This window comes from Erpetoichthys calabaricus, chromosome 4 (assembly GCF_900747795.2).
Source record: "Erpetoichthys calabaricus chromosome 4, fErpCal1.3, whole genome shotgun sequence".
In the NCBI taxonomy this organism is placed as follows: domain Eukaryota; kingdom Metazoa; phylum Chordata; class Cladistia; order Polypteriformes; family Polypteridae; genus Erpetoichthys; species Erpetoichthys calabaricus.
This window is the reverse complement of record NC_041397.2, coordinates 181,266,651-181,338,739: the sequence shown is the minus strand read 5'-3', so window position 1 is coordinate 181,338,739 and position 72,089 is coordinate 181,266,651. Positions and strand designations below refer to the sequence as shown.

Here is a 72,089-nt window from a genome sequence, read left to right as displayed (position 1 = left end):
ATCTTGTAAGCCTTCTGGTAGCAGTGAGCCTAAGCGCCAGAGGAAGACCTTGACCATACAGGAGAAGGTAAAACTGATGATGATTATTATTATGTTACTCATATCTTTAGACCGACATCCGTGTATCATACAGTATGTGTATTCAAAGTGTGTTTTAATACGTTTACATGTGTTTAAAGCATGTGGGAGGGGTATTTTTAGGCTTAAACTATAAAAGAAATGTGGTCTTTCTATATCGCGGATTTTCACTTATCGCGGGTGGGTCTGGAACGTAACTTCCACGATAGGCGGGGGATCACTGTATATGCGAAATAAAGATAAAGACAAACAATATGAACGGACAGTTTATTTTTCTGCACTGAGATACATTATGCTGTGACATGTTCATCCATTTTCTGAACCCATTTTTTCTATTATAGTTACAACACATCACAAGACTGTGAAATGTTCATGACTGCGGTTCGACGATCACATGATCATTTTTCTGCCGATTGGCTTCGGCGGTGCTTCCAGTTTCTGCACGTTCCTATTGGTCAGGATTCTCATGACCATGGGTCAATCCAGGGGGTCGAGCCAATTACATCCAAGGTTAAATATGGCTGTGCTGCCAATATCCAGTATCCCCTGGTGTTCTGGTGCGTATTATTTAGTGGAGAAAGTTGTACAAAGATCAGGCAGTCAGGTTTCGCTTTGGGTTACTTTGTTTTCTGTTTTTTGGTTATCATCCTCACATTTGCCTCTTCTGGAGTTTAGTGCCAATAATATTCCTGTAGGGCCTGGTCCTTATCAGGTGTAAAGCAGAGGCCAAACTTGGATGGTGTGCCATTTCAGTGCAGAACATAGTCACGCACACTGCTGCATTCATTTACCTTGAGTCAGTTGACAATCAATCTGACAAACACATTTCTCACAGCAAGTATCTTTAATACAGAAGTTGTTTTTTTTTAAGTGTATAAATGTATATTTTTCATTGCCACTGTTCTCAGTTACACTTTGTATGGGGTTGCCTAAACAACATCTGTCTACCAGCCCAATGGTAACATCTTGGCAAAAAATATAGATAAGGCTTTTTAGAGGCATGAAAGAGTATGAGATACCTAAACAGGCAGATAGACAGCCACTCACAATATCAGTGTGTGCAGGCAGAGGCCATTTCGCCTAATAAAAGTAAGCCTGTGAAAATAGTTGAAATTGTTAGTGATTTCTGATCCACATGGAAAACACTAGCTCTGTTATATCGGCATTCCTTTTTACTTAACTTTTGCAGTGTCATGCATATGTGAGTAGAAGGACATTGTATGGACCAAGCGAAAGTAATTTCATGCCAGGCTAGGGGGTGGCGGGGTGCACTAAACCTTCTCCTGTTATCTCTGCAGACCAGCCGTGGGAAAACCTGTCTGATTCAACGTTGATGATGTCACTTCTGGCCCCGCTGCCTAGGACGACATTACTTCCGGTTCCAGTGCTGCAACTGACATCAAAAGAAGGTCACTTCCGGTTCCCCTACGGCACTTCTGTGCTGACCACTTAAAACCACCATCTTTACAAACCATCATCAGTTCATGTCTGGACTCCAACAGAGACACTTCTGTCAAAAAACAAACTCATTGCAGCCAGGGATAATATACGGGTGGTTGCCCCAAACCTTTTTAAATGTGTCAAATCTGATCTTTTCACAGCAGCTAAAACCCTTTGCTTGTGCTTTTACATGTCATAAGTTGATGTTTTTTAAATGTTCCAGGTTGTTTCTGCACATGAATGCTTTTTTGTACTCATTAGGAGCTATTTATCTTAGACAGGCACCTATATTAACCACACAGAGTCAGTGTTCACAAAGCATATCATTGCAGGCTTGACAGAATATCTTAGATTTTAACTCCTTTTTTCAGGTTTTCTTAAGATCTTTTATGATTTTTTTAACTTTTGTGAAATGCTGCAGGCCTGGTTCCGAAGCAAAACAGCAAAGAGAAAAAAAAATGCAAGATCCAGAGGAGGACCAATTATATTAAAAAGGAGGATCAGCATCCATTCCTGGAGGCTTCAGTCTCTATAAGCAGTGTATTAGGGTATGGCCTTTGTTAGAAGAATACATTATCCACAACTCCAATTTCTCTAGAAGTGGTTACGTGGAGGCATTAGATTCTTAAATCAGGTAGGTTGTGAAAGGTAGCATGTGCCCTATTAAGCAGCTGAGGCCACAGAATAAATGGGGAACTGGCTTTTTAAAATATAGGGGTTCAGTGATGTAGGAAGACCTGGGGCTGCCAGAAAGAGCACTGGAGGGAAGTGTCATGTTTCAGCCAGTGTTTTTCCCCTGGCTAGAGTCTTCTTTCATTTCTTTTTTTTTCTTTTTTGTGTCATTTATTTATTTATGTTAATGTTGCTTTTGTTAATTATGTGTATTATCTTTGTTTTTGAACTTGTCTATGAGCTGCCGATGTTATGATCCATGTGTTCTGTGAGTGGTCCCCCAATAGGCAGGGCCACCTTCCAGTCACCGCCAGAAACTGCCCTTCCACCCTGTAAATATGGAGGGTCTCCCATAGTTCCTGACGGTTAATTTCCGATGCACTTCGGATTTTTGGAGAGCGTCTGCGTTTCTACTGTGCTTTTTGATATTTCTGGATATTTGACCTTCATCCTAGTGTTTTGACCTCTCTTTAAATTTGTGATTCTTTGGACTGTGTTTCCTCGGGATTGCTTTATTGTCTAGGTAAATCCTTTAAGACTATTGTGCCTGTGGCCTGCAGGGGGCACTACTGCTGCCCAAACCCGACACAGACAGACGCAGGACACAAGTTCAGGGTACATATTTTTATTTTTTTATTTTTATACCATGGGAAAAGCCTTCCCCATTTCCTACGTGTACAGTACAGTTAAGCACACCAAACACTTTTCTTCTTTTCCTTTCTCTCTCTTTCTTTGCCTCCACTCCTCCTCCTCCAGCAAGCTTCATCCTCTTCCACCCGACTCTGGGTCCCGGAGTAGTGGCTGCTGGCTCCTTTTATAAGACACCCGGAAGTGCTCCAGGTGCTCGTTGACCTAATTCTGGCAGCACTTCCAGTTGTGGCAGAAGTGCTGCTATTAAGGGCTCAGCAGTAGCTGCAGCACCCTCTGGCGACTCCCACTGAACCCAACAGGGCGGCACCAAATTCCAGCTCCCATGAAGCCCTGCGGGAGTCCAAGGCACCGCTGCAATCCAGGAGGGCTGCCACCTAGCGCTCTGGGGGAGCTAATGCTCTGGATATGCTCCCTCCCCCTGTCCTTCCAGTGTAGAGGCGTCCCAGCCAGGCAAGGGCCCTGGCTGTACTCCACATGCCTTATGAAGTTTCACTGTTTGACAAAATATTAGTGTGGAAATAAAACCTTTTTATTTCTGTTTGTTCTTGTTGCTAGCCAGATTTGACAGTTTCCCCCTCTAGTGGGCATTTTTGGAAGTGCTTTGGAAATTATTGGACTTAGGTGCTTTAGGACTCCTAAGTCACAACAGGAGGGCTACAGGACTTTCTAGAGGACATTAATGGCACTGAAAGTGGTTCTGGGATTTGTGCCAGAAATGGCTTCTACAGGGAGCTAAAAAATGTCATAGAGCCTCTGAGATTTGAGTCAGGAGACGAGTTACTGTTACAGGCCTGACCTAATAGGGAGATGATGATGACCAGTAGTTTAAAAACAGACAGAGAGTAGGAGGTTTTCTTTGGAGGTGAGTGAGGAGAGAAACTTTGATGCTTCTTCAGGATATTATTGTACTTTTGTATTTTTATGCTATTCCCTTGTCACATACAGTACATGCCAGTCAGAGGCAACCAATGGGCTCAAAAGATCGTAATTTCATGCCAGACGAGGGGGTGACAGTGTGTACTAACCATTTCTTATTTTCTCCTGCAGACCACCAGAGGGAAATCCCACCTCAGCCTGTCAACATCACTTCTGGTTCTGGGCTTGATGACATCACTTCTGGTTACAACCACAATGACATCACTTCCTCCGACACACCTAGAAAAATGGCATCTTGTTTCCGTTAGTTCAGTGCTGCCTTGAACGCAGTATTGCTGATTTTTTGCATTGGTTTCAAGTATACAGGGTGGCTACTCCAAATCTGTTTCTGTCTCTTTGTTATCTATTTACAACCTTTAATCGGTATTTTACTAACAGCAAGTAGTATTTGTTGCCCCCATCACACTTCATTTTTTTCTCTTTAGGACTCTCAATTGCTAATTTTATGAACCAGCAACATGTATTGTGACTCCTGTTAAATTACTTGATTTATATCATTTTTTTACACAGTCAGGTTTTTATAAACAATGTTCTCATGTCCTTTTCTGCCCATATTGCTTGCATAGTTGGCAGTGGCAAGTGTGACTACAGGGAGGCGTCACTAAGACACAGCAATACACCACACTCCTTTGGAATAAAAGATATTTATTCTTACAAGACACTTTTCAATCACCTCTCCAGAAATTAGCCACAACTATACAAATAAATTCATCCTTCACTGAGTGTTGCACATTACCTCCTAACTCTGACTTCACAATATCAGGCAGCGAGCTCCTGTTAAACCAGGCCCTGGAAATGCTTCCTGTGTCATGCCGTGTCCTCGAGGACACACTACTAGGCCATAGAAAAAGTGGGGAGGTCCTCCCCAGGCAGCACCTTCTATCGATCCCCAGGGACCCGGACATGGCTGCACTTCTGGACTCCAATTCCCAAGCACTATGACTTTGATTGTCAAGTCAGAACTTTTCTTTCTTTTTAATTTTCTTGTGTTATCGTCTTTCCAGTATGTGTTCAGATCAAAGTGTGGGTGTGTATTTGTTTATTATCTACCAGTAACGGTGTACTGTACGTTACGTGCAGTGAATACACTTGACTTTTCATCCTCTTTCTCTGTATGTTTAGCATTCATTTGCTCAGAGGTTGATGCGCTTGCTGCTTCCTGAGCAGCTCTTCTTTTCTCCACCCTATCGGCCCGCTTCTTCTCTTCTTTCGTCAGCATCTTTTCACGTTAAAACTGATCAAATCAGTGTTTGTGTTGCAATTAATTAGTACATTTTCCTTAATTTTTCACTTAAGCTGACACTTAAGTCTTCAATCTGCCTCAAGAATAATTTAAGATATGAAAAGGTAGAGGAAATGGCGGCGAAGGTGGTAGGGAATGAAAACGGCACCTGTACACATGCGCCACATGGCCGCCCTGAGTTGATTCTACAATAAAATAAAATAAAAATAAAAAGAGGAATAACCTTGGAGGTCAATCATCACCCCGAAAGCAGATAGTAGACATCACGTAGTATATGTATAGCAAATTTTAGGTCAATAGGTCAAACAGTTTGCGAGCTACAGATGATTTAAAATCCTGGACAGACAAACAAACAGCCATGGTAGCGTATTATATATAAAGATTAAGACAGGAGAAGTAATGTGTTTTGGGGCACCTTGCAGCCAACCCTGTATAACTGAACAGTTGGAGGTATGTAAATAAAGTGAGTGGTAAACACAAAAATGAGTCATTCTGACTGGCTATGGTGGTTCTTCCATCTATAAGGAATTCTGTGAGGAAGAGGAGGCTCCAGGTGGTCAGACCCTAGAAGTGATGTCCTAGGAGGTGTCAGTCTTCCTTTCTGCAGAGGGAGGAGAAGTGTCATCGTTATTAGACAGTGCCACGACATGTCTCGGCAGAGAATTAAAATCACTCAAGCCCTTGTGCTGTTCCCCAAATGTGCACTTGTGACAATGTATTTATTTATTTATCTATCTGTTGTGATAAACGGCCGGCAGCTCAATCCGGCCGGGACGTCCCTGAACTGAAACAATGGAGGAAGGCAGAATTTTCAGGACACTGCCTTCCCCAGAACACTAGGTGGCAGCTCCCCTGGATGGTAGCTGCACCCCGGATTCCCTCAGGGCATCCTGGGATATGGAGTCCATTTCCTCAGCCCTGTTTGGTGCCGTGTGTGCCGCCAGGGGGAGCTCATAAAGGACCTGGGGACTCCTACTTTCCCTACATCCCGGAAGTACTTCGGAGTCAGAAGGACGGAAGCCCACAGTACTTCCGGGCTGCTTAAGAACTGATGAGGTGTCATTTGACCCGGAAGAAGAGGAGGGGCACTTCCGGGTCAAGGAATATAAAGGACTGGTTGAGACCCAGCAGAGAGAGAGCTGGAGTTGGGAGGGAGTGTGACGGAGCTGCTGGGAGGAGAGGAGGAGAATTATTGTGTTTAATAGTGTATATTTATTATTAGTGATTACTTGTTTATGGTGGTGGAGGTGCTTTGGGGCACTTTGAAGAAGAAAATAAAAATACTTCTGGGTGCTTTTAAACCAGTGACTGCATCATTCTGTTGGGTTTCACGGGGCAAGAGCGACCTCTAGCGTCCACACTGTCTATTAAAAACCTTGCATTACCCATTCCACCTGCCAGCAGTTTCTGAATTTCAATATAATCTCTTTATTAATCTTCATCACTACAAATCACTGCATAGAAAATAGTTACTCTATCTAACAAAGATCAGTTTATTATAAATATAAACAAAACACTCTATAACAGTGATTTTAAATTTCTAATCAAGTCTATTACAACTACCAAATGTTAACAATTCAGTAAAGTGCTAGGATTTAGCTCATTAGTTAGGTGTCAAACACACATCTCAGTTTGTATTTTAGATGTGGTTGTTCGCTCAGCATAATCTCCAGACATCATCCTCCATACTAATGAGCCTGAGCCACTACGTAAGAGAATGACAAACAGTATGATCTAATGTGTGAGAGCTTTTCTAGATGAGTAAGCAGGAAGTGAGCTATATGAAAAACCCAGGTATAAACCATACAAAAGTTAGGAATTTGTGAGGATGCCCTTGGGTGCCTGACTGAAAAGTTGAACATTGTGTAATTAATTATACAAGTAAGAAGAAGAACTGATACAAAAAGTCTTAGAAGCAGCTCTAACATAAGTATGTTTTGCTAATATAATGAGTCAACCTTGATATAAATGCTGAGGTTGATGAAATGTGCCTGTTATTGGGAGGTTAAACATTCCATAGTATATCTGTAATACAGTATATGTTTCAACAAACATACTACAGGAAACAGACACAGCATTGTTAAATCGAAAGTTCTCCAGTAAGATAGTTCTCAGAATTACACACACCAGCGCTGAAAAGACTTTAGACTGACATATCCTCTGATTATAGTCTGTTGTTGAAGCTACTCTGTGGCTAAACGAATTCACACTGTATGTAAAAAAATATAATATCAATAATTTGGCATCGTATTCCTTTGAATGATATTGTTGTCTGCTCTATGAAAGGTGCAACAGAAATAACTAATTAACTGTGATGCAGTATGGCATAAACCTGAATGAACTACAGTAAAAAAAAACATATCACAGGATATCTAAAAGTGGATGACATAAAAAGAAAGTAAACAATAAAGTCACACCTGAAAAGAAACTGGCTAGAGAACTGAAAATGACACAAAGGACCATGGCTCTATCTGAAAAAAGGGAACTGTACCGGAAGAGACAAAGATGGAAAGGCAGAGTCAAAAATTCAATGACATTATGAGGGCTGCAAAACAGGACAGACGAGGTGTGGCTAAAAGAAAAGTGCCAAACAATCAAAAATCTGATACATTCATAATAGTAATTATAAGGAGGAAGACAGATCTTATGAATGTAAATAAGGCACTGTGGATATAGGTGTGTACACATACATATAACAACAACAACAGCAACATTTATTTGTATAGCACGTTTTCATACAAATGATGTAGCTCAAAGTGCTTTACAAGATGAAGAAAGAAAAAAGAAAAAATGTAAAAATTATGCAATACTAATTAACAAAGAATATAGTAAGGTTCTGCGGTGGGTTGGCACCCTGCCCGGGATTGGTTCCTGTCTTGTGCCCTGTGTTGGCTGGGATTGGCTCCAGCAGACCCCTGTGACCCTGTGTTCGGATTCAGCGGGTTGGAAAATGAATGGATGGATGGATATAGTAAGGTCAGATGGCCAGGGAGGACAGAAAAAACAAAAAAAAAAACTCTAGAGGGCTGGAGAAAAAAAAAAACAAAATCTGCAGGGGTTCCAAGGCCATGACACCACCGAGCCCCCACTAGGCAAAGTATAAAAGTAAAGTATATACTGTAAGTACAAATGTCATGTAATTTTCGGACCCGCTTAATCCAGATCAGGGTCACAAGGGGTGCTGGAACATAGGGTGCAAGACAGGAACAAACACTGGACAGGCCACCAGTCTTATCACAGGGCAAACACACACGCGCTCACACACTAAACATACCCTAGGGCCAATTTAGCCTCGCCAATCAACCTAACCTGCATGTCTGTGGATGGTGGGAGGAAACCCACGCAGACAAGGGGAGAAATGAGAAATGCAAACTCAACACAGGGAGGCCCCGGGACACAAACCCTGGTTTCATTATTGCAAGACACCAGCAGTATCACTGTGCCACCATGCCACACAAAATATCATCAAAACAGTATCCAATACAAAAATAAGAAGAAAAACCTTTTTATAGCAAGACAAGGGTTACACTGGATATGGAAAAGAAGATAGCGGTGATGTGGTGATGTGAGCCTTTAACTATTATTAAAATACAGGGTGAGTCAAAATTATATTAACTCTAATGGTACTGCTATGTATATACTTGCATACAATTTTTGTGGACAATTTATGTGCCACATATGGTACATGTGTTGAACATGATGGCGAACAGGTTGAGACATTCCTGTAAATCATCTTGCACATATGAAGTATGTTTTTTGAATAAATTATTTCTGCCATTCAAATGTTAACATAATTTTGACTCACCCTGTAATGTAAATAATTTTACACATATACACTGTGGCACGCAGCTCGGGGTGGTACCCAGCCGGGAAGCCCAAGAGGATCGGAGGAGGTCCAGACCATGAGGGGGCGACCGCCCTGGTTGCTTTGGGGACCACGGGTACAGAGCTGTGAAGCTCAACCCTGTAGGAGCCCGTGGTCACCGCCAGGGGGCACCTGGATGCCTTGGGAGCCCTGGACCTCAGCACTTCCGCCACACCTGGAAGTGGTGGGGGGAAGAAGAGCAGGGACACCCGGAGTGCTTCCGGGGATGCAGCTGGCACTTCCGCCACACTGGGGCGTATCGGTGGAAGATTGCCGGGAAACACCTGGAGCACATCCGGTTGATTATAAAAGGGGTCGCCTCCCTTCATACGTTGGCTGGAGTCGGGAGGTCGAGAGACAAGGTCTTGGAGGAGGCAAGGAGGCAGCCTGAAGAGTGAAAGAGCCATAGTGTGGTGTTGGCCTGGACTTTGGGGGAGATGAAGGGGTTTGTGGTGCACTTTATTCCTGTAAATAATTGTAAATAAACGTGTGGTGGTGCTTAATACCATGTCTGCCTGTCTGTGTCTGGGGCTCGTTCCACAACACCAAGATACAAAATCAGCAAGTCAAGCATGAAAGCACCTGGATGAGTAAATTAGGATCATGAAAATTACAATATTTGATAACATTTTTGGAATGTGTGATGAAAGTGGAACAAGCTGGAGGAAGAGATTTGCAGACAGTGGGTACTTAATTCAGTTGAAACAAACAGAGAGGCTTTCTGAAAATGAAAGCAGAACAAAACAAACCTGGGGCCTCATGTATAAAGCTTGCATATGCATAAAAAGAGGCGCCTGCAACTTCCCACGCAATCGGCAGCAATTATAAAGTCCATCCATCCATCCATTATCCAACCAGCTATATCCTAACACAGGGTCACGGGTGTCTGCTGGAGCCAATCCCAGCCAACACAGGGTGCAAGGCAGGAAACAAACCCCGGGCAGGGCGTGCACACACACACACACGAACACACCAAGCACAATTTAGAATCACCAATGCACCTAACCTGCATGTCTTTGGACTGTGGGAGGAAACCGGAGTACCCAGAGGAAACCCACGCAGACATGGGGAGAACATACAAACTCCACGCAGGGAGGACCCGGGAAGCGAACCCGGGTCTCCTAACTGCGAGGCAGCAGCGCTACCCACTGCGCCATTGTGCCACCCGCAATCATAAAGTAAATAATATTATTAATAATATATTTACGACAGCTCTGACCGATGGCGTACATAATATTTTGGAGAAACTAGGAAATGAGACACTGTTGATCACGTAGGGAAATGCTGAAAAAACAGCTAAATGACGACTTGCACACATAATAAATCATATCATCAAACCATTATTATAATGTGTATTGACCCGGCAAACATATCATACCTCAAATGTGGGGAATATGATGTATACAGTTTTTTCGCTTCCCTTTAGGAGGTCAAATGCGATATATTTTCACTGAAGACCTTTTTGTTTTTTTGTCAGTTTTCATCATCTAGCTGTTGTCATTTCTCAGGGAACTAGCTGACAGGTCAAGAATGTTTCAGCCAAGTTCAGCTCTCTCGTACTGGCTGTACAGAAAGCAATTAACCAACCAGTGTGGCACTATATGCAGTTTTGCTATGCATATACATAAAACATAACATATTTTTTCCAACATAAAAAAGCAATTTGCAGCTGTGTCCAGTTCTCCTAATGTAATCGGGGCAATTTACTTCACTCACATTGCAATAAGGGCACCTATTGAGAATGAAGCTGCTTTTGTTAACCATAATCAGTGACATTGAATTAATACACAAGTGATCTATGATGCTAAGATAAGGCCGGGAAATGTCTTGGTTTGGTGGCCTGGGTCAACCCATGATTAATTCATTTTGAGACAAAGTATCTTTGGCTGACAGGACATTACTGTATGTGATGGCTGGCTTGTTGGTAAAGTAACTGGTGAACTCTGAGTTTTTCATATGTCTTGTAGTATTAATTGTAACAGAAATCATGCCATTACATGTGCCAGGTAATAGTGGCTACCTTCTCAGACGTTGGTACCTTATGTTTAACCCCCAGAACACAGAGGAGAGACGCTATAATGCCATGCATGATCTTTTGTTCAGTTGCCGAGCTTAGCCAGATAGGACTGAATGCAGATGGCAGTGTCTCGATGCATCACGAAGGAGCTGCTCTACCAGCCAGTGAAGTTCTGCAGCATCATGATTGTATATGCATGAGGCTGAATACATGCTCCATATATGGATGTTTCAGGGTGGCATTCAAGGTGTGTTCATGTATGCACATTTACAAGGTGATTGTGATTTATAAAGGACTAGCAAAATACCCGTGCTTCGCAGCGGAGAAGTAGTGTGTTAAAGAGGTTATGTAAACATATATACACATAAACATATATACTTATATATACATATCTACATATACACATATCTACATATATACATATATATATATATATATATATATATATATATATATATATATATATATATATATATATACATATACACATCCACATATATATACATATATCAACATATATATACACATACATATACACACATACATACATACACACACACACACACACACACACATATATATATATATATATATATATATATATATATATATATATATACACACACATACAGACACATATATATACATATACATATTTACATATCTACATATATATACACATATATACATATCTACATACATACACATCTATCTATCTATCTATCTATCTATCTATCTATCTATCTATCTATCTATCTATCTATACAGTAATCCCTCACCTATCGCGGGGGTTACGTTCCAGAGCCCCCCGCGATAGGTGAAAATCCGCGAAGTAGCGACCTATATTTATTTTATTATTTATACATATTTTAAGGCTTTATAAACCCTTCCCACACTCTTATAAACCTTTCTCACTCTCTTGTTAACCTTTCCCACGCTCTTATAAACACTTCCTATGCTCTTAAACACTTTCTACATTCTTAAACACCTCAGACCAACACTGCACACTGCACGCAGCGATCAGACGTCAATGTGTCTGCACTCGCTTTGTGAAGGGGGGCAGCTGAACTGACACCGAGCAGAAATGGACTTTGTGCTGCTTCTGCCAAAATGCCTGCTTGTCGCTCTGCGCGTTCGGAAGGAGGAGTGTGTGTGTGTGTGTGTGTGTGTGTGTGTGGGTGTGGGTGTGTGAGACCTGAACGCACCTTCGCTCAAACCCCCCCTCCCCGGAAGCGCAGTACGCTCCTGCCACTTCGCATTGTCAAGGGGGTGGGGAGCTGAATGAACGCTAAGGAGAAGTGGACTTTGTGCTGGCTTTGTGCTGCTTGTCGCTCTGCGTGTCAATAATTTAAAAGCCTGTACAATCAGGCTTTTAGGTGTACATCACCTATTTTCCTGTCTCACTGTCTTGTCTTGCGTGAAGTTAAAATGTTTTATAATAGTGAGATGTTACTCATATCCTTAGCCCGACATCCACATATCATATGTGTTAACAAAGTGTGTTTTATAAGTTTACATGTGTTTAAAGCATGTGGGATGGGTATTTTAAGGCTTAAACTATAAAAATGTTTATTTATATGGTCTTTCTATATCGCGGATTTTCTCCTGTTGCTGATGGGTCTGGAACATAACTTCCGCGATAGGCGGGCAATCACTTGTATTTAAAAACCCGCGAAGTCGTGAATCTGTGAAAAGTGAACCGCGAAGTAGCGAGGGATTACTGTATATATCTCTATCTACCTATCTATATATATACATCCCCGTGCTTTGCAGCAGCGAAGTACTGCTTTTAAATTTTTATTAAGAAGAAAACCTTTTTAAATTGAGTGAAAATCTACCAATAACAATTTGTTAAGGATCTGTTTTTTTGTGAAGCTGACTTCACACAGCCTCTCTGCTGTTTTATAAACGAACGTCATATAAGGTCTTCCTTTTTCGTTGCTTTGCCAACGGAAGCAGCCTTTTTATTTAATCCTGTTTTTACGATTGTTCTGTTTGTATATCACGTTGTCAGTTCAGCACTCCGGTTGTAATATGACCAAGCCGTGCAAGCACATTCTTGAGAATGCAACGTATAGTTGTACAGGAGAAAAGCAATCTTGCCTGAAATCAATGGCAACCTTTTGTAGGTCTATGAACTTAATTTAAACTTTAGGTTTACACGTTGCTTTCTTTCCGAAGTACCTGCACTCATGAATATGTCTGTATGCGTCAGTCGCTCAAATCCCCGCGGTTCGCACCAGCGAAGTTCTGCTTTTAAATTTTTATTAAGAAGAAAAGAAAACCTTTTAAAATTGAAGTAAAATATACCAATAACAGTTTGTTAAGGATCTGTTTTTTTTGTGAAGCTGCCTTCACTCGAGTGATCACTTCGAGCTTTAAGCCTGAGAAATCACCCTGTAAATGCACACGTTTAATTGCACATCTGTTAATATGTATGCTTACAAAGTATTAAAAGACACTCAACAATTACACAGTATTAAAAGACACTCAACAATTAATGTCATTTACCTTCGTTCCCGCGTTTGACTCGTGCTGTAAATCTCTTCCTTGTTTTCACTTCACGTGATTACGTAGGAGGCGTAATACGTGATGACGCGATACGTGACTCCGCCTCCTCCATTAGAGTATATGGACAAAAAACAGGTTCCAGTTATGACCATTACGCGTAGAGTTTCAAAATGAAACCTGCCTAACTTTTGTAAGTAAGCTGTAAGGAATGAGCCTGCCAAATTTCAGCCTCCTACCTACACGGGAAGTTGGAGAATTAGTGATGAGTCAGTCAGTCAGTCAGTCAGTGAGTCAGTAAGGGCTTTGCCTTTTATTAGTATAGATAAATTGTGTAGAAATGTGTGTACACCAGGTTTTATAAATCTGATTTTTTTTTTTTTTTTTGCTATACGTGGTTTTTTGTTATTTTGGTATGTGCATATTTTCACACTTGAATCCACAAAAGGTTTTGTAAAGGAAGCTCCAGAGCATTATGCCAAGTGTTTCAGAACATGAGAATGGACTGCAGATGCAGGAAGTCTATGGATGATTAGATGGAAATAATGGAGAATAAAGAAGGTGGAGTGTGTGATGGTAAAAGAAGTAAACTGACACTGACAAAAGAAGACTGTGGAGCTTGCTGTAAATGGGAATGAGGGATAAACTATTGGAGTTTTACTTTGTTTAAATTAGAATAAATAGTTAATTAACTGTAAAACAAGTTAACTTCGCTATGACCTCCACGGGGTCTAAAGTGCGTCCTGTAACTAAGCTTAACCTTTTAATTTGCTTATTGATTCAGTGGGCCTCTCTTGAAGTGATATTACTAGCCCAGCACACCACAGCGTAGAAAATCGCACTGGACATCACTGAGTTATATAAGATGAGAACGATGTCACTTCCTACATTAAAGGACTGCAGTCTCCTAAGGAAAAATACCATTCTCTGCCCTTTCTTATGTAGCTCTTCTGTGTTCAGTCCAACCTGTCATTAATGTGGACCCCCAAGTACTTGTAGGACTGGACCACCTCCGCATCCACTACTTTATAGTGACTGGACATAGAGGCTTTTTGGTGTGACAAAAGTCAGTAACCAGTTCCTTGGTTTTTCTGATGATACAATACAGACAAATGTCATTGGACCAAGAAAGAAATTTCTCCACCTGACTCCTATACTCTGTCTCATGCCCCTTTATCAAAATCCTTCATAAGTGCAAAATCGTCTGAGAATTTCTGCAAGTGACATGGCCTGATGTTATATTTATAGCTTGACATGTACAGAATAAAGAGAAAAGGAGACAGGGCTGTTCCTTGTGGTGCTCCAATTTTGCTCACATCCAGATTAGAAACACATTTCTTGAGTCTCACAAACTACTGTCTGACCATTATAGTCCATTATCCAGGACACCATAGGCTCATCCACCTGCATATCCCTGAGTTTACCACTTAAGAGGGATGAATGGGTGGTACTGATAGTAGCTAGATTATCAGCTCTAACTTGGCTCAGTAAGAGTAAGCATGGGTGTGTGTGCACAAGTTTCTTCTGAGATGATTGAAGCACTGTTCAAGACTGGTTCCTATATTGCAACCAGAGCTGTGGAGTTGGTAGATAAATCCTTTGACTTCGACTCTGACTCCTTAGTTTCCGGTACTTCTGACTCCGACTCCAACTCCTCTGTATTTAATATGCCAATGTATTTTCCATGTTGATTGAAGGAAGGTAACATACACGTTATTTAACCACAGAACTACTGGCTAGGAAGCTGACTCTCTGCCATATTGGCCAGTTTAAACAAAAGACAAGAACCCCTGAACACACATCAGGCCATAGCACACACCAACACCTACATCATTACTGAAATAAAATGAAAACACTTTTTGTAATGTATCATAATCCAGATTACAATATGTGAATGTCAGGTTGTATAATAGTTTAATTATGACTATTGTTTGTGAAATGGGACATTTGAACTTGCTGTATTTTTTTTCATTACAATTTAAATTTATTAGGAGGCAGAGTCTGTACATTTTTGCCGACTCCGTCTCCAGCTAAACAAAATAGTCTCCGACTCCGACTCCACGGCCCTGATTGCAACTAATACTGCTCAAATAAGCTCTGGTTCTCTGTGACACTATAATTAGTGGTTTAGAAAATAGAAGGATGAATGCATGTTTTAAACACAACAAGCAATAAAATTTTCTGAAAGACATTAGTAATCTATCCATTAAAGAATTAATAACCTTCACAGCCAAATTTGGCAAAACAGAATGGAATTGGAAATGCAGTGTTCTTAGACTGTTTGTCTATTCATTTATCCTTTGTGCTAAGCATATCATGAGTAAAATGGAAGATGTAGAGACTGAAATCAAAACTAATATGCTTATAACAACACTTTTGTGCCTGAAAGTGAGAACAAGATGAAATGACATATGAAGGACATAAAAGAAAAAAACAAAAACACTGACCTGCTAGTGGTTGTAAAGAAGTTCTATTCCTGAATTCAAATTTTACAAGACACAATTCTATATAATGCATTACAGAGAAAGTGAGAGAGAAACAGAAACACATGTACATTTAATTTTCACTTTGGTTCACAATACCAGTCTTGTTATTTTATTGAATACATTTTCAGTCTGTTTATTCCCTTGCCTCTTTTCTATGATGATTTCACATTCCCATTTAAATCCCTTTAGCATGACTCAAAGGTCTGTCAGTCACATTCATTCATTCTCTAGGGTGTCTTATTTCTTCTTTACTTTTTTATAATCAAGAGCATTTTTATCTTAAGATTTATTGTATACAGATACAACAGTCTAAATGTCTTAGTTTCATTTCTTTTAGCTGTTAATATTATCAAACCAAACCTTTCTAAATACTTTGTTATTGTTGAAGAAACCTGACTCTAGTAAAAGTGTAATGATGTTTAATGTCTCTATCTTGTGCATATATTAAATCAGCCAAATGATAAGACATGGACAGTCTTATTGGTTGTAAGTTTTACTTTTTTAATTGATTTGAATTAAAATTAACCATTAGCTCCCTTAAACAGATGCTGATTAATGTTTCCTATTTCTGACTTCTTCATAAAGATTTATGTGGCAGTCCATAAATATGAAATATACATAAGAGAAAAACATATTATACAATGTAAAATCAATAAAAACATAAAACATTACATTCTCAAAACCACTGACCAAAGAGCTGGTTGTGGTTCATGGTGCCTATTCTGTTGGCATCGGGCACTAGTCAAAAACCAGCCTGGTATAGGGCACCAGTCCAATTCTGTAATTATAGACATACAATGCCTTTAGGACGTATTCAGACTCCTTCACCTTTTACACATTTTGCTATGCTGCAGCCTAAAATCATTTAAATCATTTTTTTCCTCATCAAGCAACCCTCAATACCCCAGAATGACAAAGTAAAAACAAGATTTTGTAAATGTTTGCATATGTTTTAAAAATAAGAACAGAAATATTAAACTGACACCAGTATTCAGACTATTTATTCTGTACTTCATTGAAGAACCTTTGGCCACGATTACAGGCTGGAGTGTTATGAGGTATGATGCAACAAGCTTCACACACCTGGATTTGGGGAATTTCTGCCATTCTTCTTTGCAGAACCTCCTAACTTCTGTCATGTTGGATGGAGACTGTCAGTGGACAGCTATTTCCAGGTTTCTCCGGAGATGTTCAGTTGGGTTCAGGTCTGGCCTTTCACTGGGCTACTGAAGAATATTCACAGAGTTGACCCTAAGCCACTGTGTTGTCTTTGCTTTGTGCTTATGGTCATTGTCCCGTTGGAAGTTAACCGTTCATCCTAGTCTGAGGTCCACATCATTCCAGAACAGGTTTTCTTTAAGGATATCTCTGTTCTATGCTCCACTCATCTTTCCTATAACCCTGCTTGTCTCTCTGTCTCTGTCACTGAAAAACAATCCCATGGCATGATGCTGCCAACACCATTTTTCATCGTTGGAATGATATTGCAAAGGTGAAGAGTGGTGCCTCATTTTATCTAGACAAAAAACTTGGTTCAATCTTGAATTAATGAGATCATAAAATCTTGTTTCTCATAGTCTGAGAGAACTTTATATGCTTTTTTTGCAATCTCCAAGAGGCTTTTCATGTGTTGTCTCACCATTCTGCCATAAAGGCCAGATAAATGAAGTGCTGCAGTGCTGGTTGTTCTTCTGGAAGTTTCACCCATCTCCACACAAGTTCTCTAGAGCTCAGCCAGAGAAACCAATGTGTTCTTGGTCACCTCTCTTACCAAGGCCCATTTTAAGAATTATGGAGGCCACTGTATTTTTTGTAGCCTTCTCCAGATCCCTGCCTTGACACAATCTTTCCTCTAAGATCTGCAGGCAGTTCCTTTGACCTTGTGTCTTGCTTTATGCTCTGATTCACATTCTCAGCTTTGTGACTTTCTATACACAGGCATGTCCCTTTCCTTATCATTTGCAATCAATTAAATTGACCATATGTGGACTCCAAAGCAGGTGTAGAAACCTCTCAATGATGATCAATGGAATGAGATGCTGAGCAAAATTTCAGGTGTCACAGCAAAGGGTCTGAATACTTGTGTCAATATGATAAATTTGCAAAAATTGATAAAATCCTGTTTTTGCATTTGTCATTCTAGGGTAATGAGTGTTGTTGGGAAAGAAATAATTTAAACGATTTTAGCATAAAGTTGCAACATATAATATTAAAGAGTGAGACAGTCTGAATACTTTATGTGTAAACTATAAATATTGTTATCGATAATACTATTTTACAATGGGATTTTATCATCGTAGCATCCCTCTCTCTAATGACTCCTCAATCCCGACCCACCCTTCATTGCTACACCCAGTAAAATACATTTTTTAATTTTATTCCGAGTCCAGTTATTTTAATATTCTGTAGTCCTGGTACACTAAAAGATATTTTATCAAATGAACTACTGCAGGAAAGATTTTAGAAGGTTAAAACCACTGGTTTATCAGTAAATTAAACGTTACCTATAGCAACAGCGTGCCGCTTATTTTATTAATCTCTGTGGAAATGTGGGTGGGGCACGAGACTGCCTTTACCAGCATAGCGCTTTTTATTGGTCAATACATTTTCGTCACAAAGGGGCGGGATTTTGTAGCCTTAGTGGCAGTAATGCTTCGCTGTGATTGGCTGCGTGCGGCGCGTCAGGAAGTATTCGCGTTATTGACGCCTTGGGGTGGCGAAGTGGAAAAAAAAGCAGAAACATCGGCGATTCGGGTGTCACTTGATAGTTGGCAGGCGGATACGAGTGCTGATTTTTTTATTTAATATAAACATCCAGCATTGTGATTCGTAAATATTTATTTCAAATTAGTGGTTTCACCTGACAGTACCATGGGTTGTTTGTTTTCGAAGAAATCCAAAAGGAAACAAGAGAAGGATCAGAGCACTAATGCCACCGGCGCGATCAGCGAGGAGGCACCCAAGCAGTACAGCTGGGACAAACGAGAAAAGGTAATGGAAGGGAAAAAACAGAAGTAGGCGTCGAGTAAGACAGGTTGCTTTTTTTACGAATGGTACTTTTTTGTATGTGTTACTTCATTAAAGTTAATTAAAATTGCTGGCATGCGTGTACCATGTGCTGGGTCGCGTACCTGACTACTCAGTTGGCAGTTTTTGGGCATTTCTGTTTTTCTCGATTCTAGGATCCGTATTTCTTAAGGAAATTTTCCTCTTTCTGTTTCTAACACTGATTAGTCAGCGGTATGTTAAAAGGCAGATCGATCTTATTTTTCAGGGATTGCAGAACACGATTGACCTATTTGTTAAGTGTGTAACGTAGAAAACTGAGAAGTATCGCGCCACTCCCCTCGAAAGGAAATTTGGCAATTCATTTTCAAATCGGGGAGAGTGAATAAGCGGCAGACGCAAGGCACACTTATTTCAGTTGTGCTGGTCACCGATCTGCTAGGTAAAGTGGGCCGGTGAGTGTCGTGGATAGAATCGCGCAGCAGAATTTTACTTTACTGCTTTTCTAGTCAACTAAAAGCATTAACCCTTATCTGTGTCTTCCGATTTGTAGAAACACTGGAGTTTTTTAAATCCAGAATATATGACCTGTTTTATGGAATGAAATGTGGTGTTCGCGATGCAGCACATAATATATAAGAAATACGTTTAGACAAATAATGACAGAGGATAATGGAACCCCCCCTACTCTAACCCATCTTTATTTTATGTGTAACATTTATGGAATACCCATTCACAAGACACTTCACAAAGTTAATTAAAATACACTTCTTCATTTCAGACCTAACAGTACATATAACTGTTTTCAAGAACATGATATTGTTAGAAGTTAAATGTGGCTAACTAACAGTACATATAACTGTTTTCAAGAACATTATATTGTTATAAGTTTAATGTGGCTAAGTGAATAAACTGATTAGTACAGTGGAGAAGATTAATATGTTTAAAGGAAAGTGTTATAAATATTGGCATTAAAGATGTATGGAATAAGAATACAGTTACATTAAAGTTTATTGAAATGCCGGAGTCTTTAAGCGAGATTTGAAAGAGTCCACTGATAGGGTTTCACGATTAGACTTAGGGGAGAGACTTCTATAAAATTGCTAATATACAAATAACACTGGTAATCTTGGAAGTTGTAAATCAGAAGTAGTACCATCGTGGCAGCGAACATAGTTGAGCCAGTTAGGGAAAGAAGTGCTTTTTGCGTTTGGGCAGTGCCTGAATTCAGGAAACATCATCTTGAACAATTGGAAAATCATTTGATGCTCAACCGTGCTAGATCCCTAAAAAGATATTTACAATAGTACTGCCAATGCACAGAAATAAGGAGTACACCAACCTGTAGTTCATTGTATGTACCGTTTTTGAAAATTCAGCATAAAACCAGAGCGATTGCATCAGGCTTAAACCATATTATAAATGACGGCCTCATAATAATAGATTTTTTATTTACATGAGAAATACATAAAGAGTAATGTTTCTGAAACCTGAAGGTACGCTTGAAAATCTTAAGTCCATTAGTCTTTTACAATATTTGAATTAAACTTCAACTGAATGTAGTGCAATTTTTCTCCCACCTGAAGTAGGCAAATGATAAAGTAAAAACTTTTTTTGTAATTCTACGGTTTCTATTTATTCATTCATTCTGTATTAGATCATAACGTTCAGTATAACAAAACAGTATATTTTATAAAGAAATATAAGATTAAAAATTACATTTGAAATTTTTTTTTTCTTTTACAAAATTTTAAGACAGTTCAATACAAAATAATATCAATCAAGGATAAAGGGATAGGGAGCACAATTTTTTAAAAATAATTGTTTTCAATTACATTATGTACAGATAATGGTTGTGAAAATTTTTAATTTTACAACTTTTTGAATGATGTAATTAGTAAAGCCTGCTATGCTATTTTTGCTTGTGTTTGTAATAGATAGATAGAAAGATAGATACTTTATTAATCCCAAGGGGAAATTCACATACTCCAGCAGCAGCATACTGATACAAAAAACAATATTAAAGAGTAATAAAAATGCAGGTAAAAACAGACAATAACTTTGAATAATGTAAAGTGATAGGAGTGATCAATAAAAAAGAGAAAAATAAAAGTAGAAAAATAAAGTCGTACACGGAGCTGCTGAAAAGGCTGCTATGTGTGATAGTAATTGGAGATCTCAAATTTTTACTGAATTATGATATTTAGAAATGTTTTCAGATTAATCTTAGATAAATGTAATGTCTTAAATATTATGTATATCATTTTGTTACTGTATGATTTCATGTATTTGCTTTTTGCTGCGAGATGGCCATATTTTTTAACTCTATTACTAGGTGTCACTTTTTTTGGAAATGCATTTATGAGTGAGATGATACTGAAAAAAAAAGTCAAAATTAGGCAGGATTTAAAATCAGTTTTATATGATTTTGAGCATACATATGAAAAAATACAGTGCAGCCATATGATTTCATCTATTAAGTTTGAAAGCATGGGGCACTTTTATTTAAAGTGATAAACATGAAAACAAAGGATCTATCAAAATTTACAGAATAGTATGATTTTCCCATATTAATTTTATCTTTATAGTCACATTGCAGATGTTTTAAAGTTTCTTGGGAATACTTTAGAATCATTTTTGGAAATTAAGCACTTGTGTGAAATGAGGTGTACCCAATAGTAGATGGAGAGAATTACAGATATAATGCAGTAAGATAATTATTTCATTTATCCGTTTTGGTTTTATAACCCTTTTAGCTACTTGCATACAGTATAAACTACATGTAGCTGAACCAGCAAGTTTTTTCTTATTTAAAAAAATGATGAAGTTGTTTTTGTGCAGGAAGACTCAATCCTTATTTATTTACTAGGGGGGCTCTACCCCCTGCTCACTTTGCTTGCCAACCCCCGGGTTTGGTTAATCAGATATACAATTTAAAGATATTGCTATTTTCATGGGAATTGTTACAAATTCATTATTTTCACTTTTACTTTAAAACTTCAGTAAAAACAATATTTGGAATTAATTTTTCTTCACGATCGCATTGAATTTTGATTCCGTGTTTGGACTTACATCATGACAATGCAACGTATAACTGCCCGTGAGTGAATATCGTTTCCCTTATTTCACCGAGTAATAATTTCCATTTGTTAGCGCTAATGTGATCTTTACTTTCTTTATTTTGATACTTTCAAATTTTACTAATTTCATAATCTTTAACTTGCTCTGCATGTGTATCGTGCCAACGTTTTTTTTGAGCCTTTCGAATTCCACTGCTTTCATATCCTAACCTGCTCTGCATGTGTATCGTGCCAACATTTTTGAAAGTCTTTATGAAATTCTACTTTGTCCTTTACTCTTTGTCTTTTATTTCTGACCCCGATTGGACCTGCAAGGTTTTCAGTTCAACTTGGTCCAGGCTGATTATTACTTTCTGTATTTTCAGAATTTGCACATAGATTATTATTGTTCTTTTTTGCATTCTTTTATCTCCCAATGCTTTTGGGTCTCTTTTCGCCGCACTGCTCTTTCTTCTTCGCTTAGTCATTGACATGTCATCTAGAACGTATAAAATTATTGTCCTGTTAGGATATAGCGGGTTGGACCATGAATGACTGACTGATGAAATCTACATTACTAAACCACAGTTTTAATTTATGCACGGAGGCACCGACACACATGCACAGTGCGCCACGGCGCCCCAGAGTCAAACGCAGTGGCTTCCAAGAAGGCAGTAGGTGGCGCCCAAACATACATTACTAAACCACAGTTTTAATTTATGCACGGAGGCACCGACATGCATGCGCAGTGCGTCGTGGCGCCCCAGAGTCAAACGCAGCGGCTTCCCAGAAGTCAGTAGGTGGCGCCCAAACACCACAACCCACAGTCAAATGCAGCGGCCTCCCAGAGTCAGTAGTATGTATGTGCCAGCAGTCTGTGTGGCATGTTTGGGATACAAACAATAAACGGAGGCACCTACCACGCGCTTCACAAACACCACAAGCGAAGAAGTCACGGCTCCAAAACGAAACACCTCAAGTAACGGAAATACAAAAACGAGCCCATATGGATAAACAAAATGAACGCGCCTCTGAAACAGCGGACGCAAAGGAGTCACGGCTCCAACAACACAGAGCTCAAAGGCGCCTACAACGCATTTCTGAAACACTACATGCAAGAGAGGCACAGATCCAACACGAATAATCCACTGTGCCACCACTCAGTGTGTATAGGTTGGAGTATGCTTCCTAACAGTAAACGAGACACAACACCACCTGTAAACTAGACGTAATGAACGAAGGCGCCCACACAAAGAAACCGCTTTAGTTCAAAGGAGGCACGTATCCAAATGGAGGGAGCTCAACGATTAATAATACGGACACAAGCTCGTATGGCTACGACCTGTAAATGAGCCCGTATGGATACATGTTATTGAATTACATGGAAACTTTACCATGCCTACGACCTGTGAACTAAACCTGAGGTAAAGCGTGCACTCCAGGTTGTTCAGCTGCCCGGACGCGACCGCCCACACCACCGCATATACCCTCCATGATATTTCATCACTCAGAAACTGATTGCCATTCTTGGATTTCCGATTCGCTGGCGAATCACGGGCTCACTTGTTTATAATAGCTGAGAGCACAGGACATGTGTCTGATAAAAACATTCACACGACTGAGAGGTTAGATGACCTGGTCTTGTTTGAAAATGGTTGTAAGTAGGGTGTGACTTGAAATAATCTCATGTTAAAAGTCTCTGTCTCACGGGACTTCATTCCAAAAAGTCTCTTCAAAAGTCACATCTCATCCCAAGATTTTTTATTATAATAAGAGAGATTTATTTATTTTTGAAGAGTAAAGATTGAAACTGTGCAACAAGATCAATGTAATGTAAATGAGACCTGTACACCACATAACATTTACTCCTCCTAGACCATGAGTGCTAGTAATCTATAAGACATTTTTCTCATTCAATTCCCTTTATACCTATTTCTAAATGTCTGCCTATATAGTAGTTTTAGAATTAAATACATTTAAAAGTTGGCATTGTGCTGTTACCTCAAACAAAACCTCCTAGTATCCAAAAGTATTGGAAAATTGCCTTGCAGTAAATAAAGCAATACTGTAAGTACTAGTTTTCATCTAACAGGTTATCTTGTGACACGGGAAGCATGATATACAGTCAGAGGTTAGAAAATGAGTTAAACTAATTAGTAGAATGTTGTTCATACACACATACAGAGGAGTAATAATTTAAAAGTCAGAAAGGCAAAGAAAGGAAAGTAAATTAGCTTTACTTATTTGTATACATGAAATGAACAGTTTGTTATATTTGTCAAAATGTTGCTGCTATTTTTCTTGACTTGTGGCACAATCAGTCAGCAAGACCCTTATGATCACTCATTGAGAAGCCATTTTTATTGGTTGCATGCTTGGCTTGGTGTTTTTTTTTCAGTAATGTCCAACTAGATTTAAAATATGATTGGAAAAGTCAGCAGTCCTTATTCTTTTTTTCTCCCTGCAGTTCATTCTAACATGAAGTATTCTAACAAGTATTTATTATGTTCAACGTCTCTTTTTTATATTTTTATTAGTTAATTTTTTCAAGAAATGAACAGAGTATACAATCTAGCAGATCAAATTTGCAGAGCTTACACAACAAATAATAACTTCAAAGTCAATCTAGAAAAATCACCAGAGAATTTTAATAGAAGAGAAAACAAAACCTAACAAAACAAGAATTCATTTGAGATGTTCCATATCTCTCATACAGTTTTCTTAAAAAGAACTACTTTATATGGCTTTTATAACACCAGTTCAGTAGTTATAGATCTGGACAGAATCTCTGTGGGATTGATATGTCTACAATCATTGCTGTTTTCTATGAAAGCTTTATTTTTTTCTTATAAATCGCCAAAACACAGGTTTTATTGGCTGCTTACTGAACAGTGATTTTGAAGTCTAAAAGGATTCATCATTTGTTATAGTGCTTATTCTGTCTATGATTATGACGATTGGCATATTGACGGGTTTTCCTTTTTCTCCATATAGGTTGACCCCAAAGATTACATGCTGAATGGACTAAAGGATCAGACTGCAGGTCGTCTGCCAGGTACACTCAATGGACAGCAGTTTGTAATTCAGGAATGCGAAAATTGCAACATTTTCATCTTTGATCACTCCGCCACAATCACCATTGATGACTGTATTAATTGTACCATATTCCTTGGTCCAGTTAAAGGTAGTGTGTTTTTCCGTGACTGCAAAGACTGCAAGTGCATAGTGGCTTGCCAGCAGTTCCGCACAAGGGACTGTAAGAAAATGGACATATTTCTGAACTGTGCTACCCAGCCAATTATTGAGTCCTCTACTGGCATGAAGTTTGGCTGTTTTCAGTACTATTATCCAGAGCTTGGCTTTCAGTTTAAAGATGCAGGCTTGAGCATTTTTAACAACAACTGGAGTAATATTCATGACTTTACTCCTGTGTCTGGGGAAACCAATTGGAGTTTACTGCCAGAGGATGCATTAGTGGAGGATTTTGTTGCACCACCCAGTACAGACGAGTTCAAGGGGGTGAGGGTGTCAACTGATCGCAGTAGAAGCATTGTTCCAATCTCCCATGGACAAAGACGTAAAAACAGTGAAGAATCTTGTCTGTTCATATTTTTTGCTGGAGACTATACCATAGCTAATGCAAGAAAACTAATTGATGAGGTAAGAAGGTGTTCTTGTTTATTTCCGCAAACTCAGGTTTAAAAATAGGCTGACACATGTTAATTATTCCCTCTGTTGGAAGAATCACAGGAGAATTGTCTCCTTAAAGTGTTTTCACTCATCTTGCCATGATTTATAAACAAACAGTCGTAATTTTCCTTTCTTACCTGTTAACAAGGAAATTGTACACACAACCATTGTTTACAACATGGGTGTCTCATTTAAAATGAAACTATATTTTGAGAAAGAATACAAATATTTATTTTACTAATTATTTTCAGGAAGGGGATATATCATTGCAAGCATAAGCTTCATTAGGTAGCAAGAATATAACTCTTACATGGAACTTTCTTAATTCTATTAAACATTCATCTAATTACCCATTAAAAATCATTGTGGACCTTTTGATTCAGCAGGCAGGCAGTGTGGTGCAGTGCTTAAGGCTTTAGACTTCAAACCCTGAGGTTATTGGTTCAAATCCCATCACTGGCACGGTGTGACTCTGAGTAAGTCACTTCACCTGCCTATGCTCCAATTGGAAAAATAAAATAAATGTAACAAATTGTATCTCAGATGTTGTAAGTCACTTTGGATTAAAGTGTCAGCAAAGTAAATAAATGTAAATACAATTTTGCCCCAGTTGGATGATTTTTGAAGTGCAAACATCTGACAAAATGTGGGTAAATGGTGATAAGAAGTATCGGGTTGTAGTGTTGCCTTTTTAGAAAAGACTTTTTTTCTCATCAAGAAAATGTAGCTAAAATGTGTAATCTATATACTGTATATAAAAGCCAAATACCCCTGACTCACTTATCATGAAATCTCCCAAACCATCAGGACTTGAAATTTGGAATGTAGGTTACCCTTGGCCCATAGGTGCTCGCTAAGAAACGGTTTTAAAAATTTCATGGTCCAAGTGCGTTCTGTCTGTATGTCTGTCCTCTTTTCACGAGAGAATTACTCAACGGATTTAGATACGGTTGTTTTCTATAATTTGCTTGAACTTTCTGGTTGATTTTGTGACTTCTTTCATCGCGCTAAGTTTGCTTGTATTTATGCAAATCCAACAGAGTGGCTGTGGGCTGGGGGGGTGGGGGGCTTCCTCATGCACTCGCCAGCCTCTGTTTGAGTTGGACTATGTCTCGCCACATGTTGGAGTGCCCCTTGCCTCCGCTTCGCAAGCGATACTTGTTTGTTCAACAGACATTATCAGCTACAGATTGTTAAGGAGTAACGTTTGACGTTTTAGAGAGAGAGATCAGAGCTCCATGTGTTTTAGAGAGTAGCTGCTGATTGCCAGAGATATCATGGCCATGTGCTTTTGTGCTTTTCTCCCCACACGAGGAACACTCTCCCGTCAGAGCTGAACACGATCAGAATACGGTGCCAACGTCTATTGCTTTTTAAAGTTTGTCCTGTTTCATTACCATGTGGGCGCAGCCACGGGGTACAGCTAGTACAACGTATAGTAGTTTTGGACAATGTTGGTGCTTATTTATTTGGAAGAGCTTTGTTGCAGTGCTGAGAAATGTGTCTGATTTACAGTACAGTGATCCCTCACTATATCGCGCTTCGCCTTTTGCGGCTTCACTCTATCGCGGATTTTATATGTAAGCATATTTAAATATATATTGCGGATTTTTTGCTGGTTCGCGGATTTCTGAGGACAATGGGTCTTTTAATTTCTGGTACATGCTTCCTCAGTTGGTTTGCCCAGTTGATTTCATACAAGGGACGCTATTGGCAGATGGCTGAGAAGCTACCCAACTTACTTTCTCTCTCTCTTGCGCTGACTTGCTCTGATCCTGACGTAGGGGCTGTTCGCACACCTAGACGATACGGACGCTCGTCTAAAAATGCTGAAAGATTATCTTCACGTTGCTACCTTCTGTGTGCAGCTGCTTCGTGAAGTGACATGCTGCACGGTGCTTCGCATACTTAAAAGCTCAAAGGGCACGTATTGATTTTTGACTTTGTTTTTCTCTGTCTCTCTCTCTCTCTCTTTCTCTGCTCCTGACGGAGGGGGTGTGAGCTGCTGCCTTCAACAGCTTTGTACTGGCGGTGCTTCGCATACTTAAAAGCCAAACAGCCCTATTGATTTGTTTGCTTTCCTCTCTGTTTCCTTTGAAGAGGAAGATATGTTTGCATTCTTTTAATTGTGAGACAGAACTGTCACCTCTGTCTTGTCATGGAGCACAGTTTAAACTTTTGAAAAAGAGACAAATGTTTGTTTGCAGTGTTTGAATAATGTTCCTGTCTCTGTACAACCTCCTGTGTTTCTGCGCAAATCTGTGACCCAAGCATGACAATATAAAAATAACCATATAAACATATGGTTTCTACTTCGCAGATTTTCTTATTTCGCGGGTGGCTCTGGAACGCAACCCCCGCGATGGAGGAGGGATTACTGTATAAGATTTAATCTCACAGAATGCTCATAGACAGAGGTTTCTAGTTGATTTAGTCACGAATATTGTAGCTTTCACTATATGCGACTGCTGACATCTGGCTTAGTTCATCAAAAGCAGAATTTACTTGCTGGGTTATTGTTCAGCCTTTCCTTTATTGACCTATGTCAGTAACCCAAAAAATGTAAAAAAAAATGGCTGATTCATTTTACAAACATTTGTACCGTTTTTATAAGGTGATTGTTGCTTGGTTTGGACAACGAAATACATCCAATGTCACATTATGTATTGTGATAGTTGAAACACAATGTAAAATGAAAACATGTAACAGTGTTGTGTGGTTTAAATTCAGTAGACTGTCAACAAGCTGCCGTTTATATTAACCCGAAGGCAATGCTGCATAAGAAAACTGGCACTCGTGGGCATAAAGGGTTGCTTGTACAGACATTTTACACACCACTTCCTCCACAAAAAAATCAGTGTTCCACACTTCTCTTTCAGTTCTGTGGTAAATTTGGGCAGACATCAGAGAGTAGATGAAGGAGTCCTTTTGAAAGTGCATACAGAAAGGAGAGTCATGTGTCAGCTATTTACATAAAAAAATGAAGCAAATGAATGCATCAGCTCTTCATTAGACAGAGTACGGGTGTGGAATGTGGTCATGGATGTTATCACAGTTAGCTAGCTAAATGAAAGACAGTTAAAAAATATTCAGTGCAATCTTTTTTTTGAGTTACACCTAGAATGTTGACTATTTTCCTATTCTACAGATGTCATCCAAAATTGTAAAACTGAAGCAGTAGTTCAGGAACTCTAAGCTTCTTCTAAAGTTAATTGGTTGATTCAAGGAGATTACTTATGCATCTGTTTGTTGGTCATTCTGAAAGAATTAGTTGCAGGACATGTCACTGTTGATTTGAGTGTAAGTAAGTTGTTGAATTCAAGGGCAGAATGCATTCTGAATTTTGAAGCCTGCTTTGTGCAGGGCTATAGATGAGGAGGTGCTGTCACCTTGAAATGTTGTGAAAACCCGCAAGCATGTCGGAGAGTGCTGAAGGCATTGATTGTAAAAGGAAGTCCTCAAGTTATATTTGAAGTGACTCATTTAACCAAAACACAATTACATAGCTGCATGAAATACACTAAGAGAAATGACCTCTGTAGAGCCTTTTTTACTATTCACTGTCCACTATTATTTTTAACTGTTATTAATCTGTTGCTGTTTAAACTGAGAAATGACTTGTATTAACATATTTAATACAGTGTTGTGACAAAGTCACTTTTGTGCATATTTTACACAGTGAACCACTTCAGACCTTTAGATAAAGGGCTGTATTAAAGAAGCCCTAAGTAAACACACAATACAGTTTTATAATATTTCCTTTCTTTATTCAAAGAAGAAAGTTTTCCAAAACCTCCATCACCCGTTTGAAAAAGCAATTGCCCTGTAGTTTCATTAGATGGTAGAAGCACATTTCGTAACGATGATCACAACTAGACGCTTCTTATAATTTTATGGCAGTCTTTCATATTGCTGTTGAGGAATTTTAGACCGCACTTTTTTGCAAAGGTGCTTTCATTAAAACTCACTGGCAGGTTTGTGAGTCGGACCTGCTCATTTCAGGTCCTGCCACAATATCTCTACTGGGTTCAAGTCAGGACTTTGACTAGGAGACTCCAAAACATCCAGTTGTAGAGTTGCTATTGTGTTTTGGGTCATTGTCCTGCTACATAACCCAATTAATTACACTTCACCATGAGGTCACAGACAGATGACAAATATGAAATGCCATTTTATTCTAGGCATGATGTTCTTACAGTCTAATGTTATATTATCTTTATGCCAGGCATAGTAGGACCTGTGTCATCCAAAGTGTTCTACTTTTGAGTTATTTTTTCATAGGACATTATTCCAGAAGTCTAGGAGGTCATCTGGGTCTTTCTTTACAAATATGAGACAGACACTGATGTTCCTCTTGGATAGAAAATATTTCCATCTTGCTACTCTCCCTTGAATCACATTTTAATTCTGTCTCTCTCTTATTGTGAAGTCATGAACACTAAACTTAGCTGAGGGCTGGGGAGGCCAGTATCTCTTTCTTCTAGGATCCTCTGTGACTTCATCAGTGAGCTGTGATCTGTGCCATCTGTGCCATTGGGGTAATTTTGGTAGGCTGGACTTTGGGAAGATTTATCACTTTTTCAAATGCTGTCCATTTGAAGATAATGGCTCACACTGGTGTGGTGGTGTCTTAGGATCATAGAAATTACTTTGTAATGTTGTAATGGCAAGCTTCAACGACTTTTTTCCCTTGTCTCTTGTAGAATTTCCTTTACAGTAATCCCTCGCTACTTCGCGGTTCACTTTTCACAGATTCACGACTTCGCGGGTTTTTCAATACAAGTGATTGCCCGCCTATCGCGGAGGTTATGTTCCAGACCCATCAGCAACAGGAGAAAATCCGCGATATAGAAAGACCATATAAATAAACATTTTTTTAGTTTAAGCCTTAAATACCCATCCCACATGCTTTAAACACATGTAAACTTATAAAACACACTTTGTTAACACATATGATATGTGGATGTCGGGCTAAGGATATGAGTAACATCTCATTATTATAAAACATTTTAACTTCACGCAAGACAAGACAGTGAGACAGGAAAATTGGTGATGTACATGCTTTTAAATTATTGACACGCAGAGCAACAAGCAGCACAAAGTCCACTTCTCCTTAGCGTTCATTCAGCTCCCCACCCCCTTGACAATGCGAAGTGGCAGGAGCTACTGCGCCTCCGGGGAGGGGGGGTTTGAGCGAAGGTGCGTTCAGCTCTCACACACCCACCCACCCACACACACACACTCCTCGCGCAGAGCGACAAGCAGGCATTTTGGCAGAAGCAGCACAAAGTTCATTTCTGCTCAGCGTGAGTTCAGCTGCCCCCCTTCACAAAGCGAGTGCAGACACATTGACGTCTGATCGCTGCGTGCAGTGTTGGCCTGCGGTGTTTAAGAATGTAGAAAGTGTTTAAGAGCATAGGAAGTGTTTATAAGAGCGTGGGAAAGGTTAACAAGAGAGTGAGAAAGGTTTATAAGAGTGTGGGAAGTGTTTATAAAGCCTTAAAATATGTATAAATAATAAAATAAATATAGGTCGCTACTTCGCGGATTTTCACCTATCGCGGGGGGCTCTGGAACGTAACCCCCGCGATAGGTGAGGGATTACTGTAATCAAAGTGTCATGTTCTTCCAGAAATCTTGTGGAGATTTCTTCACTTTCATGGTAAGGGTCTATATATGGTGAGGTTTAGATTCATCATGACTGGCTGAAGTGGGGTCCAACTGTGTTCAGTCAACAGAGTCCAATCAATTACCTTTGGTTAACTGTGTGAGTAACTAAGTGGGCACTTACCTTTTCATTTGGACAATATACAGTGCATCCGGAAAGTATTCACAGCGCATCACTTTTTCCACATTTTGTTATGTTACAGCCTTATTCCAAAATGGATTAAATTCATTTTTTTCCTCAGAATTCTACACACAACACCCCATAATGACGTGAAAAAAGTTTACTTGAGGTTTTTGCAAATTTATTAAAAATAAAAAAAAATGAGAAATCACATGTACATAAGTATTCACAGCCTTTGCTCAATACTTTGTCGATGCACCTTTGGCAGCAATTACAACCTCGTCTTTTTGAATATGATGCCACAAGCTTGGCACACTTATCCTTGGCCAGTTTCACCCATTGCTCTTTGCAGCACCTCTCAAGCTCCATCAGGTTGGATGGGAAGCATTGGTGCACAGCCATTTTAAGATCTCTCCAGAGATGTTCAATCGGATTCAAGTCTGGGCTCTGGCTGGGCCACTCAAGGACATTCACAGAGTTGTCCTGAAGCTACTCCTTTGATATCTTGGCTGTGTGCTTAGGGTCGTTGTCCTGCTGAAAGATGAACTGTCGCCCCAATCTGAGGTCAAGAGCGTTCTGGAGCAAGTTTTCATCCAGGATGTCTCTGTACATTGCTGCAGTCATCTTTCCCTTTATCCTAACTAGTCTCCCAGTCCCTGCCGCTGAAAAACATCCCCACAGCATGATGCTGCCACCACCTTGCTTCACTGTAGGGATGGTATTGGCCTGGTGATGAGTGGTGCCTGGTTTCCTCCAAACGTGACACCTGGCATTCACACCAAAGAGTTCAATCTTTGTCTCATCAGACCAGAGAATTTACTTTCTCATGATCTGAGAGTCCTTCAGGTGCCTTTTGGCAAACTCCAGACGGGCTGCCATGTGCCTTTTACTAAGGAGTGGCTTCCATCTGGCCACTCTGCCATACAGGCCTGATTGGTGGATTGTTGCAGAGATGACTGTCCTTCTGGAAGGTTCTCCTCTCTCCACAGAGGACCTCTGGAGCTCTGACAGAGTGACCATCGGGTTCTTGGTCACCACTCTGACTACGGCCCTTCTCCCCCGATCGCTCAGTTTAGATGGCCGGCCAGCTCTAGGAAGAGTCCTGGTGGTTTTGAACTTCTTCCACTTACGGATGATGGAGGCCACTGTGCTCATTGGGACCTTAAAAGCAGCAGAAATTTTTCTGTAACCTTCCCCAGATTTGTGCCTCAAGACAATCCTGTCTCAGAGGTCTACAGACAATTCCTTTGACTTCATGCTTGGTTTGTGCTCTGACATGAACTGTCAACTGTGGGACCTTATATAGACAGGTGTGTGCCTTTCCAAATCATGTCCAATCAACTGAATTTACCACAGGTGGACTCCAATTAAGCTGCAGAAACATCACAACGATGATCGGGGAAACAGGATGCACCTGAGCTCAATTTTGAGCTTCATGGCAAAGGCCGTGAATACTTATGTACATGTGCTTTCTCAGTTTTTTTATTTTTAATACATTTGCAAAAATCTCAAGTAAACTTTTTTCACGTTGTCATTATGGGGTGTTGTGTGTAGAATTCTGAGGAAAAAAAATGAATTTAATCCATTTTGGAATAAGGCTGTAACATAACAAAATATGGAAAAAGTGATGCGCTGTGAATACTTTCCAGATGTACTGTAGGTGTTCGATAACTTTATTACTTAAATATAATAAGTAGCATTTTTGAAGTGGTGTTACATTGTTTACTCATTTCTTTAATGTAATATTACATTTTGTCTGAAGATCTGAAGCTATTCTTTGTGATAAAAATACAAAATAGAGGATATCTGGTAGAAGGCAAATACCTTTTCAAAGCACTATGTGAGCTTGGTTAAATTGTACTTTTAGATTAATTAATGAAGTTAAGAAGTAATACGATTGAAAGCGGTATGTAGGATACCGTCATATCTGGATGCAGTGATATTCTAGGAATATTAAGTGAATAGGAAACAACCAGCTATGTAGGCCTGGATGACCTATTCCTGTTAAAACATTTTTATATAGTTATGGTGAAAAGCTTACTAACACTCATATAACAGACATGTATGCCAGGGCAATATTGGTTTTTCAATGATTTCTACAACTGGCCTTTTTATGGCAGAATTATCGAATAAGATACATCTTTATTGCAAAATAAAAATCAGAAATTCAGTGCAATCATTATTGTGGGTTTTTTGAAACCATGATAGGGTCACAATTTTACATACAGGGCCAAAATGATACATACAACACGCTTAAAATTTGGTTAAATGTCCATTAGCACTTTTAACCTCATTCAGACAGTTCTGGTAGCCACCAACAAACGTTTGGCAGATTTGTAGTTGGATAGTTGACTCTGTTCTTGTTCTTGCCCTTGTTCTTGTTGTTGTTCTTAGCAGAAGTGGTAGAGTTCTACCAGATATGTTGGTTTTCTGGCATGGACCTGACTTTTAATCACAGTCCACATATTTTTTGACAGGGTTGAGGTCAGGACTTTGGGAAGGCCATTCCAGACACTTAATGTTACCCTGATTTAGCCATTCCATAACCAGGTTTGATGTGTGTTTAAGGTCATTGTCCTGTTGGCACACAACCTTCTAGGAAACGTTTTATGGTTATATTGAAGAATCCAGAGGTTATACTGCTTCTTCATTATTCCGTCCACTTTGTGCAATGCATCAATGCCACTGGTATCAAAATAGCCCAGAGCATGATGATACCAGCACCATGCTTAACAATGGTACAGTATTCTTGGGCTTGAATGCCTTATCCTTTTTCCTCCAAACATACCTTTGGTCATTGTGGTCAAACAACAATCTTTGTCTCATCTGACCATAAGACTTTTCCTCCAGAATGTTTTTACTTTGTGCATGTGATCAGCCACACTATTTAGTTGAGCTTAAAGGTGTCGAGTTTGGAGCAGGGGCTTCTTTCTTGGACAATAACCTCTCAAGCATGGTTATGTAAAACTTGCTTGGCAGTGGACAGTGACACTGGTATACCAGCAGCTTCCAATTTGTGGCAGATCTTTTTTCTTGGGTTTTGGATTGTATCTGACCATTCATGTGTTCCTCTCTGCTATGGGTGACAGTTTGGGTCTTTTTCTAGATCTTATTATCTGTTATGGGTGGAGCTTCTTTTTATTTTTTGTTGGGGTTTCCTGAAGCTTGAATGTTAATCTTGGCACTGTTTTATAGGTTTTATCTCCCAATGAATCAAATTCTGAAATCTGAATTTTGTTTATAGCTGCAGTTTAGAAGTGATATATTTTTACCATCTTTTTCCAAGATCACAACACTATTTGGTGGGTTGTGGCATCCATTACCATGTGGATTTCCAGTGAAGCACTGGGGCCCCACTACTTGTAATGTCATCATCAAGCCATTATAAAGATCACCCTCAAATATTCAGTAGTATCCAAGATCGGACCAAACTTAGCATACTACTGTATTTACTTTGAACTTTTATTACTGGTATTTTGAAACAAAGCTGTGCCCTTTCCCTATGATTTTTGTTTTTTTGATTTGGCTTTGACATTTTTCTCTTTTTTACTTTCGATTTTGACCTTTTGCTTAGCCCTTTGACTTGGTTCTAACTCTTGCTACTCACTCTTTAACTATTTGGACTGATTGCCTTCATTAATAGTCAGTACAGATTTTTGCCAAAATGACTACAAGCCCAAACAGTTTGTATTTAACAACAATTGTTTAAACTGATGCTCTTGGAATCTGTATTTGTTTAAAGAGATGGCTCCAAGAGACATTCCTGACTTGTGTAAATCTACAGTCCTCTTTCTGATGTTTGCACTGAGCTCCATGGACTCTCCTATTGTAATGTGTGTTAAACAATGAGTGCTGCCTGCTTTAGTCAATCATGATCTTATAGTAAACTGGCACCAAGTTAAAACACATTTTGCAACCTTCAGCACCACTTAATTAATAAACTAAGTAGGCGTATGTTTATTTTTGACCTTGTATATATACTTTTGACTCTGTGATGGTTTCAGAAAACTCCCAAGAAATTGAAACTTGTACACTAAATGTCTGATTTTTTTTGTAATAAAAATATATGTTGTACAATCATTCTTCCACAGATAAAGACCAATTGTAGAAATCATTAAAAACCTAATACTAACCTAACATACATGTTCATTTATATGAGTGTATGAAAATAATTTATATTATCTTGGCAAAGTCAGACTTTGTTAATAATGTTAAGTTCCAGCTTTCTAGCGAAATACTTGTTCAAAGGGGACTCTTCCAAAACCCTTAGGCTATGGGCTACCTAGCAGTCACAGAAAAAAATATGGCTGCTTGGGGTGGACCAGACATCTCGTGAAAAGCAACAGCTATTATGATCTCATCAAGGCAACAGTGCCTTAACAACCAGCAAACACTACATTTTATTTAGACTTCCTGTCAATTGTGTTTCCTCAAGTGGGCACTTTTTAAATTTCTGCTCAGTTGAGCATTTCTCAGAAAGTTTGTCTGTTCACCCATCCAGCAAGGCACTGAATGTTTTGCATCTGTCCTGGTGCTAAAAACTCAAGGAACTTAACTTGTAATGCTGTACAATTTACAACATAAAAAATTTTCCTGCTTATTTTTGAAGCTGTCTGGGTCACAATGTCAGGCGGCATTTGTGTTGTTTATGCCACCAGTAATCCTCAAACTGAGCAGCAGATCTCTTGTCTCTCTGTTTTTATCTGTCGAGTGAGTTGTTCTCAGTTTAAGTGGCAGATGCCTTGTCAATGGTTGTTAGTGCAGTCAGCCAGTTCAGCCTAGACACAGCTTTCCATATTTCTGTCCAGTCTGCTGTCTAATAAGTCTTTTTCTGTTCTGATGGGTTTCCTGATAGGCGTTCATTGATGCTTTGTAATCTGTGGCTCTGAACCTTGACATTTCTATTGGTTCAAGTCTGTATACATAAACTATGTGTTATACTACATTCTTCCTTGTCTTTATGCTGCTGCATATGACAAGAATTTAAAAAAAAAAACAACTGCACATATTTGCATGTCTGCATCCATGTAGCAGTCACCGTAGTGTCAGAATCAACTGGCACTAAAAGTACTTTGCTACTGCTGCTGCACCATGCAATGAAAGCCAAACAGCATTGTGATGTTATTCTATTAAGCCCTGATCAGGGAAAGATAACGGGTGTCTTGTGAAGTGACCTCCTATTGTGGCCAAGGTAGAAGTTTGTTTGTTCCAAGCTAACATTTTCCAGGGGAGAAAGCCAACAAGAGCAAATTGAAGAAAAAATAGCAACTAAATCAAAACAAAGTTAAAAAAATTTTAAGTCAAAATGAATGTTGAGCAGTGGTCTTCACCATAGCTGGATGAGCCTTTCTCTAACTAAACTGGGATTTTTTTTTCTTCTTAATTGAATCCAAAAAGTTGGATACTTGAGTGCTACATGCCGCAATCTCAAAATTTCCACATAGTGATGTTATGTGCAACACAGACAGTGGAAGTCATTACTAACAGCAATAATCAGAAAATAATGATGACCATATGATGGAAAGTTGGCCAAAATGGCATCGTAAAATTGTAAACATAACAACAAATGTTAATAATCCAAAAAAAAAGCTATAAATATATAATAAAACAGAAAGACACAAAATGAAATATAGCAGTGGTTATATTTGCAACATCCATAATGGTCATCCTCACCTCTCCAGGCCTACAAAGCTGGCCCTCTTGAAGAATTTCTGCAAGTAGTATAAAGATTTATGTATTCAAAATTGCAGGACAAGAAAATTGAAGGAGTAAAGAAAATAAAACGAGGCAAACAGCAAAGGATAAGCCATAAGAATAAACAATAATAGAAAAACTTTCAGGAATACTCAGTGAAAAAGCATACAATTTGTCCCTTTTTAAACACTGATTCTTATAATATCACATGCACCATAAGTATACCTTTCACAGCAAAACATAAATGTACCAAGCACTGTTATTCCACTCCACCCTGCCCCTTTGTATCTGACAAGACATGCTGGGCTTGAAACAAATTTGTGCCATTAATATCGCAAGACTGTTGATAGCCCAGAGGAGATCTTTCAGGCCATCAAGCTTGTTTGGACAGCTACCTGCTAAGATGTACCTAAGTACCTAAGTGCAAGAAGATACTTCCACTTTAGCAGCACAATCTCTAGTTTGTTCAAGATTTATACTACTCTGTGTGGATGGATCTGAAAGTTCTAGTTCTCTGAATGATAATCAAGTTGCTGACATTGCTTATGAAGTTCAGAAAAATGCAGCCTTGTTATATGTGTGTATCAACCTACATTAATCAACTGCTTCACATACTGAATTTATGTATATTTGTCTAGTGATAAGAATGCAGAAGTTGCAGAATGAATATTGTATAAACTCCACTCATATGATGGAAAGAAGCAGTGCTAATCTCAGATACTGCTGATATCTATCTATATTCCCTGTTCTGCAGGCAACATATCAGTGCAAGCATGTGCATAAGCTGCATCTCCTCTTGACCTAGTGCTGGAAAAGCCCAGTTCTGAAAAGCTGATGAATTTAAAATACGTTTGAATTATGATTCATTTAATTTCAAATTGAAATTATCTCATTACGTAAGAGCCCTTCTTTGCTATGTAGAGGAAAATTCCAGTGAAAAATTCACAAAGAAATGGGGAGAATGTGCAAAATACCCAGTAACCGTAAATGGCCTGGGATTCAGACTGAATGTTACCTAATTATCCTGTTATTGTTTGTAAAAACATTCAGCTTTTTTGGCCCATGAAAGCAAAATGCAGCCTCCTCAGCACTTTCACCCTTTATTCTAGATGTGTTGAGAAGGCCAGCATTTGAAGATTGGAGATGTCACTCTTGATCAATCAAGAGACCAGTATTCTAAAATACATGAATACACAAGTTTGTAGTATTTTGTAGTTTGGTAATTCCTTATGCAGCTGCACTTTGAACAAGTTTTATTGTATGTCTGTCTTTGACAATCCTGTTAAAAGTGCATTTCAATAATCAATAATCTAGTCTGCTTAAGTCAAGGATCTGAGATACAGTACAGTACTAAATCAATTATGACACCTAAATTCTTTACTTCTGTTTTGTTCTGTATCTGCTAATGATGATATTTTCTCACTTTATCCATGTTTTCACCATAGTCTATTTTTTCTATTTTTCACTTTGCTAAATTTCAGAAAATGAATTTTCATCCACTGTGTAATTCTATGACAAACATGGAATTGAGAGCATCTAGATCACCTAGTGGTACTTGCTTATCTTGTCTGCGTAACATCAGACAAAATAGCAGTGTCCTCTTTTCTGTAGCATGGCACATGAAACTTACATCTGCATTTGTAACCACCTTCATGGACACTTAACATCAAGACTCAGTTTAGCTGAAAAGGGAGTTTCACAGGTACTTAAGACTGCATACATCACAGGCAAATGATACCTAGTGCCAGCTCAGAAATTAGTCAGTGTTCTACTGTTTTCCATTCATGGTCAGTGAGCAAAAATAGAAGTCAAGTGTCTGTCAACCAGTAGATATCCAAAATGTTAAGCTTATGTACAGTCTTGCAGACCTTTTAGCTCCTTAGTAATCCCTTGGGATTAATAAAGTATCTATCTATCTATCTATCTATCTATCTATCTATCTATCTATCTATCTATCTATCTATCTATCTATCTATCTATCTATCTATCTATCTATCTATCTATCTATCTATCTATCTATCTAATCCAGGGTTTGTTGTTTAGAAAACAACATACTGTCTTTGATGGTAAACTTTTAACACAGAAGTTAATATACTCTGTGATGAGTAAAGTGACCGAGTGCCTCAATATCATCCCCATATGATTAACATATCATTTCCCAGTCACTCACTATCCTGGTGGTAACAGGTTGCCATCTAATAATAGGTTTGTAGCTACGATTAAGATGAATCAGGCTGTGATCAGATCTGCCCAAATGGAGCCAGTAGTTTACACTTACAGGCTTTTTTAACATTTGAATAGAGCAGGTCCAGCTTTTTATTTCCTCAAGTGGAACAAACTGTTAGAAATTTTTCATAGTTCCTTCCAAAGTTACATTATTGAAGTTACCACATATTATAACTGCAGGATCAGATTGAGTCACCATTAAATTGTTGGTGACAGAATGAATCATTTCCATTGCTGAGTCCTCATTTGCAGAGGGAGATATATAGTGGGGATGATGTGATTTATTTCCATGGACAAATGAGAATTCTGGCAGCCAGAATTTCAATGTCTGAATTGCAAACTGTAGTTTTAATTTTAATATGCTCCATTTACACCATTCCTCATTCACATAGGTGGCCAGTCCGCCTCCCGTCTTTTTTCCTCACCATATTGGATCTGTACTCAAATAAGATTATATCCATTTAGCATTAAAACAGTTTCACATATATCACATATACCAGCTCTTAGTAAAACACAAAATGCCCCACTACTTGTATGCTGCATGACCCGTTGTAAGAGCAGATAGTTCATCATCTTATTTGACAGTGATAAAACATTGCCCATTACGATGGATGGTAGACCAGTTCTAAAAGCGTTTCACTTTGCTTTTACTTTCACAAAGGTACAATACCCTCTCTACAGTAAAGTGAAACTGTTTAGGCGCTTACCATTGCAGCGGAATAATAATAATTCTTTACATTTATATAGCGCTTTTCTCACTACTCAAAATGCTCTCCACACAGGGAGGACCCGGGAAGCGAACCCACAATCTTCTTACTGCAAAGCAGCAGCACTACCACTGCGCCACCTGTGAGGATAATATACCATTGCAGCGGAAGTAGCTGATTGCAGGAGTATTTAATACAGCCCGCTTTTATTTCCTCAACGTCTCTTTCATTTCCAGGTTTTGCAGACATAAGGTAACCTTTAGGTCCACTTTGTGACTCCATCCAAGTTTGCATGCCATTTGAAGTGCAGTCAAGATAAGCCAGTGCCTGGGTTTGCATGCACTGCAGTTTGTCTGCAATTTTAAAATCCATTTGTATGATTTCTGGTGCCTACTATTAGTGACATACCAGAAGCCAGATCAATTCTAATCTAAAATAAGACTACTAACTAGTAAATAAGTTCAGAAACAAAAAGAAAAACAGTGACAAATACTAATCTTCTGTAAAAGGCTACTGTCTTCACAGTGCCAGTAATGCTTCTCTTAAGTGACTTAACAATATTCACAAAAAAATAGTCATGGTTAATACTTTTTTTAAGTGTTAGAAGTAGATTCTTTTAAAAAAATTCCAGTAACATTTAAACTGTATTGACAGATCAGTCTGTTTCTTCTCCTATCTTTTCTCTTGAAATTACACTTTAAAGCCTTTCATTATCCAAACTGGTGCACAGTACTGCAGACGATTTCATGCTAAAGTAGTCCAGGAAGTGAATTAGACCACTGTGCTTGCTTAGATCTTGCCTGATCTTGGGAAATTAAGTTCACACAGATATGTTGGCATTTCAACGTTATTGCCATGTGTTCACAGTTGAACATAGTTCTTGTTTATATGTATCCTTGGAATAGTGACGCTGGTACAAAAGATATGCTCACACATTTCTACAGTATGTGTGTGTTCTTTTTTTTTGTATAAACAAAATTTTCACTTTTTTTGGTCACAGTACACCTGTAAAGCATGAATGTGGTACTTGAAAAGTACAGCACCTATCATCCATCCATCAAATGTCAGTCAAAGAGTCAGTATTCTAACATTTTATCTTACTTTATCTTATTGTCTCACTGTCAGAAATTGTTAGATTTACCCCAAAAAAAATGAATTTGCTACAGCAGTGGTGACCATTGGTTCTTATATACAAATTGAAGCATTAAAGTCTTTACATGTTTTAAATATTAAATAATTGAATATAGTAAAGATTGCATTGTTTGTGATTTGTCATTAAGTAAAGTCACCCCAGCCTTCTGCCTCTAACTCTCGCAAATATGGAATTTCGCAAGTAATACCTGTGCCTCCCTAACTGTAGTGGGTTGTGTCACATAGGGATATTTGTGTGGTTTAACTTATTGATTGCTTTTAGGCTTTTTTATGAGTCGATTGCTGTTTAGCAGAGTTGTAAGTGTACAGCATCAGCTGTGATTAAAAGGACAGGGGCAGATAAGATAGAGCAAAAAAAAAATAGGGGATCCGAGAAGGATGGCTAGAGCACTTTTATAAAGGGGTCTCCATTAAAGGCAAGCGAGTGAGTGACAGAGATAGAGGCAGAGAGAGACAGAGAGCGAGTGAGCACATGAGAGTGCAGCGTGAGAACCACTTGAGAGGAGATGTCTGTTGAATAGCTAAGGGAGCAGTAAAGGTGGGGGGGGGGGATAGTTGGCATAGATCCCACAGTTTTTCTTTTAGTTTTTTTTTTTTTTTGCCAAAAATAACTTTTTATAATGGCGGCACGGTGGCGCAGTGGGTAGCGCTGCTGCCTCGCAGTTGGGAGACCTGGGGACCTGGGTTTGCCTCCCAGGTCCTCCCTGCGTGGAGTTTGCATGTTCTCCCCGTGTCTGCGTGGGTTTCCTCCAGGCGCTCCAGTTTCCTCCCACAGTCCAAAGACATGCTGGTTAGGTGGACTGGCGATTCTAAATTGGCCCTAGTGTGTGCTTGGTGTGTGGGTTGGCACCCTGCCCAGGATTGGTTCCTGCCTTGTGCCCTGTGTTGGCTGGGATTGGCTCCAGCAGACCCCCGTGACCCTGTGTTTGGATTCAGCGGGTTGGAAAATGGATGGATGGATAACTTTTTATATTAATGATACAGTATATAATTGAAATGAATATTTAAAGTAATATACATATTTATAAATATTTATACAAATTATTTTTAGTATTGTTAATCTATTTTTGGCTTACGGGTCATCTGTGAGTTTCTGTGATCCATTACCCAGCTTCAAAAATATTCCTATTTAATTATTCATTGCTAACTCACAGATAACTGAAATGCCGAATGTCAAGAACCTGGATGTGCTACTTTATTTCCTTCTCATTATCATTACTTATTGCAAATATTGACACAAGGTAACCATTAGGAAGTATTATTAGGCCTAACCGAGAAATGATCATTTTCTGATCTTTAAATTACTATTGTTAACATTTATAAAAGCAACGCCTTTCCTTTAAATTATTTCCTTCACATACAGTGAAACAAAAGATGATGCAAGCAAAATTGATATAATTGTTTGAAGCATCAAGGGGTGTTGCATGGAAAATTGAGGGCTGTAGCAAAATATTGTAAATACATAGGTTAAATATAAAATGAAAACAGAACTCCCATTGTCAGTCCCTTCACAGTGGAAATTGGTATAGTGACATGTTGTGATTAAGTAACTTAATCTTTTTCTTTTTGGCTTTTAGCATGAGTATGTAGTGGTTGCCTTGTTACCATGTAAACTGTGACTCAAGCCCAAAGGATTATTATGCTTCTTTCTGCGCAGATTGATCTTCCAGCAAATGACACAGATGTCTTGAGTTTTTCCACTCCTATAAACTCTTCCCGCTTTTTGAATAAAAAGATGTTCCAGTTGCTTACTGATTTACTTCTAGCCACCTAAGGATTTTGCAATGTTTTTTTGCTTTCCACCCAGTTTCTGTTTTAAATTATTAACCACCTGATCTTTGAAAATAGTACTCATTTTGTACTCAAAAAAAGCTCTATGACATAGTCAGTACTAAGTCAATACCTAGATGAATTCCATACTTTCTTTATAATGCAGTACAAGCACTAGTTCTGTACTGTCTGCCCACTCTCTGCCTGGCTTTACTTCTGCTCTTAGCAGAACCTTTGCCGCAGATACTGTGGCCATAACAAAAGATGGGCTACCCTTCTGCTGTAAAGGTTAACTGAGTGCTGGACCATAACATAAAAAGATCGTCTGTAACCCAGTTAGGAAAAGGGCTGCATTGATTCCAGAGTCGCTAAAAGACAATGAGGTGCACAAGTAAGAGAGGCCAGATGTAAATATAACCTGCTCATCCTGCCTAAGAAAGAAATTGCTAAAGCATAAACTTCCATTAGACAGATTTCTATGGTAGCAGAAGTGGACCAGTGTGAGTGAAACCTCAAAGACTTTTAAGTGTAGTACGGCAGTATTCACAAGGTGTGACCAGAGCCACGAGAAAGAAAAGCATTTGAGCAAAGAATGACAAACTATGCTCAACATCCTTCCATGTGTACCATAGAAAAACTTTCTGTAGGTCCTGGAGAAACTGGAACAAAGTATCACCTCCTCGAGACTACTGGAATTAAAGAAGGAATAGCTGTACTGATTTTACATGAATTTTTTTTTTAAAGAGCTAAAATTGGTTTGATGAGCAGTAGGTGGGGATTGCACTTCTGCTCCTAAGGTCAACACATGTTTGTGTATTATCAGTTTTGTGCATAAAAAAAGTTATAAATGGTCTGTACTTGTCAACCAAAACCTTTCAGATCTATAGTGTAGATGGAGTAGGATTTATTAGACAGTTATACGTTTAAAATGTTTTTGGATTTCCTACATTATTATTTATAATTCTGGAGAAGTGGGAATGTCTTTAGGATTGGATTGCAGTGTTGCATTACCTATATGAGTGCTAGGGATTTCCTTGTCTAGTGCAAGCTAGTTTTTTTCTCCATTTACACCCACCTACCTGTACAGTAGATTACTAAGAGCTCGAGTCTCCCATGGCACAACAGTATTTGACAGTTTCTTTTGAATTTTTTTTTCTTTTATCTAAAATAGCAGCAGGAGTCTTTAGCTTGAAATTAAAATTGTCACGTTTGTTTGTATACAGTATATTGCTGTCCTTAAACAACAGAAATACTTATTTCTTGCTGATTGTTAATGATAATGGGAAATGTAGAAGTAGACAGTGCAGTAAAATATCTCTTAATAATGCAGTCCTCCTCATTTTGGTTATGGCTATTGTTACATTAAAGAAAACAATAATGATCTAAGACCCTTTCATACAGAAACTGTTTCACATCAGTATAGCCAGCATTATAGGCTAAGGAAACATAGAACACACAAGTTGTAGTTATAAGAAAGAGTTCATTTAAAAAGAAGAAAGAGCCGCCTCTGTTGAAGAGAAGAATGGTTACAGTTAAATGACAGGTTACCTGCATTCATATTGTAGAGTAAGATGTATTCTTAAGTAAAACTCAAGTAGGTTGCAGAAACTTCAACTTTTTTGGTAGATACACTATAAAATATAGTAATAGAAAAAAATATTAAGTAATCCCCATTGTAAAGGATTCTGGAATTTTAGGAAATGTAAGTTAGGAAGAAGATCATCTACTAGTCAGTAGATCCTTGTAGAAGTGATCTTCTAATTTAGCATCTCTGATTGTACCTCCGTTCTTTTAATCTATGCAGATAGGTTGGGGCATGTTAACAGAGCTATCATTTCTAAACTTGATGTGGTGTTTTAGGAAACAAGCATTAAAATCATTGATATTAAAATCAAAAATTACTCAAAATCCACATTTTAAAGTGAATTCAAAAGATTCTTCAGTAATCCAAACATTTAACCTTATGTATTTGCTAATGTAAGCCTAATAGTGGTAATGATGTTTACATGGTGCAACTGTGGAAGACTTCTCTGTCACTTATCTTTTCTACATTATACACTCTTTCAAAAATGTAATAAAACTAGGGGGCTTCACTCGCCCATCCCCAGGTTTGGTTTACCGGATATACAATTTAAAGAGATTATTTTCATGGGAATTGTTACATATGCATTATTTTCACTTTTACTTTAAAACATTTGTAAAAACAATACTTGTCCTTTATCTCCGGCCCCGGGCATGGTTAAATCTTTCTCGCAGGACGTATAACGCTGCTCATGTTGTGAAGGGGGGTTGAAAGCACGCTAAGGAAATGCTGTAGGATCATCTGCTGTCTCTCTGCTGCTGCTGCTGCTGGTGTGCTGTGTGTTCTTTTTGTCGTGCTGCACGTCGATCATTTAAAAGCCTGTACAGCCGCTGTCCTTTTGCCACTTCGTGTCTCTGCCGCTCACGTTGTGAAGGGGGGGGGGGGCTGAACGCACGCTAAGGAGTTGCAGTTTGATCATCTGCTGGCGAGCTGCGTTTTCTGCTTGTCTCACTTTGCATCAATCATTTCAAAGGCTGTACAGCAGCTGTCCTTTTGCCACATCACGTCTCAGCCACTCGCGTTCTGAAAAGTGGGGGGGTGGGAGCTGAACACATGCTAAGAAGAAGTGGTTGGATCATTTGCTGGTTTCCTTCTGCTGCTGCTGGCAAGCTGCATGTTCTCTTTGTCACTTGTCGTTGTTTTAAGAGCTGGGAGCACATGATGTCTGTCTGCCTTTAGCATTCCAACAACTGCTTGGTTAGATGTCCGTGAACTTGTTTTAAATGTTGTCTCACTGCCTTGTCTTGCGTGACGTTAAAGTGTCTCTTGCGGAATGTCAAATTGTCTTTGTGTGACGTTAAAGTGTCTCTCGCGGGATGTCAAATTGTCTTCTGAGAAGATCACGTCTCGTCTCCCTAGTCTCCCTCCCAGGATTTTTTTTATAATAGAGAGATAAGCAGCAACTTAATTAACATTTACTGATAAGTTATAATATCATACTTTATTTATTACCCAGCACATTAGCTTATCTTTTGCAACTTAACCTGACCTTAATTAAATTCTGAATATTATGGCACCTCTTGCAGGGCCCTAGTATTTCCTTGTTGGGGTCTAATGCTTTCAACTACAGAGAAAATGAACCATGACTGTCTCCTTCCTAATTCTTAATTAATCTTTTGGAACCTGCATTTGTGTGTGGATGGTTCTCTAATGGCTTTGTTTCACCACATGGCCTCCGTGAGGATTTATCTTCTTCACTCGTGAAGCCTCTAAGGCCTTCTTGTTACTCTTGCACAGTGACTGCTGTGCTGCCTTTGTGATCTTTCTTGGGATTCGGTATCATCTCTCACAGGTTCTACTCCACTCTATCTGATCCATAATGATGTAATACTTACTGGTACTCTACTAAATTAATTATATCCGCAGAGCAAAATTTAAAATGGTGATATAATATTTACATTTCTAGATTCTGTAATTCAGCTGTGTGACCCAAGCCCCTTATTTCAGCTTTCTATAGACCTGTGTTTTTAAGCAGTGTAATATTAGTTGACAAAGTCTGTGTATGTTGATAAGAACCAAGACATGTCCATGAATGTGTTTTTATGCACAACAAGTTAATAAATACTCTTATGTATGGTAGACTACTTTTAAAGGAATACTCCATCTAAAAATGATATTTTATTTAAATTTTAGTTCTACCATGTGCTTTATACGTAGTAACAGCCAAAAAAGATTTTTTATCTCAGGTTTTCATTCAGAAAGGAGGTTAAGAAACTTTATGATTCAATGTTCACAGTGGGTGAGCAATGTAAGACAACATCAAACGGTATCAAAACGTCTTTAAAATACTCGTAATCTCATGTTATTTGTGTTGCATAATCCACAGGGAAAATCAACCATTTGTTTGTTAACAATGATTTAAATATTTTACTAAAACATTTAAAAAGAAAACACTTCTGGAAGATGCAGTCGTGAACGAGGAAGGAAAGTGTATGCACAGTGTCTGAATTGAACACCCGCTTTTCCCCCTCATTCATTGGTCAAACGTTTTGCCTGCAATTCAGAAGTACAGGATTGTGAAAATGCATTGCACTGTTTACAAAGCATGCTGCTTTTTCCTGAAGTAAATGTAAATGTTATTATACCAAAATAAAGCATACTTTTTGTATGTTTTGAGCATTCAGCTGCATAATGGACATATTGATTATGAGACACGAGTAACATGATAATTTTTCTTTTTCAATGGACTTTTTTCATGTTGCTTACAGTGTAGGACAAAGTGGTCATTGTCAATTCTCATAGGCTTTAGTGGCAAACCAGGCCAGATTTAACAGTTGTGCTGACATCCAGCTGCGCCTTCCCCCACTTGCATTCCAGACTAATTGACTAAGCTCCAGCTTGTACTAGTATCTGCCTGGACTTTATCCGATAACAAAGGCATAAAGCAGAGTTGAATTGATGTATCTCCAGTGGCCCCTCTGCTGGCTTCTTGAGCCAGAAGACACAAAGTGGACACAAGCAACAACAAACAGCTCTAATTTAAGGAATAACAACTCTGATGGACAAAAGAACTCACGTATGGGGATGCAAAGAATTTGTAAGTGGAAGTGACTTTAATCCAATCATTTAAGTTATATCCCTTAAAATAAGTCATACTTATCCCATCTAGGAATTATTCTTATTCTCTCTCTCTCTCTCTCTCAAGGGAACTCTGAGGGAGCGCCAATGGCAGCTCTGCTCTCACAGTCCAAAATGACTGAAAACCTCTGAAACCTGCTCTATGAACCTGAGAAGCTATGAACCGCTCTTCCTTGGAGAGTCGAATCTGACAAACTCTCTTCTCTTTTTGAACCTGAGCGCTAAGATCCAAATTCCAAAACTAAACAGTTAGCCAATCTGAACTTCAAGAAAGGAACTTCAGTATCTAAACTGTTGTGTCAGATAGGGTAGTGCTCTTTCCTTTGAAGTTGCAGACGATGCAGCAAATGGCCTAACTGAGGAAAACACTGCACACCATGAACAAATAATCATGCAACAAAGAAAAAGCACGCACATCAACTCAAGTAGAATCCGCCACTTGAACACAGAGCAGCAATAAAGTGACAAGTCTACACAATATTGGACATCACCTTTAAAGACTTGGTATTATATTTTATCGTGGTATCAAATTTATCTTAGTGTCTTGTGCCAAGATAAATTAGATCTGTAAATAGCAAGTAAACAGCCAGCCTGTCCATGTTATATGTTAGTCTGTTTAGTCTGTCTGTGTCCTGTCTTGTATGTCAACATATATATGAAATGATCATATTTCTATAAGCCTTGTGCTTATCAATAAATTATTTTATTCCATTTCTGAAAATGAGTGTGCTTCAGTTACCATGCTATAAATCTGAAGGCCGGAGGCCCTCTCCTACAACAGAGAAAGGCAAAGTAAAGAAAGTAGCAGCCTTGCTGTATTATTTGATTAATTACCGGTATTGCAGAAGGCAAAACTGATAATTAATTAACCGAGTTGAAATATATCTTTCCGTCCGTTTCCAATATTTATTGGCATCCCTCTGGGTGGACCCAATAAATCACACTCATTCCAACATTTTTGGCATCCCCCTGGGTGGGTGTAAGATAATAAATCTTATTATTATTTATCAATTCCTACAGCTGTTGTCTGGCATTGGTGTCTGTTGGGTTCCTTTATATGATAAAGTATTTTCTTTCATTCTGCATTAATACAAGAAATCATTAAAAAGTAATATTTAAACATGATATCATTTTTGCATGGAGTATTCCTTTAAGTCAATGTAAGCTTGAACATAGCCAATTATGCAATGACAAAATGCTTTTCAAATCTTTGGTAGTAATTGTACAGTCAACACATGGTATTTACAGTGCATATATACTACTGTTCTAAAATAACATCATCTCTTCATTTCTCCAGTATTTTTTTTCTCGTGTGCACACAACACACCACAGAAAGTGCATAATACTGAGCATTGATTATCTTATGAACCTGGTATCAATGTGCAGCTTGTTTTGGCTCTTTCAGAAATTTAAGGCTTTGATAAGAAAAGACAATGTAGTGTAATCAGTTTAGATTTATTGTTGTGTACAAAATGCAATGGAACTCCTATGTCCACACATGACCAACATGCACCATGTTGCCACTCAGTATGAATCTCGCTCCTTTGACTATGTAAAATATAACAACTCTGAATGTAATGGAAGAAAATCTGCCCATGCCATGGGCCAAGTGGTTTATGATTTCAGTTAGGTAAAGACAATGTATAAAATCACCAGGGAGTTGAATTACAGTTTTTTCTTTCATACACTTGGGGTAGTCAGCACATAGACTGCACCAGTTTCAATGTGGAGAAAAGAAAGGATGGCACAAATTAGATGGGGCAAGCCACAGGGGAAGAGCACAACACTTCAAGGCAGCACACTCACAGATATGCGACAACAGCTGATGCACATTCGAGATTACAATGGAGTTGTAGCCAGAAAGACTGATGAAATCGAAAGTATATGAGGCGTAATTTAGAAAGAAGTTAATTCAATCATATAATTATCTTCTGCTGTAAAACCACTGTGTCTTTATGTGATTCAGTATGTGTGCCTGCATTGCATATAAAAAATATCCATTGAGTGTGCAAAGCGTAAAAAAAATATGATTTGATTTTGTGTGTGCTTCTAGTGCTGGCACATTCTGAATTTCTGTCATAATGATATGATGGCTGATGCATACTGATATTAATGATTTCACAGCATACTGACAAGTTTGCTGCCGTTATCATGCACAATTAAGACAATCAAAAAGTGTAATATACAGTATGCAGTGAGGCTATTGGCTATTAGTGGTACACCTATGGAAAATGTAAAGCTTCAACCATGACAGCCTCTGTGACCAGACAAGTGAAAGGGAAACATAACCCAAAAAAAGTAATATCAAGAGTCAGTGACAAAATGAATTGCTTCCAGTTTACTTTTGTTGTTACAAGCTTGTCTTAGTCTTGTGCCTATTCAGCTCCATTTTAAAGTGCAGGAACAAGCAAGGTAATTTTCAAAATATATAAAAGTGCTTTAGAACACAGTCTCATTACAGAGAGTTTATATATCACCATAACTGACTTAAAAATACTGAACCTATCCTTTACGTGGGATACAACTAACAGAAATTAATTTGATTTCTCTTATATCAATATCATGTTGGTGCCTTTTACTGCAGTGACAAAGAAGATGCAATGCAGCACAGTGCCTGTACTTCCAGATGCCATGCACCAGAGAGCAAAGGTTGTTTTTCACTTCTGTGCAGGCTGTTCTTTTTGGTTTTCCATTTTCTTTTTTCAGAGTATTTAAATGGTGGCTCTGTCAAGGAGGCAGAAGCATTCACTGTGAAAATCCCCAGGATAGTAAGGGGATTATAAGGGTGCTGCATTCATTGCAAATATAAAAAGGGCACACAACCTTTCAGGAACTGAAGTTATCCTGTTTTATTTTATCTAAATTCCACCAGATATCCCATTCAAGCCTGCTGCTTTTGTTGTTTAATAATAATTTATTTATTGAGGAAACTTCTGAATTGTCTTCATAGCACAAAAGTGAGGACTGGGGACCAGGATAAAACATGATGCTTTTCATTGCACGTGCTAGACTACATATGATCTGGTGGTCATGCAGTGTGGTTTCATTTTACATACAAGTTTAGCAGTGGTGTGCTTTTTAACTCTAACAGAATTTTTTTCTGTCTGTCTGCTTTGGCCATGTACTCTTCCTCTACCCTCAAACTTGTCTATTTTATGTTAAATAAATCTAGCTGTACTCTACTGCACTACTGGCAGAGGATAACTATAGATAGCATACAGAATAAGGTCTGTGTACAGCTTTCATAAAGGAATTGACTCATAAGAAGGGAAGAAAGAAGGCTCATGCTTGTTGTTTAAAAGGGAAACGTTATACTTTTACTTTTTCATTTAAAAACCAAGGTATAAATCAGTCTGTTTTTATAACTGCTGCTTATGCACCACCACTACTGAAAACAATTAAACATTAAAACCAACACCCCATTCCTTTCTGTGCCTGACTGTAATATTTCTTGAAAATGCATAATTAGGGTATAATTTTATTTTCTCATTTTTAAGAGAAATTTTAAGAGATTTTACTATTTAGTTTTATTTTCAGTGGTTGATATTTTGAAATTGGAGAAGTAATACAAATTCAGTGTGTGAGTATTACAAGCTACACATATTGTAGGATTCACTAAAAAAATAGAAAGAAAATGAAAGGAAATACTACACCATTTAGTGAGAGCTATGTAGTCTTGTTTTAGAAGCCATATTATGTCATTGCCTTGTCCCATTTCTTCAAGTTGTGTACCCGTTTAGGCCAATATTTTTATAGGCACACCCAAGACCTTTTTACTACTGTAATATTTGTGCAAATTTTGTTTTACTTACGGTGTTTGCTCCTTGGGTGGTTCTTTGAATTTCCTATCCTGCCATTTCATTTTGATTTGCCTGCTTATACTCCTGACTGGCTTTGTTTTTCTGGTCTTGCTTTCTCTTGTTTTGCTTGGTTGTGCCCTGACATTTTGCCTTTACCTGCCAGTTTTTTGTTAGTAAAGTCTTGAGTCTCACAAAAGTGGCCTAACTTAATGATCAAGATAACATCTCCCACAATTGCATTTTGGTTTACATTTGTTTTAGCTGTGGGAATACAGAACAACTGAGGCCAACAGGGCTGCCTTACATGACTACAGGTGCCAGCATGCCCTGCAGGGCATCTCTGTGGGAGTCCTAACCCAGGGAGGCAGCCATCTAGCATATTGGGGGGAGAACGTATTCAGCATTGCTCATCTCACCCAGTCCTTCTGTTGCACTGGCCTCCTGCCTGGGTAAGGATCCTTGCTCAATCCTGGTTGGGATGTCAGTCCACATGTGCCATCTTTTTCAGCCTCTACATATCTTTTGGCTTTCTTACCTTTATTTAAGGTTAGTGTTCATGTGTCCACTGTGCAATGATGAAATCCTTGGCACAATAGCTTGGTGGCTCCAGCAGTTCTGCAACAATATTCAATGCAAAATTATTCAAAAAGGTAATCTTTCGGCTGATTTTTGTTTTATTGTGACTGGAGAAAAGTTAATGTCGAAGTCCACAATAAGAACCTCATACCAGGTGAGCGCTAATTATGGCAGTTGCATGATTTTGTGGTGCATTCCTACGTAAGGATTTGAGTGGATTGACCATCAGTAAATGAGCCATGAATTCTATTCTGTAGTGAGGGATTCTTCAAAATCCCAAAATGCATCCATAATTGGAAAATGAAGAACAGTTGGCTCATTTAGCAAAACCATTAATCCAAAACATACACGCAAGTATACATCTGAATGACATAAGGTTTTAGAAATTTTGAATGGTTTATTCAAAGTCCAGATTTAAACCTTTTTCAAATGTGCTGGCAGGACTTTAAACAAGCAGTTATTGTTAACAAAGCCACATATGTCATTGAATTAGAGTAGTTCAGCTACAGAGTTCGGCCAGTGTTCCTCCACAGCACTTTATGACTGATCAATAATTATAGGAAATGTCTGGTTGTAGTTTTTGCTGCTAAAGATACAGTACCAACTTGAATTTGAGGCGGCAGATGCTTACAAATATTGGTACTGGACATAACATGCATTTTATTGTTGCTACTTGTAAACTCGGGGGACCTTTTTCTAAAATTAGATTTTATGTTCCACTGTGAAAAATCTTCAGCGGTAAAGAACATCAGAGAGGGAGAAAGTATTTCATTAGAGCACTACACTTTGTTATGCTAAATTGCTAGTACTTATGACTACAGTATGCCTTTTTAAGAAATAGCACACTTTTTATTGATGGCTCCTGAGCAAAATAATTTTGAAAGCATACATTTCTGTCATTTTACTTTTTTAAAGTATCAGTGATGAGTTATGGACATTGAAGTTGAACTGGCTAGTAGATAATATAAGAGAAAAGTTACACTTTTTCCAATTGGAATGAAATTATTGAAAATTTTGTGTAATAGTATGTTAAAGGCTGCTGTATACAAGCATGTGTTTGTTATTTTCAAATGATCAGTTTTACTTACTTGCCAGAAGCACTAGGACTCAAACAACAGCAAACAGAAGACACATGACAGGAAGGCAAATTCTCATTACCGAAAAACGGAAACAAATTATCTTACAGTGTATTAACATGCTAAAGTACCTGTTAGAGTAGTTCAAGAAAAATGTTTCACCTAGTAGATGAAAGGTGGTTTGGCATGTTAAGTTCATTTTTAAAAATGACGTTGCTATTCTGACTTTTTTTTAAACAGATATCCAGTCTATATATTTTCTGGCATGCATAAATGTGTGTTACACTATTTGAAATATTTCTTATGTACCAAATGATTTTGGCATTTATATCAGATGAATCAGGTCTACTAGTTTCCAACTAAGGAAAGAATTAGGATACTCCTGAGGAGTACTGTTGATTACCATTGTGGATAATTACTCGCAGATAAAAGTATGTCATAACTTCAAAGATATAATAAAGCATTTGTTGAAACAGAGTTGGGTTTGCATACTTGGAATTAAGTCAGGGTTCTTTAAAGTGGGGGTTGTTTTTGACTCTTCTTCATTTTTTGATTATCATGTAGAGTATATTATTGCTCATTATACTGTGATGTTCAGCCTGCACTGGAGCCGTGAATGCAATATCAGATGGATGCTCACTTGTGGTTACATTCAATGGTGTGAAAAGATTGGACGAGGAACATTACTGCATTGCTGCCACTCTTGTAATCTTCAGAATCTGCTGATCTGGAAACACTGCAAAGTGAAATGCTTGCTAAAACCTATAAACTTTTTCAACAAGGTATCAGTACAGGTACATTGTGCAGCATGCAGTGGCTATATAGGCAGTGGCAACTGACAACCACCACTTATGATAGGGGTTTAGGGTTGGTCGTGTGAGGATGGTGGTGGTTTGTGAACAGTGATCAATGAACAGTGCCTAGTAATTTTGGAAGGACAGCCTACCCTAGATGTAGTAAGGTGTGATGTACCTTACCTTTTATGGTCAGCTTAAATGTGGTCAAAGTACAGTTGCACCTCATCTTATGGTAATTCATCTTTATGCAAAATGGTAGCAGGGTATTAAAGGATGGAAATAAAATGCAAAACCTACAAACAGTGTGAACCACTGTGACATTTGTTTACTTGTATGGCACAAGAATGGCTACCAGTCCTCCCACTGTGTCTCAGTGTAGTATGCTGTGGTGCTAAAAGGGAGATACACACCTCCCATTCTCTCATGCACTCTTGCAATTTGTGTGTCTCTCCTCATGTCAAGATCTAACTGTGATTTTAGTGACACTGTTTTACTCTGCCTGTGTGGGATTTCCACAAAGTCCCATGTCTGCCTCTGCTATAGCCTGGTGCACAAATCCTGAATCACACAGAAAGTAACATTATTGTACACTGGGACATTGTACTGCACTTTAAACTACTGATGAATATACATACTGTACATATTAATGGATATAATCCAGCTTGCCTTGTTTTGCATTTAGGGGCACCATCACATAGTCTAGGGACATTTTCATATATGAATTTATCCACAGTACACAAACACCTAAAAAATTATTCCATGTGCAAGGAATGAGGTTCTACATGTTGCATATGGTGGATTTCAAATGTACTCTCTAAGCCGTACCATTTGGATTACTTTATTTTTGGTCTGTGGTAAAAACGTTTTGATAATTATTGATAACAGTAATTCATATTAGACTTAGGAATTTTACATTACATTAGCATTTTTGAAAGGCGCTATATAGGCTTCCGACCCGACACAGACTGACAACGAAGGCAGGTTTATTTTTCTTCACCTGTGGAGTACGTCTTCCGCGTGTTCCACAAAAGCATACAAACACCAAAATCAAAACACCAAAACAAAAGTTCTTCCTCCACTCCTCGCAGGAAGTTTCGTTCTCGTCCTCCTCCTGAGTCTGGTGCGCTGTGTAGTGGCTCCCTTTATAGCCCACCCTGAACTGCTTCAGGTGGCAATTAACCTAAATTAGGCTGCACTTCCGGGTGTGGCTGCGTTACCACCCACATAGGCTCAGGAAGCCTTGCAGCTCCCCCTGGCAGTGGCCACGGAACCCAACAGGGATGAGCTCTGAAGTCCCATGCCGGTGGCCCCAATGCAACCCAGGGGGGCTGCCACCAAGTGTTCTGGAGGACGTGGCTTGGATCCTATGGCTGCTCCCCTGGGTCTAGTGTCAAAGGGGCGTCCCGGCTGTCCATCACACATTATATACCAAGATCACTCAAGCGTCCTGTGACTTGGTTATTTAATGTGCACAAACGTACCTTACTATCATTTTTGTATGCTAGTTTTTTGGCAATTTTTGAAGGCCATGCATTAATTTTACCAATATTATTATTTAGTGTGAATTTTCAATTTAAATAAGAATTTTCATTCGGAACACTGTGCATTTATTGTTAATGATGTGACATATCTGATGGCGGGCGGCACGGTGGCGCAGTGGGTAGCGCTGCTGCCTCGCAGTTGGGAGACCTGGGGACCCGGGTTCGCTTCCCGGGTCCTCCCTGTGTGGAGTTTGCATGTTCTCCCCGTGTCTGCGTGGGTTTCCTCCGGGCGCTCCGGTTTCCTCCCACAGTCCAAAGACATGCAGGTTAGGTGGACTGGCGATTCTAAATTGGCCCTAGTGTGTGCTTGGTGTGTGGGTGTGTTTGTGTGTGTCCTGCGGTGGGTTGGCACCCTGCCCAGGATTGGTTCCCTGCCTTGTGCCCTGTGTTGGCTGGGATTGGCTCCAGCAGACCCCCGTGACCCTGTGTTCGGATTCAGCGGGTTGGAAAATGGATGGATGGATGGCATATCTGATGGCGGGTTGAACATTATATACTGTATTTATACCTTCCTGATGCTGTTTATTGCATGTCCCCTTATAGTTTATGGTGAAAAATAAAATCACAATATTAAATTACATTGTTTCATAGATGATTAAGAAAAACTTCACACTGGTGCAAACAAAGGAAGTGTCAATGCGACCAGAAGATGCAAGCAGAGTATTTCAGCAGAATGCAGAAGAATTCTCCAACCTAATTGAGAAAGGTATTGTTTTTTTCTATATGGCAACCAAATAACATTCTAAGGACCTGCAGAAGGAAAAGGGATAACTGAAATGTGCACCCACAAATAAAAACAAAAAAGAAAAAAACATTATTAGGCTGTGTATTAATTTTTATGAGAAGGATGTGTTTTCTGCTAATTTTATCACAGATCACTTCCAGGTGCCAGTCAAGGTCCAGTGTTGGATAGAATAAGAGGAATTGGAAGGACTGATATGAATCAATTATTTATTTCTTTATTTTTCTTTTTGGCAAAGCCAATAATTAATTAGACAAATCAGTGAGGCTTCCTGTTTATTTTCCTTACCTTTCTCTGTAGATGGGGTTCCTGGCCATTATACTTATATCAAGGTAACAGAATCACATCTGCTTTAATAAGCAGAACAATACAATTTATTGATAAACAGAAGATGTATATGATAGGAGACTATATACCAGATATTCACCTAAAAAACAGATGCAAGACAGACAAACGTACAACACAGAAGAGGCTGTTCCTGGTGGATTTAGAGGTTTTTCAGCAGTTTCTGGATAATAAAGCGTTTTTCATTTACTTTTTCACCTTTGGTATTTTAGTCTGACATCACGTTCAGCTCATCTTTACTCCAATAGACATTCATGAATGAGAGATAGCAGAACTGTTAATGTTGTGACTCAAGGCTTAACTTAAAAGCTTGTAAAAGCTAGTTTACTGTATGTTAGATCATCATTACCTTGTTACACATTAGCAGTTAAACAGGAGAAAGCAGGTCGTAATTTTCTGCTTACTGGCTACCTAGAGATCTAATTACTTTTGGCACAGGTAAACAGCTTCACGATCCTAGGCCTTTAAAAGGTGAATGTTTGATGTTGTATGGAGTTGCAAGTTGTGGCTCAGGGTTTAAGTGAAGAATCTTTCACAAGTGGTGTGGTTGTCTTCCTGAGCTCACTGTTAGTCACCTTGTTGTATCCTCTGCCACTTCATAAGGAAAGGAATCACTTTTTCTAGCGCCATTCTTTAGGCACTGAAGTTCTGTTATAGAAGGAAGGCATCTTTTCAGTCGTCCCAGATTGGACTCATTCACTGACACCGCGCTTGGCTTGGAAGAGTAGATCTTAGAGCTAGTAGGCTCCGCATAGGGTGGTCAAAGAGATTTCAGAATCTACAAGTCCAAGAGTTTTACACTCAATAAAGTGGATCACCTTCTTCCTCAAAAGATGATGTGGGCATCTTATTTTTAAGATAAGGTGTACACTTCTAGTGTTTGGATCAAAGTTCATTTCTTTTTCAAAGCCAGTACCTGCTTTTGGGTGAATTATTCTGTCCATCAGAGTGAGAAGGGTTCACATTAAGCCTATAAACTTTAGAAGGATGTCCATTTTGGTGTCATATTTTTGTCAGCAGGAGTCAATTCATAGACTGACTATTAATCATCTTGGAATTTATAGCTTGTTCCAACTAGATGTTTTAGATTTCTTTTCATCTAGTTGAGATATCGTATTAATAACGTCATTTGCACTACTTATATGAGAATGGAAGAGCAGCTTAGTTTAACAGAAAAGTCACCATGTGGCACTGAAAGGCTAGACAAAAAGGATGATGTGCATTTGGTTCTACAGTATCTTTTGTATTAATTTTACTTAGAATTATAGATGAATTATTTCAGTCTCTAAAATCTATTAATATGCTGTATTGCAAAATCAACATAAAACAAGAATGATTATAACTTTCAGGCAGTATATTGAACAAAAATGTTCTACTTGTTTAATTTTGTCACATGACAAATAATGTTCACCTGAAATGGGTTAGAATGAATGGCTTATATACAAAATTAGCAAAATACCCGTGCTTCGCAGCGGCGAAGTACTGCTTTAAAATTTTTATTAAGAAGAAAAGTAAACCTTTTTAAACTGAGGGAAAATATACCAATAATTTTGTTAAGGATCTCTTTGTATACCACGTTGTCAGTTTGGCCCTCCGGTTGTAATATGACCAGGCTGTGCGCTGAGCTTACTCTTGAGCATGCAACGTATAGTTGGCCATGTGAAAAGCAATCTTGCCTCAAATCAATGCCAACCTTTTGTAGGGTCTGTCCCTGAGACTTATTAATTGTCATTGCAAAGCAGAGCCTTACTGGAAATTGGAGGCGTTTGAATTGAAATGGGTTTCATCGATAACTTCGTATCCAGCTTTTGAGAGTTTAAACATTCATAAACATCAAAGTGTCCACTACTCAAATCATCACCTATGAATCTAAGATGTTTAAGAGGCATTGGCGGTTGTCCAAAGGTGTAAAATATTTGGCCATTTCGGTACACTTGAAAGCAACAACCGAACAATTCAGCGGCAGCCATCAACTCACAAGCAGAACCATAGGTGAAGGGCTTAAGCATTTCACTCTTATAGTCCTTGTGTGTAGTATAATTATCTCCTGTACCGTCATCAGTCCACACCTTGAGCCTGTCCCAGTCATTCAATACATAAGACACAATCTTCCTCCGGATATCAAGAGTGAGCCTGATATGGCCGTGCAATATGTAACACAGAGGATGGAAAAGGCAGTCTCCATCTCCGGGCATGGAAACCACTTGGTAAGTGACAGTTCTTTGATCGATGGTGATCACCTCGATAGACATGTTAATGGGGGTACGGTTGGAACGATAAAGGAAATGGGTACCTGAACAATGTAAACTAAGTCTAAAATACATACACAATAACCTACATAATAAATGAACAATAAAACAGCGGAGAAGCCATGGATTAAATAAAAAGGCTGCAGTTATCAGCAGGGAGACGTGAATACCGTGGCGAAGCAAGGAAGGGAATGAAGAGACCGGCGCGACGGATGGCCTTATATAGGCAGGCAGCCAACTACGTGAGAGGCGTGGGGATGGGGGACCCAACGCCGCCTCACATGGCGACCGAGCTGCAGGCTATGGACGTATATATGTACGTAAGTAGGATTCAGTTAGGTTTGGGAACCCGCGTACCAAATTTCTTGAAGATGGGCCCATACAGTAAGTAACAAAGACCGTTGGAAAGTTCAATATGGCGGCCGACAATGGCATCATACCACCGAAATAAGTACGTACATCGGTTTCGGTGAGCACAGGGAAGCCGCCTACCAAATTTCGTGAAGATGGGGCCATAAATAAGAAAGTTTAACATGGCGGACGTTGTCGACCGTTATGACCGTTACGCGTAAATTGCTTATATACAAAACATGAATATACTAACAATAAAAATTGTGTAACATAAAACAAAATGGTATACAGACAAAAGAACAATTATTTAATTGATTAATCAAATTAAATTTATGAGTGAAGTAAATGCCAACAACCACAAACATTGTCATTAAACAACAATCCCAGACCACAGAAGCTCTTGTGGAATGTGTTGGCAAAATTGTGATCTGATACCTCGTGTAAATATACGAAACAATAGGTTCTGGGAAATAAATTGCCATCTTATGCTTACAGGCATACCCAAGATGAGGCTGTTTGTGGTTTATTTATTTATCTACACTGTAATATTTGTTGTAAAACATTTAAAGTTGACTAAATGTAAAAGCGACATTTCTACTGTTGTAGCTCCAAATTGTATTCTAAGGTTACAATGCTAGGAGTGCTAACAAGAGAATATTCAATACAAAAAATTGTTCCTTGTATTACCTTCAAAATACTACAATGTATACAATTACTGACATAAAGTAAAGGGTAAAAATGTCTGACTTTTGTAACTTAAGTTTGTATTGTGAGAAAAAAGATCCCTATCCAAAAACAACTATATTATCCTCAAACACCAAAACCTCCTTGAAGTTCTTACTCATCTCATCCAAAAATGGGAAATGTGGCCCCAGCTAGATTTCCCTATTCCATCTTAACAGGAGATGTTCTCACTGCAGCCTTCCATGGCTTCTCTCTTTTCTGTTGAACACCTACTGGACTCCTTGCCCTGTGAGGTCCTAGGGCAGTCTCTTCTTTATCTCTAGTCCACCTGGATTGACTCTGCTAACAACCCCTAAGTTCCTACATTAATTCAGAGCATTGTCTCTCCCACCCAGTGTGTTGCTTTCTCCAATTGTAATAGTCTTCTACAGGATGCCTTCTTAGTATAATATATTTTAAGAGGATTTTGTATCATAATTGTGCAATGTTTTTAATTCCTCAGTTTAATACTGTATAATAGCTTTTTATTTATTCTTTTTATTGAATGTGTAAGCTAGTAAAAAGTGTCCCATATGATTATGGAAGGCAATAGCTTATTTCTGAATTTACAGGCCCAGTAGTTGCCCTTGAATTTAATGGAGATGGGGCAGTGGAAGCATGTCATAGTCTGGCAAATGATGTTTTTAACGGAACCAAGGTAAGCCTTGTTTTCTTTTTTCTGGAGTACTTGTCACTGTTGCACCATTTTTAGCCAATTTCAAATAATGTCATCCTGCCCTGAAGCACCTACAGTATGTGATTGTCGTGCAGCTGCCTTTTTGTATTATTTTAATGTGTGCACAGACAGAGCTGCTCTAGTAAATGTCCTGAAATAAAATACCTGCACTACTGTATTAGCAGGATTACTGTTTCATATAATTGAATTTGATCCATAAAAATACTTTATATGTGGAATAACAAAATATACAAAGTTTTGTTATTACTTAAACAAAACTAATTCCTTTTCTTACTCACTTCAATTGTGGTAAAATGAAAGAAATACTAAGGTGGTTTAAATTTACATTATGTGATGGCATCAGTTTACATTGTTTTTATTAAAAATGAAAAGAAGTTTCATAAATATACCCATTACTGAAAATACAGCACAATAAAAATCAATATTAGCTCTAGTAAAATGCATAAAAATACTGATCACATAACTATAAGACTAAAATGCCATTTGAATTTTGTTATTTATAATTTTGTGTCCTGTAATGAAGAAAATGATTGATGTATGCTGTTAACTTGTATTATCCTCAATTCACAAATGAATTTTCTGTTTAGGTATTTTTGTCTGAAAGCAAAGCATCAGCAGCAAAAGACGTGGACAACTTCTTTAATTTTGCTGACATGCAAATGGGACTGTAACACAAAAGGATGACACAGAATGCATCATCTCAAAATATGTTTTAGCAGACTGATCAGTTTTGATGGAACATTAGTTATATAGAACAACAGATATCAGTTACTCAGTAAGTTTCCTACTTGTGAAAAAGATTTTTAAAGTAAAAATCATGTACTTAATGAGAATCGCCATTGATCTTTCTTTAATGATGATTGCATTAATTCACCAGCATAACTAGTATATGACTTTGGACAATCTTGGCAGAACAGATCATGTTTCCACTTTTGATTATTTATATTTGACTTTTACAATGAATGTGTTTTCATTTTTTTCTTTTATTTTAGTGGGTAAGCCAAAAATTGTTTTTTATCATAAATGATAAATTGACACTTGTGTCTTTCCTTGGTTACCAGTGCTTAGAAAGCATTATTTATATTTTTAATACCATTACTTTGAAATCAAGTTTGACATGAAACATGACTATTTCCAACAATGTAAAGCTAAGTATTTGGAATAAGCATCCTCTTACACATGACTTTCCTTTGACATATGGCACAAATAATGTACTGAAGGTTTACACATCAGTGTTGAAAAATGTCAGATTAAAGATGTGCATGTACTTTAAAGAAGAAAATGTATTTCTTTAATGAATTTAGAGTTATCTTAATTTCATTTTACTACATCAGCATAGCACTCATGCCATTGGTGCACTCAGTCAATTGATAAATAACACACACATTATATTTGAACATTTATGTTTTGATGGTGGGCATGTCTCTTTGACAAGCATTTAATAATAACAAATGTTTTTAATATTCTGTGGTATATTAGAGACCAAAAACATAAGTCCATGCTTAAGACGGCGATAAGCAGCTGGCTTTGATTTCCATATTTTCCTTGTAGCAATTTTTTTTATCTTAATTGAAAATAAATGTATATTTTGTCTTTTATGATCTATTCTAAGCATTGGGTCATAATTTCACAGCTGATCATGTGATTGTGCCAAACATGTAAAAGTACGGAAAAAATGAACAGCTGAAAGTCTGAGGTTTTCTTGGATTGCCGCAGATGCCCATTCTGGGGAGAATTCCATGTTCTAACCTGGAGAACTTAAATCCTGTTTGTAATTTTTTTTTTCTTTCCAATTAATTTTCTGAGTTTATTAGTTTCAGATCTGGAAGTACCTGTAGGATTGTAAATGTAAATTGCACTATATTAACCTGAGCCTGTTTAATTTAATATAAAGAATGATTCATATCTTTAAAAAAAACATGCTGTTTGTTCAGGTAGAAGTGTTTTAACTTTTATAGAGATTGCTGCCAGCTGTGCTTTGTAACTTGGCTTTAAGAAAACAAGTTTGTTTTGTTTTTTGTTTTTTAAGAGGTCTTTTCATTTTTGTTTTTATTGCTGAGCAAATGTGAACATGTGAACTGCTATCACTTGGCTGTAATAATTTGTCAGTAAAGCTAACATCTAATAGGTTCTTTATATATTGTTTTTAAATGTTTTATATTTTACATATTTTTTGTAGATTACATTGTATATTGTGATTAAAAATAAATATTTCTGAGACTTTGTCTCATTCTTTTATATTAAATGGAAATTATCTTTGAGATATTTCAATGTCATGTGGACATGCTAAAGATCCACATTTTTGCATGATGATCCCCATTAAAAAGTAAACAAAATGAAACTGAATATTTAAGGGGCAGCATGCCAGTCGTAGCACTGCTGCCTCACAACAAAGAGATTGGGTGCTCCCTGCATGGAATTTTCATGTTCTCCCCGTGTTTTTGTGTGGGTTCCCTCCCACAGTCCAAAGACATGTAGTTTGGAGTGATTTCATTGTTTAAATGAGCTCCTAGTGTCTGTGTGTTTATGTGTGTGTGTCTTCACCCTGTGATAGGCTGGTGCCCTGGGCAGGGATTGTTATGGCCTTTTGCCCAATGCTTGCTTGCTTCAGCTTCCCTACAACCCTGCACTGGATAAGTGGGTTTAGAAAATGGATGAATGGATGGAATATTTAAGGTAAAAATCAATCTGTGAGACAGTCTGATAGTATGATGCCCGATTAATGACCATTCAACTTGATTATTTCAGTGTAGCATGACAGGTCAGGGGCGACACGGTGGCACAGTGGGTAGCGCTGCTGCCTCGCAGTAAGGAGACCTGGCTTTGCTTCCTGGGTCCTCCCCGCGTGGAGTTTGCATGTTCTCCTTGTGTCTGCGTGGGTTTCCTCCGGGTGCTCCGGTTTCCTCCCACAGTCCAAAGACATGCAGGTTAGGTGGATTGGCAATCCTAAATTGTCCCTAGTGTGCGCTTGGTGTGTGTGTGTGTCCTGCAGTGGGCTGGTGCCCTGCCCAGGATTTGTTGCTGCCTTGCGCCCTGGGCTGGCTGGGATTGGCTCCAGCAGACCCCCGTGACCTTGTAGTTAGGATATAGCGGGTTGGACAATGACTGACTGACTGACGACAGGTCAGCAAATGTCACAGCAAGAGATTGCAGTATGCAGCACAATGCAAAACACAAAAATAATAATGAATTTTTACCTAAAGTGAAAAATGGTAAATAAAATTGGCAGTGATGGACAAAAATATGTTATTACATTTACACAGCAGGAGGAATATTTAAAGTGCAGTATCAAAACTTATTTTGAAAAGTAAGTCATGAAAATTGTAATTTTACCTGAGTTAATAAAAATAGTGATTGTCTAAATTATCATAAACTCATTGGCTGAGGGTTAGGCAAGAGAAAATTGTCTGTTTTTCCTAATGTGTTACACAAGGTAGGCATCTTCCACGGGGGTATGATAATTACACTGCTCTTCTCTTCAGCCTTCTTCATTTCTTTTTGCTGTGCATAGACTTTATTGTTCTACTGCGTGCTCAGATACTTTCTGCTATTAAATGGTGGGTTCTGAAATTATTGGCTCGTTGAATAAAGATGAACACCAAAAGGTATATACAGTTAGGTCCATAAATATTTGGACAGAGACAACTTTTTTCTTATTTTGGTTCTGTACATTACCACAATGAATTTTAAATGAAACAACTCCGATGCAGTTGAAGTGCAGACTTTCAGCTTTAATTCAGTGGGGTGAACAAAACGATTGCATAAAAATGTGAGGCAACTAAAGCATTTTTTTTTAACACAATCCCTTCATTTCAGGGGCTCAAAAGTAATTGGACAAATTAAATAACTGGAAATAAAATGTTAATTTCTAATACTTGGTTGAAAACCCCTTGCTGGCAATGATAGCCTGAAGTCTTGAACTCACGGACATCAGCAGATGCTGGGTTTCCTCCTTTTTAATGCTCTGCCAAGCCTTTATTGCAGCGGCTTTCAGTTGCTGTTTGTTTGTGGGCCTTTCTGTCTGAAGTTTAGTCTTCAACAAGTGAATATGCATGCTCAATTGGGTTAAGATCAGGTGACTGACTTGGCCATTCAAGAATTTTCCACTTCTTTGCTTTAATAAACTCCTGGGTTGCTTTGGCTGTATGTTTTGGGTCATTGTCCATCTGTATCATGAAACGCCACCCAATCAATTTGACTGCATTTAGCTGGATTTGAGCAGACAGTATGTCTCTGAACACCTCAGAATTCATTCAGCTGCTTCTGTCCTGTGTCACATCATCAATAAACACTAGTGTCCCAGTGCCACTGGCAGCCATGCACGCCCAAGCCATCACACTGCCTCCACCATGTTCTATAGATGATGTGGTATGCTTTGGATAATGAGCTGTTCCACGCCTTCTCCATACTTTTTTCTTGCCATCATTCTGGTAGAGGTTGATCTTGGTTTCATCTGTCCAAAGAATGTTTTTCCAGAACTGTGCTGGCTTTTTTAGATGTTCTTTAGCAAAGTCCAATCTAGCCTTTCTATTCTTGGGGCTTATGAGTGGCTTGCACCTTGCAGTGCACCCTCTGTATTTACTTTCATGCAGTCTTCTCTTTATGGTAGACTTGGATATCAATATGCCTAACCCCTGGAGAGTGTTGTTCACTTGGTTGGCTGTTGTGAAGGGGTTTCTCTTCACCATGGAAATGATTCTGCAATCATGCACCATTGTTGTCTTCCGTGGACGTCCAGGTCTTTTTGCGTTGCTGAGTTCACCAGTGCTTGCTTTCTTTCTCAGGATGTACCAAACTGTAGATTTTGCCACTCGTAATATTGTAGCAATTTCTCGGATGGGTTTTTTTTCTGTTTTTGCAGCTTAAGGATGGCTTCTTTCACCTGCATGGAGAGCTCCTTTGACCGCATGTTGTCTGTTCACAGCAAAATCTTCCACACGCAAGCACCACACCTCAAATCAACTCCATGCCTTTTATCTGCTTAATTGATAATGACATAACGACGGACTTGTCCACACCTGCCCATGAAATAGCCTTTGAGTCAATTGTCCAATTACTATTGAGCCCCTGAAATGAAGGGATTGTGTTAAAAAAACGCTTTAGTTGCCTCACATTTTTATGCAATCATTTTATTCACCCCACTGAATTAAAGGTGAAAGTCTGCACTTCAACTGCATCTGAGTTGTTTCATTTAAAATTCATTGTGGTAATGTACAGAACCAAAATTAGAAATAAGTTGTCTCTGTCCAAATGTTTATGGACCTAACTGTATAATATCCAGTTTAATTATGTTGCTGTAATTTATTTTTAAAAGAATTAGAAATTGGAGGGTTTTGCTTGAAGGCAGAAACTGCAAAACAAATGTTTGTAAATGAATAGTGCATCCTCTCCCCCCCCCCCCCAAAAAAAAAGAGTGCCTGTTTTTGAAGCCCCTATAGAAAAGAGAAATCCACCATTCTGCTTATTTAAGTTTAACACCAATGCTAAGGAACTTACTTGTCTTTTGGGTGTTTCTCTTTTGCTTTTCATCAGGGTATACGAAAGAGGGCAATAATAAAGGAACTCAAAACGTCAAAAGTGGAGAAAACAGAAGTGTTTTTTTTCTTCTTATAGACAGTGAGTTTGCTGTTGGATATAAAGGAATATTTCGAACTAAATAAATAAATGTACAAATAAATAAAAACTGCATGAAATGTGAGCAAAGATAAATAAATGTGTCCTGAAGTGTGAGCATAAATAAATAAATGTGTCTGATCACAGCTGTAAAGTTGCCAAAGGATGGGATGGCGTGTAGCCTAGTCCGTTGCACCAGTTCACTGTTTTCAAAAATAATTTTATCGATATCACCGACCAAAAGGGCTGCCAGCACTGTAATATATTCTGATAAATCTTCTGTTTTCTCTCTGAAATACGTGACTAACTTCTGCAGACTCCATTTCATCGGCAGTAGTAGCCATTTTTCTAATTCTTGTGCTGTCTCATTTACCTCCATCTCCCACACTGACAGATTGAGTTAGGTATGAGCAATCACCAATCAAAACACAGTATGTGCCCACCCTCTCAACTTTGACGAGTGAAACGGACAATGTTATTTCAATCTGCAATTTATGATGAATTTGGAGGAATATGATGGAAATAAATAAGCATAAGAAAACATATTTCATGACACATTTATCTATGCTCACATTTCATGCAGTTTGTACTTATTTATTTACTTATTTGTGTGTGTCCAAAATACTTCTCCATAGTTGAAAAGCTGCAGTATCTCGTTTGCATTTTGGAGTCATCAGGTCTCAAAAACATCACTTAGGTTCATGCATGCTAAATGTCTGTTTAAATGGGGTTAATAAAGTCCTAACTGACAACAAGAAACAAACTGACATAGTAGGTTTTGCAAGATTACAGAGATGAATTGCAATCATATATATGATTAACCGAAAGTAAAACTGAACTCTTTGCCCCTCACACTGTCATTACTTTTTTTATCACTGAAAAAGGAAAGCATACAAGAAAAGATCACAATACCTACCTTGCAGTATGGTGGTGGATTGTTTATAATGAGCTGTTCGGCTGCCACTAGCTCTGAAGCCCTTTTTAAAATCTATAGCATCATGAACTCTTCTAAGTATTAGGATATCAATCAGGCTCCCTTCATCAGATTACAACATTGGTAGTTGAGGGTTAAGGGGTCTCCCAGCATGGCATTCATCTTATGCACACTATAAAATAAACACAGAAAGTAAAGTTATTGTGTTGTAATTTTTATGAGTTTATGGTGGAACCTTACGTGTGACTGAAAAACTGTGGTTCAAAATTGTTGGAAATTGCTAAGTGTTAGCTGAGGGACAAACATAATTTGGCAATATAAGCATATAGGAGTGGTCCAGAAACTCTACCAGTGTGATCTCCAGTCTTATTAAACATTATAGGGACTGGCGTAATGTAGTTATGTGTGGTGGAAGATGACACAGAGGAAAACAGGAATTCTGACATTTTTTGTATAAAATAGTTTTAAAATATTCTAGTTGGCATTTTAGGGCATAAAAATGTCTTTCTTTATTGCTCTCTCTCTATTTTACTATCACTGAGGCTGTGACCAGTAGGAGGCGTTGCAGCCCACCAACCTCAGAAACAATCACCATGACACAAGTCCTAGTACAATAAAAAGGTTTATTTTACAAATACCTTACAAAAAGGCTTTGAAACTCACAAATACAACACAATTCTTCTCCTTCTCTCTTAATCTCTCCTTCCACCCCTCCAGGCATGCTTTGCCCTTCTTCCATCTGACAATTTATCTGAATTATGTCAAGCCGCTTCTTTTATCTTGGACCCGGCAGCTCCCCCTGATGGCCTCAACGGAACCCAGCAGGGCTGCCCCATGGGACTACTGGTCCCAGCATGCCATGCAGATGTCCGTGTGGGAATTCTAGCCCAGGGTTGCTGCCATCTAGCATATCATTTTAGCAGGTAGTCCTGACAGATTATGTCCCCCTGTCCTTGCATCACACTGGCCTCATGGCTGGGTATTGTTCCTTGAATCTGTGTTCTTTTTAACCTGTGGCACAGAATTTACATACAATCACTACTGAACATTATGCATTTCCATGAATCTATCTGGCAGACCGTTGTTGATGTGAGAACACTGGAGCACCAGAAGGAAGAGTCCTGTCACTTTTTCTCTTCCTGCTGTACACCTCGGACTATAAAACCTGGTCATGTCACTTGCAGTAATCATGCACTAATGTAGTAATGGGGTATATTGACAAGGGAGATGAGCCAAAGTGCAAGAGTGAGGATGAACTTTGTTTCTTGGTGCAAAGAGAATTGTCTGCAAGTCAACAATGGAAGTGGTTGTTAACTTTTACTGTACAATTTACGGAGTGCATGCAGGGGCGGTCCACATTAATGACAGGTTGGTCTGGTCTGGTCTTGGAAGAAAGGGCAGAGCAGCTAATTTTTCTTAAGGAGATTACATTCCTTTAATGTGGGAAGCTCTACAACTCTGTGATAGCCAGTGCGATTTTCTACACTGTGGTATGCTGGGCTGGTAACATCAGTTCAAGACAGGCCCACCGAATCAAGAACCTAATTAAAAGGGCAAGTTCAGTGATGGGACACACTCTGGACCCCCTGGAGGTAGTAACAAAGGAGAAAAGTGAACCCAAATTTAATGCCATTATGAACAATGCTGTACATTCTCTCTCAGACACAAATTACTGAGCAGAAGTGTATAAAGAAACATTACTGCCATTATACCAATGGCAAAATGCATGGATAACGCCTCACTGTGACTGCTCTTTTTATCTTTAGCCCACTAAGAAGTTTTCTTTTTTTTTTTGGGCAAAAATACATGGCAGCCAAAAGTAATGTCAAACTAATAAACACATGAACATACAGTCCTAAAATAAAATGAAAATAGCTTACACTTGATTATTAATTTTGAACACGTATGTGTCCTGGGGGATTATCAATAGATGGGCTTGTGGGGACTGTGCTTTAATTACAGTAAAGTTTTCTGCCAACCAGTAAAGTACCCCCCCGGTGGCCACTACATACAGGTCTATACTGTATTGTTTATGAATTTACAGAATATATCAGGGTCAGATTTATAAAAATTACATATATACAAACTAAGGCCCGAAATATGTGTAAGCAACATTCCATGCAAAATTCAGGATTTACAAAATACCAGTAACGGTGCTGTGCAGTGAATACACTTGACTTGAGCATTCCTAGTTTTCATCGTCTTTCTCTGTACGTTTACCATTCGTTTGCTCAGAGGTGGATGCACTTGCTGCTTCCTGAGCAGATCTTCTTTTCTTCACCCTAGCAGCCTACTTCTTCTCTTCTTTCGTCGGCATCGCGTTAAAACTGATTAAGTTTGTGTTGCAATTACTTAGTATATTTTCTTTAATTTTTCACTTAAGCTAGCACTTAAGTCTGTAATCTGCCTCAAGAATGATTTAAGATATGAAGAGGTAGGGGAAGTTACGGCGAAGATAGTGGGGATGAGAGCGGAGCCCGTACACATGTGCTGCACGGCCACCCTGCTGGCCACTGCCGAGAGTTGATTCTACAATATAATAAAATAAAAATAAAAAGAGGAATAACCTTGGAGGTCAATCATCACCCTGAAAGCAGACAGTAGTATAGGTGTACCAAATTTTAGGTCAATAGGTCAAACGGTTTACGAGCTACAGGTGATTTAAAATCCTGGACAGACAAACAAACAGCCACGGTAGCGTATTATATAAAAAGATAACTTTACAGAAGAACTTCAGTATATTTACAGCAATTCTGACCTGAAGCAGAGCATGATCCCCTCCCTTTGGAAACTGGGCCGCAGGGCAGTATTCCTACATGATAATGACCCCAAACACACCTCCAAGACGACCACTGCCTTGCTAAAGAAACTGAGGGTAAAGGTGCTGGACTGGCCAAGCATGTCTCCAGACCTAAACCCTATTGAGCATCTGTGGGGCATCCTCAAATGGAAGGTGGAAAAGCACAAGGTCCCTAACATCCACCAACTCCGTGATGTCGTCATGGAGGAGTGGAAGAGGATTCCAGTGGCAACCTATGAAGCTCTAGTGAACTTAATGCCCAAGAGAGTTAAGGCAGTGCTGGAAAATAATGGTGGCCAAACAAAATATTGACACTTTGGGCACAATTTGGACATTTTTCACTTAGGGGTGTACTGACTTTTGTTGCCAGCGGTTTAGACATTAATGGCTGTGTGTTGAGTTATTTTGAGGGGACAGCAAATTTACACTGTTATACAAGCTGTACACTGACTACTTTACATTGTATCAAAGTGTCATATCTTCAGTGTTGTTCCATGAAAAGATAAAATATTTACAAAAATGTGAGGGGTGTACTCACCTTTGTGAGATACTGTACATAAAACGTATTTTTGACAACATAAAAAAGGTATTTGCAGCAGGGTCCAGCTCTCCTAAAGTAATCGGAGCACTTTACTGCACCCATACTGCAATAAGGGCACCTAGCAAGAATGAAGCTGCATTTGGTAACCGTGATCAGTGACATTCCATTAACACACAACATTTGTGATGCCAAGATGAGACGGACAAACATTGTGGCTTGGAAGCCATAGTCAACCCATGATTCATTTATTTGGACATAAAGCTTGTTGGAAAGGTAACTGTCTGAACCCAGTGTCTTTCATATGGCTTGTACTGTTTATTGTAACAGCGATCATGCCATTATATGTGCCAGGTAATAGCTTCTATCTGCTCAGATGCTGGTACCTTATGCCTTTCCCTGACCACTGGAACACAAAAGAGAGGCGCTATAATGCCGCCCATGCTTTTGCATGATCAGCTGCTTAGTGCAGCATAGACCCCTCAAATGAAGATGACAGTGTCTTAATGTGACAGAAAGGAGGCTCCTCTACCAGCCAATAAAGTTGTGCAGCATCATGATTGCATACATATGAGGTTGATTAATATGCTCCATATATGATTGCTTCAACCAGACAGGGTTCAAAGCACATTCACATATGAACATTTACAAAATGATTATGATTTATAAAGGTAAATTGTGTAGAAATGTGCATACACCAGGCTTTACAGCTGTTTTTTGGCATATGCATACAGTAAGTTTACACTCAAAGCTTTATAAATGAGACCTTAGTTCATAAAGCTTTCTATTAAAACCATGATCAACGTTCTAGCTTCATTAGGTCACAAGTAGTCATGTGAGAGGCAAACAGACATTAGCATTTTGTATATAAAAATATTTTTAATTGCATTTTCCTATCTAAAATTTTATAAATTTGTAGAACATATCAGGTTGTAAGCCTTGGATTAGAACCAAGATCAAGGTTCTAGCCCCCTTAGTTTGTGTGTAATCATGTGAGTATATGGACAGACATTAGCATTTCATATAGATAGACTAGATATTAAGCCCGTTACAGTAACGTGCGCTAGAACAGTAGTGCATAAACATTAGTAAGAACAGTCTATATTAAATGGCTGTATATTTACTGGCTTGTATGTGGCTGAAGTATGTGTCATTGTATTGTGTGCCTTTAATTTTCTCTCGCAGTAATACTGGCTTTGATGTCAGTAATATGCGTTTAATTTTCTGTCACAACAGTGGGCAGTCAGCAGATTCTCCCCAGCAACTGATGTAATGTGTGGCGTGCAGCTGATAATCGTGCCTGTTGCGTCTCTCCAGCAAGTACTGTGCAGTTCCCTAGCAAGTATTTTAATTTGTGCTGGCATGCAGCTGATTATTGTATGTGTGGCGTCTCCCCCAGCAACAGATTTTATGTGCGCGAAAATAACACAGAAAAAATTAATATATTCATAATAAAATCTCCTACTATCTAGATCAAATATATACAGTTAGGTCCAAAATATTTGGACAGAGACAACTTTTTTCTAATTTTGGTTCTGTACTTACCACAATGAATTTTAAATGAAACAACTCAGATGCAGTTGAAGTGCAGACTTTCAGCTTTGAAGTGCAGACTTTCAGCTTTAATTCAGTGGGTGTGAACAAAACGATTGCATAAAA

At 38.6% G+C, this 72,089-nt stretch overlaps 1 protein-coding gene across 1 annotated transcript; it reads left to right on the top strand.

The window, feature by feature from the left end:
- The first annotated feature begins 18,603 nt into the window (after positions 1 to 18,603).
- Positions 18,604 to 62,763, top strand: rp2 (RP2 activator of ARL3 GTPase). The gene is made up of 5 exons (XM_028800021.2): positions 18,604 to 18,887; positions 24,956 to 25,621; positions 56,030 to 56,144; positions 60,421 to 60,506; positions 61,133 to 62,763. The coding sequence occupies exons 1-5, from the start codon at positions 18,768 to 18,770 to the stop codon at positions 61,214 to 61,216; spliced, it is 1,071 nt and encodes a 356-aa protein (XP_028655854.1). The 5' UTR covers positions 18,604 to 18,767; the 3' UTR covers positions 61,217 to 62,763.
- Positions 62,764 to 72,089: the final 9,326 nt, after the last annotated feature.

What these genes read in the sequence shown, in the direction of transcription:
- rp2 (XM_028800021.2), top strand. Translation starts at nt 18,768, where the DNA reads ATGGGTTGTTTGTTTTCGAAGAAATCCAAAAGGAAACAAGAGAAGGAT. An exon ending in GCTGGGACAAACGAGAAAAG is followed by an intron (nt 18,888 to 24,955) that starts GTAATGGAAGGG and finishes TTCTCCATATAG; the next exon opens with GTTGACCCCAAAGATTACAT. An exon ending in CAAGAAAACTAATTGATGAG is followed by an intron (nt 25,622 to 56,029) that starts GTAAGAAGGTGT and finishes ATTGTTTCATAG; the next exon opens with ATGATTAAGAAAAACTTCAC.